The 68,685-nt window shown below is 32.4% G+C and overlaps 7 protein-coding genes across 12 annotated transcripts in view; 4 read left to right on the top strand and 3 right to left on the bottom strand.

The window, feature by feature from the left end:
• The window catches only part of LOC113399985 (mpv17-like protein), a 2,928-nt gene extending 303 nt beyond the window's left edge, over positions 1–2,625 (bottom strand). The window contains exons 1-4 of the mRNA XM_026639329.2: positions 2,245–2,625; positions 2,020–2,162; positions 1,802–1,933; positions 1–1,673 (exon numbers count right to left, since the gene is read on the bottom strand). The exon at positions 1–1,673 is cut by the window's left edge and continues 303 nt beyond it. Coding sequence (XP_026495114.2) covers positions 1,485–1,673; positions 1,802–1,933; positions 2,020–2,162; positions 2,245–2,374 — 594 coding nt within the window. The 5' untranslated portion in view covers positions 2,375–2,625 and the 3' untranslated portion in view covers positions 1–1,484. The remainder of the gene's footprint in view (positions 1,674–1,801; positions 1,934–2,019; positions 2,163–2,244) is intronic.
• A 2,078-nt stretch (positions 2,626–4,703) lies between these two features.
• LOC113399953 (VPS35 endosomal protein-sorting factor-like) lies at positions 4,704–17,691 on the top strand. 3 transcript variants are annotated; one of them, XM_064215540.1, is made up of 18 exons: positions 4,704–5,042; positions 6,142–6,229; positions 6,347–6,451; positions 6,558–6,699; positions 6,795–6,964; positions 7,923–8,095; positions 8,362–8,701; positions 9,026–9,201; positions 9,403–9,506; positions 10,388–10,569; positions 10,909–11,055; positions 12,364–12,533; positions 12,982–13,144; positions 14,063–14,234; positions 14,306–14,445; positions 15,525–15,693; positions 16,612–16,877; positions 17,191–17,691. In XM_064215540.1, the coding sequence occupies exons 1-18, from the start codon at positions 5,023–5,025 to the stop codon at positions 17,266–17,268; spliced, it is 2,805 nt and encodes a 934-aa protein (XP_064071610.1). In that variant the 5' UTR covers positions 4,704–5,022; the 3' UTR covers positions 17,269–17,691. The 3 variants fall into 3 exon arrangements, with proteins under 3 accessions (XP_064071610.1, XP_026495060.2, XP_064071611.1); XM_026639275.2 differs by having other exon boundaries at positions 6,810–6,964; XM_064215541.1 differs by having other exon boundaries at positions 4,705–4,869.
• A 476-nt stretch (positions 17,692–18,167) lies between these two features.
• On the top strand, positions 18,168–21,236 carry LOC113399959 (uncharacterized). The gene is made up of 2 exons (XM_026639286.2): positions 18,168–18,953; positions 19,039–21,236. Exons 1-2 carry the CDS (start codon positions 18,809–18,811, stop codon positions 20,889–20,891), a joined length of 1,998 nt encoding a protein of 665 aa, XP_026495071.2. The 5' UTR covers positions 18,168–18,808; the 3' UTR covers positions 20,892–21,236.
• A 286-nt stretch (positions 21,237–21,522) lies between these two features.
• On the top strand, positions 21,523–27,714 carry LOC113399998 (uncharacterized). The gene is made up of 3 exons (XM_026639344.2): positions 21,523–21,719; positions 26,326–26,511; positions 27,193–27,714. The coding sequence occupies exons 2-3, from the start codon at positions 26,332–26,334 to the stop codon at positions 27,355–27,357; spliced, it is 345 nt and encodes a 114-aa protein (XP_026495129.1). The 5' UTR covers positions 21,523–21,719; positions 26,326–26,331; the 3' UTR covers positions 27,358–27,714.
• On the bottom strand, positions 27,378–42,648 carry LOC113399945 (nipped-B protein). 4 transcript variants are annotated; one of them, XM_026639260.2, is made up of 27 exons: positions 42,544–42,648; positions 42,072–42,184; positions 39,760–39,928; positions 39,016–39,611; positions 38,727–38,938; positions 37,849–38,080; positions 36,721–36,882; positions 36,216–36,403; positions 35,893–36,130; positions 34,673–34,917; positions 34,360–34,602; positions 34,045–34,263; positions 33,600–33,782; positions 32,734–33,477; positions 32,246–32,566; positions 32,034–32,172; positions 31,836–31,960; positions 31,404–31,638; positions 31,120–31,274; positions 30,738–31,002; positions 30,436–30,626; positions 30,134–30,327; positions 29,926–30,049; positions 29,695–29,841; positions 29,080–29,276; positions 28,645–28,819; positions 27,378–28,531 (listed from the first exon to the last, which is right to left on the bottom strand). In XM_026639260.2, exons 2-27 carry the CDS (start codon positions 42,136–42,138, stop codon positions 28,391–28,393), a joined length of 5,907 nt encoding a protein of 1,968 aa, XP_026495045.1. In that variant the 5' UTR covers positions 42,139–42,184; positions 42,544–42,648; the 3' UTR covers positions 27,378–28,390. The 4 variants fall into 4 exon arrangements, with proteins under 4 accessions (XP_026495045.1, XP_026495047.1, XP_026495046.1 ...); XM_026639262.2 differs by adding an exon at positions 41,494–41,559 and having other exon boundaries at positions 42,072–42,633; XM_026639261.2 differs by having other exon boundaries at positions 37,849–38,065; positions 42,072–42,633.
• A 1,421-nt stretch (positions 42,649–44,069) lies between these two features.
• LOC113399976 (dehydrogenase/reductase SDR family protein 7-like) lies at positions 44,070–48,557 on the top strand. Its single transcript, XM_026639311.2, has 5 exons — positions 44,070–44,270; positions 44,382–44,525; positions 44,737–44,956; positions 47,523–47,768; positions 48,185–48,557. The coding sequence occupies exons 1-5, from the start codon at positions 44,136–44,138 to the stop codon at positions 48,373–48,375; spliced, it is 936 nt and encodes a 311-aa protein (XP_026495096.1). The 5' UTR covers positions 44,070–44,135; the 3' UTR covers positions 48,376–48,557.
• LOC113399987 (transmembrane protein 11 homolog, mitochondrial) lies at positions 48,546–49,716 on the bottom strand. The gene is made up of 3 exons (XM_026639331.2): positions 49,608–49,716; positions 49,230–49,450; positions 48,546–49,152 (listed from the first exon to the last, which is right to left on the bottom strand). The coding sequence occupies exons 1-3, from the start codon at positions 49,682–49,684 to the stop codon at positions 48,872–48,874; spliced, it is 579 nt and encodes a 192-aa protein (XP_026495116.1). The 5' UTR covers positions 49,685–49,716; the 3' UTR covers positions 48,546–48,871.
• Positions 49,717–68,685: the final 18,969 nt, after the last annotated feature.

Raw genomic sequence — 68,685 nt, forward strand, 5'->3', positions numbered from 1 at the left:
TCTATTATTCTTTGCAATCGTGAATTATCTAAGGATTTTCGCAATGACTCGATTTGTTCAATTATACTATGGCATAACTAAATTGTCATTTTGAAATTATTCTTTACGCGTGCTTTGAGATAAATACCTCCGATTTAATGAAAAATAGCCAATTAAAGATTATAAAGTAAATACCTATTCTCAATTGTATTATCTTTTAAATTCTTTCTTTTTGTTTTGTTTTTAATTCAGTACACTTGAATTTTTTTATAATTTCAATAGGGGCAGAATTAAATTAATTAAAAATTTAACAGGTCAGGTTGAGGGCGACATGACGCATGCACAAACTGTATAACTTTGTTAAATAAAATACCATATTTTAATAATTTAATAAATGAAATACCAATTCTTAAAAGTTTGTATATAATTATTACAAAAATATTAATATAAAATTGTGACTTTTACCAGTAATGAAATAATTTAAAGTATGTATATTTATGCTTAAATCATTCTTATTTTTGTTTTATTAATTTTAAGTTAAACTGGAGGTCTACTATCAATATAATTTTTTTTTTCATTATATTAATATTTTAATGTCATTTTAATAATGAATATCCTATATTCTCATATTCAGATATAAATACTTTAAAATTAAATACATACATAAAGTATACATTATTCTAACATGCAATTTAATTGCAAATACCTGTATTTTAGGAATCACATGTCAATCTTTGAGATTATTACACATACTAACTAAGTTTTTATAAATTTAATCAAGCCATTTTAACTTGTAACAATAAGTGTTACATTTTTAAACCAAATCATTCAAACAAAATAGTTTTATGTATGATCTCCACAAATTTAAATAATATTGTGATTTCTAAGGATTTAATTTTTATTGATAAGAAACTTACTAATTTCAAAAAGTGTGCTGTATGTGGTGATAGTCTTGCTTTATTTAACTATATTTGTTCGTCTTTGATTTTTAATATTTGAGTATAATAAAAAAAGATTTCCCTAAAATGTAAAACATCATAAACAATGGTTAATAGATTTTTATAATATTGTACATATACTTACAATAATAAAAAATCAAGATTCATACCTTTATGCTTGATATAATTGTACTTTTGATGTTGAGTTTAGAATGGTATTATTGTTAAATGTAATACTATATGAAAGGTAATACTACACTTTCTATGAGATGTTGAAAGTTATAAAATTCTAATACTGCTCAAAATACTTATAAATAACACAACAGTGATAAATTGCTCTAAATATTGCATAAATGTCCACAATGGCTTGCACAACTGTGCACAGTGCTTTACTAAATTACTTGAAGATCCTATATAAATAAGAAACTGGGTAACAAATATATTTGTACTTGTGCTCCCGGCTGAATATCACTGTAAATTTAATTAATCAAGATCCAAAAGTTACAATGCAAATCTATTTTCGACTTATTAAATATGATGTCATATTTCATGATATTAAATAATTTCTTAAGCACTTAATAACTGACCAGACCGTTTTTCAGAATGTAAAGCAACATTATCTTTATCTAAATGTTTCATATAAGCCAAGAAGCATGTCCATATGAGACTACAGACACTGATAAATGGAACTCTATTTTTTTCAGGTATTAAACAGAAGTTAATCATTGCAACTGCTGGCCAGATAGATGCACCTACCTGCAATAATGTACATCAAATATTAATATAAAGTTTATGTTGATGTTAAAACTAGTATGTAATTAAATAACACTTAATCTAAAAACTCATGAAAAATGGTATATTAAGAAGTATAGATAAAAAAGTACCTTATAAGTAGGCCAGAATTTGGAGTTTACTTCTGCAACTGCTTCGTTAAAAGTCTTGAGTTCTAATAAACTCATACCAAAGTAGAAACTGCACATTGCAAACGGAGTATATGTAATGGTTTCAAAAAATGTCTAAAAAAATATATACATAGATAAGTATTTAAATGATTAAAGGTAAAGCATAAATATAAATATTCATTAGTATTTATCAAATATACCTTAAAGGCTGCAGCTTTAATGGTATTTCCAGGCCACATTATACTAGCTATTGTTAACCAAGTATAAAGTGTAGGAGCAACATAGCAGGAACCATATAAACCAAAGCGAGCACATCTCAACCAATCATACTTATCATCAGAATCTGCAAGTAGAAATACAGATACTGTCTAGATTCTATATTAATGTACCCAGACAAAAATAATTTAAGTTTAACTTAAGCTTACCAAAACGTTTTCCCTCAAATGTTTGTTGTATAAAACTAGATATAGGCCAAATAATACCATATGATGCCATCCCACGAAGAACAGGATACTTTTTAAATGCTACAATCACGTTTTTGCTAAACACAGACATTTTCAAATACAATTATATAACAAAACTCCTAAAATATTTACTATAACCTTTAACTATTTTTGGGAATACTTATAGCGTTAATTTTTTTGATCGTGTGCCAACTGTATGTTACACGTGTAAGTAATATTTTGTGAAACAAATTAAAATAGATATCGTCTAAGCTAAGCACGATCATAATACTAATGTGCATTTTACTTCCTACTAAGATTAATACTAGCTGAAAGAAATTACTTGAAAATTCTTCGTAGAATTTTTGACATTCAGTCATTACCACTGTCAGATTCACGTCATAAATAATAATATGTCACTTGTCTTTCTTAGATATAACTAGAGTAGCTTACTCTTTGGTCTTTTTCTTGCATTATGCATGCACTCGCATGTTATTAACACTCAGCTTAATAAGAATTCCAATTATTATTTAATATTTTTTTAATTTATATTTTAAAGTACTTCTTAAATATTAGTTATTAAAAGTATTTAAATTTCTTCGTTATTTAATATATATTTTTTAATAAGGTTAATACAATTGTGCAATTTTGTACTTGCGTTCATTTATTGAGTCTAAAAATATCATTGTAATTGGAACTCGAAAATTGGAGCTGTCTTGAAGTGGTTACAAATTAATAAATATATTAGATTTTCTTAAAATAATTTCAATCGAAATCAGTATGATTGTTAAAATTAAATGTATTTTTTTTTCATACGAATCATGTGTAGCTTTTCCAATAGACGATTATATCTTATATGTTAATAACATAAACCGATTATTGTCTACTGATTATGACACGATAGCTACACATAAAAAGTCAGTTATGGTCTCATTTTGAAGAGCTCCAGCCGTAGATGTGCCGAAAATTTTAGAGGATCTTGATTGCAATTTACTAAATTGTTACTATTTAACAAAAAAAATAGAGAGAGAGAATTTAGATAGCGGAAAAATTTACTGGCCGTATATGCTATAAAAAATACAAACGAAAACTGCTACTACTACGACATATGTTGTTCTTTGTTTTAATAAAAAAATTAATAATTATTTTTATATTATATTATTATTTAATAACTGACTGTTAAGCTAAGGCCTCGATTTAAAGGACAATTCACATTTTGATCGAATTTACATGCGTCGCCAATTCCCAGTCAATTTGCCATATCGATTAATAAGGGCCAAGGACAGATTTTGGACAAAGTCGGCCATGTTTTACCGAGCTCCATTTTCTCACATGGTCAAAAATTATACATTGCAATGTCTTGAGTGCGTTCTGAAAACTTACTCAAGATACAAATTGCCAATAACTCGCAGCATGGTGTCATTAATTGAGAAGGATCATTCTCCAGAAACTTTATTGCATGCGAGTTGTTACAATAAGTACAATGCTCACAGTTGATTGCATTGTCTATTTATTAAACAAATTATCATTTTTCAAACAACAATGTTTAAATTTTAATTCATAAAAGTTTATTCTAAACAAAATTAAAGTAAATTTTTATCGATAAACTACAATTCTTATTAAATGAATGTATTCTCTATTCCAACTATTAAAGATGAGAAAAGCCAAATAAACAACATTTGACAGGAAATTGACGCGAAATCATTGGTCGAGAGCTTGATAAATCTATGATATTCCCTATGGCTTTGCGAAAAAATGCCGTTTTGAACGTTGACGAACAATTATCGGAATTTTGGAAGTAAAATTAATGTGGAAATATGTAAATGCACCTGTAACTCGCATGAAATATGTGAATTTAAGGTGTGTTTATCTGTTTTTCTACTTCCATTGGAATAGGCTATAATTATGCTATTTGGCATTAAAAAAGCAATTTAGAAGAGTGACTTGTAGTTTACAATTAAATTAAATCAAAACAAAACTGCCATAGGTTTTAAAAACTAAAAACTATATTGAATGAACGCGAAATTCCTAAAAACTATATTGAATGAACGCAAAGTTTCGCGGGTGATCTAGTTTGTTCTTATTATGGAAAATAAGGTTTGTAAGATTCCATTGCTATTTATCAGTAATCCATCGTGACTCAATTTAAAAACAGGACTAACAATTAATAGCAAGAAGCTAGCTTAACTAAATCCTTTTTAGCAATATGAGAAATTAAATTAAAAATTTCAAGCGTTTCTAATATATCTATCGATATTCAGTTGGATTATCAAATTTGATTTTTATTTATTGGATATGGAAATGGAGCTTGTACACGGTTCGATCATTCTAACTAAGGCATTGAGTCGGCACTTTGGCCCAACGTGTACTGGAGTCTTTATCTTTAGACATTTTCATTTTACAGTTTTATTTGTCAAAAAAACGACATTTGACATTTAAATTGTTTTAAAACATCGATAATATTGATTATTGCAAACTGCAAAGAAGAAATTAATAACATACTTCGGAACATGGCATATGAATAAAGAATTGAATTAAATGTTGCGTGCTTATGTGCAGTATTTTATATATCGTATTCTAGTGCATCCTGCATAATTACACTGCGTTGTATTTTTATAACTATAAAATACATCCTCTATCGGTCTTATTGTAAAGATTCGATAATATTTAAGAAAATAACATAATATTTAACTTTTTGCAACTATCTACTGACATTGATGGAGTATTGATTGTGTTACCTGAAATAATACACTTACAGAAATGCCTACTTATTATAAATGGTATGAGAATGTTTTCATTATTAACTTTTAACTACCTACCTTCTGTTTTACTGACGTGTCTACTTATATCTCAATCATAAAAAGGTAACACCTAAATAAAGGACAAGAAGTAAAACAATGTTTTTATCAAAATATATTATTTAACTACAATTAAAAAAGAAACAACAGTATATTTAGAAAATAAGATCTATTAATATTGGGACAGTATAGGAATATGTTCTGTGTAATATGTATAAATGTGTAGAATAATAATTTTATTAAAGAATTATTTTATATAAAAATATATTTTTACAAATCATCAAGTAGTATTTAATGCATATTGCTATAATGCAGTATATTCAATCGGAAGCAATTTCTTTTTTACTATGTAAACAAGAAGTGTTTGGTTTTGTATTTCTTTAAGGGCTACAAATAGTGCAGGTCTGGCAAATTTGTAAATTATCTGTAATGTTTCTGCAGGTCAGGATCCTTTGTTGAGTTTAGATATTTGATAGAGAAAATTTTAATGCCTCACTTAACTGCTAAGTTGTTTCTTTAGTTCCGATTTGACCTCATAATTTGGCTTACATCTGCATCAAATTTGCATTCTGCCTTTATTTTCATATGGTTGGGGTGGTAAACTTAACATTTGTACAATATATATATATATAACAGAAATCATCATATTCAATGACCCTATCAATAATTTTAGTTTGGTTGTAGTGTACAATATTATAATTGAAAACTTAAATTTTTTCTTTAAAGTTAATCTTAGGTACTTTTCTAATTCTTCTTTTTTAATAATTTTTTAAATTATATTATGAATTTCTTTGAACACAAAAACTTCTCACCATACTACAAACTCAAATAAACTACTTACAATTGTTAGCTAAGATGTTGGCTAAACTTTAAAATATGTAAAAGCGCACACTTATGACCTATTAAGAGGATATAAATGTTGATTTTGGAGAGGAGGTTTCTGGATGCTTTGGATAAAAAATGTGTGCATGGCTATTGACATTAACAATATTGGTGATATTTGTGAGAGTGAATTGGTTGTTAAGGTTTAAATCTATATGTCGTGGCTAATTATTATACTAAATTTTGTGTTTTTTTTCAGGTGTTCTGTTAAGAAAGAAAAACAAAAACATGAATATCCTAGTTTGGAAGTTACAAATCATCCATTACGAGTTGAAGTTCATAACTTAGTATGTATTGAAAAGTATTAATATTTAGAAAATTGTTGTTTAAAAATATTAGTTTAAAAAATAACCCACATCAAAATCAAAATCATATATATCTTATATAGATTAATTCCATTTCAGAAACATAATTCAAATAAAAGCTTACTGAAAAGCCTACAGAAATGGAGTTCTTCATTTGAAGAATTGGACCCATTGTTGAGATTTGAACAAATGGATTTAGAAAATGTAAGTATTATTGGAATTATTTTCACAACTACTCTTTAGCAAAAAACATACATATGTATATGTATAATTGTAACCATTTTAACATGTAAGTATTTCCTGCTTTCAGAACTCTGAACCAACTATAGAAAGTGATGCCACAGTGAATTACAGTAAAATTTGGAGTGTCAAACGTACAGCTATTCTAAACAAATATACAACAGGAGAAAAATTAACAATTATCAGTAGCTATCTGCCGGGTGGTGAAAAAAGTTTGTCATCAATTACACTATTTTAAATTTGTGTTATAAAATTTAAATGTTACTAATCTGTTTTTTTCTTTTTCTTTTTTTTTTTAAATTTTAAGTTAGTTCCTTTTCAGCTCTTTTAAGACAGGTATCTAATCTTAATGAAAAGGTAAAACACAGATTGGAACAACTTGATGATTTTGATGAGTCATCTGTTAGGAAGACAATGGGATTAAGTCAACAAGAGTTTGTTACAAAAATTCATATGCTTGATGATGAAATAAAAAAGGTATTACTTTCTAATATTACATTAAGCATTTTTCAGTGTAAATAATTAATTAATTAATTTATGTTTAGCTGTATTTCTCATGTAATTTGATTGAGTGAAGATGACTGAAGAAAAGACTGCTTTTTCGTGAGTTTTTTATGTCGAAATTTGTTGCTAGTAAATAATTGATTTAGTAATAATATATACAATGTTTGAAATAATATTGAATTGAATAGTTAATAATAGTATACCATGTTTGAGAAAAATATTATTGTAAATTTTAGTGGACTCGTAGATTCGGATGTCAATAAATAAGATTTTAGTGAGGATTTATAAAAAGAGTGTACAGTATTCGAAATTATGAATTGTCTTAAGCACTTATTTTATACTTGCGTAAAACCTCAGCATACTCACAGTTAGACTTGTTTTATCAAATCAAAGCAAAACTCATTAAGGATATTAAATAAAACTGTATAAAATGTAAGAATCTAATGTAATATTTTTTGTATACATACAAACAAACTCAAACGCACGCGCACGCACACACGCACGCACGATCGCACAAAAATATAACTTACCTTTTTGTTTGTCTTCAACATAGTTTACTCTAGAGCATCACTTTTTATACCAGTTGTATAATGTAATCCTTGATTGGCATAATTTGTAGGTACTGTATATATATATTATAATTATTAAACTATATTGCTGGAAAACAATGTTGGATTTCTTAGTTACAAAAATGTATAGATTGTTCGGAAAGTGCTTTCTTTTTTTTTCCAACAGATTATTCAAATATGTATATAACTATTAGGCAGTTAAGCTGAGAAAAATACAGTTAAGTTGGGAAAAAACTTCAACCTTTCCAAAATACCTTATACAATAAGTAATTGAATAATTTAATGTTTATTCAGTGGTGCTCTAGATTATACAAATATGTATTAATTAGTTATAAAAAAGTTTACTTTTTGAAATATTTTAGGCCTGGGAGACCGAACAAAGAGTTAAGGCTTTTAAAATTGCTATTCAATGTTCTAAGCTGCTATCAGATATAAGTGTCATGCAATTCTATCCAAGCAAATTTGTTTTGATAAGCGACGTATTGGATAATTTTGGAAAGTTGGTTTATGATCGACTTAAGAAAAAGAGTTTTGGGTAAGTTTCTATATAACGGTTATATAAATTTAGATAATGAGATGTTTAATACCTGTTATTGTGTTAGCCAGATGTGAACGCCTTCCTTATGTTATGGATTTAAATTTATTAATCCCAAATTTAGGACAAATCACTAGTAGTGCGCCATATTTGTTGCAGCCACATTGTTTTTGTTGCCCTTCTCGCTAACCCAACCACATTATAGATATTATAGTGAATAATTTTAATCATAACCGTGAATCGTATTAACAATAAATATCTTTCAGAGATGCAGCTATCGAATTGGAGGATATTGATTCAGGATTGGTTCCCGAGTCGGCTAGGGAGACATGTCAGAACTGGATGTTTAAAATGGCTTCAATCAGAGAGCTACTTCCACGATTGTATATGGAAATGTCCTTATTGAAGTGTTATGTATTTATTTCAAAGGACGAAATAAAACCTGCAATTGCTAGATTGATAACCATGATTAGAGGCATTGGAAATCCCCTCGTTGCAATTTATATCAGAGTATATTTGTGTAAAGTAGCTTCGGCACTGTACGGAAAGGAGAGTGAATGTTATTTTCATGATAATCTTAAGGAGTTTCTGGAGGAATATCAACAGGTATATTCAATTCTAAATTGTGCGACTTCATTATACTTTCGGAGAGATTATTCGATAAAATAGATTAATGTATAATATTATTCTAAAATAGCACCATATTTATTAATAAGAAAATTGTATGATGTAAATAGTATTTATACGCTATAGTACTCCCGAGTAATGTAGCTTTCTACCAATGAAATTTTTTTTTGAATTATTTCTTTAGTTCCGGAGATTACCCTCTACATACAAACAAAAAAAAAACTCTTTATAATTATCATATAGGTAATTGGTTGAATAGTTAGTTTTTGTTGTAATATATTTATTTTATAAATTATTTGGCAGATTTTTCAACCAGCTATGGCTAAAAAGTTTGGTGCTCAGCTTTTGACGGCAGATAAGTACCTCAGTCTGTATATTCCGGCCATAGATTGGCTACTTTATGGAACATTAAATACTATTCCCTGCAAACTCACGCTGCTGGACGAACTGTTGCAGTTGTGCGACAAAACCGAAAATAGGTAAAATTTGATATACACTATATCTTCCTATTTGAGTATAATTATTGTAAAATATATCTCATTACAGTAATTAAGCGAAACCGAGCGCGATTTTTTAATCTTTATACTTGAATTTGTATTGGTTTTACTTGTATTTGTAAATAATTAAATTAATGAATTGAGTTATTTTAATTTAATTTCAAATATTGTAATTTATTTCAGTGAGCTGTTACTCTATTGTATAGTATCAGGGTTTGATTCTCCAAATATAATAAAGAAGTCATCAGCTATTCTGGACACTATAAAGAAATCAGCAGAACACATGGGTAAGTTTATAAATATTAAAAAATAATAATAATATATTTGAAACTAGCTGCTGCCCGCTGTTTCGGTCGCGTGCTAGACGTGGCGGTCGTCAGATGTTTGATTTAAAAACATAACCTTCCTTGGGGTTCAAGCTTGGTTCATACCAAACTCTATCAAATCCGGTTGGGTGGGGTAGACGTGAAAGCGTTAAAACAGAAAGAGTTACTTTCGCATTTATAATATTAGTATAGGTGGTTTACAATTTTATTTCGAGTTGTTATTTTATATCGCTGTTTACCATTGAAAACATAGATCATCATCGTAAACAAAAATAAATAAGAATGACCTTCCGCGAGTTCGAAGTATATAAAGAACGTAATAGAACAAACAGAACATGACTTTACACAGTACGAAATAAGTCCTATTTTTGTTTGCATATTTAAGGAGACCCTTCCTTAATAATAATATAATAAATTTTCTCTAACTACATGTCATACATTTGAGTTATATTCTAGATATTAATATGTGCAAATTTAGCGGTATATGTTAGTGACGTAGTAATAATAAAATGATTGATTCATTGGTATGCTCCCGTGTCTTGGAAATCACGTAAAACCGTTGGTCCTGCGCTTGAATTATGTTCGGTCGTGTCGGATTTACCGTCACATCCGATTATGAGAGTGAGGAAAAGGAGTACACTGTTTGCGCACACACTTGTGCGGTATAATATGTCCTGCGTCCTTTTCCGTTTTGGACAAAATTAGTTAGGAGAGCATAATCAGCATCAATATTAATGTTATTTTCGTTGGTCTTACTTTTATAGAAAATTTTTGGTCTAATAAATTCAAAATATCTTCAACAACAAGACAAATAATTTTAACTATAATTAATATGTACGCAGTTCTCCTGAGCCCAATATTATCTGCGCTCGGAGAACATCTTTGCCACGCTGACGTCTATCGTCAGCTGTCCTCTGAAGCTTTGAGTCAAACTTGGTGGAAAATAGTAAGCAATATGAAGTCGACTGCAAATTTCCTGCAAGTGTTAGAGCCTTGGATACAATTCGCATGCACGCAATTATCGGTGAGTCAAAGAATTATTACAAATTACAAACTTTTATTCAAGTTCCAATGAAAAATATCTAACTTTAATCTGATCCACCGGATAGATAGTTATTTTCTTATTTAGTAGTTGGTTTCATACAAGTCTGCGATAAAAAATATTTCTTCAAATGCAATACTATTATGACCAATAATATTTATTTTTCTTTCTAATAATACATTTAAAACTAGATAATTTGTAAGTTTGAAGTGTAAATTAGATAATTTATAAAAAATATTTATTATTAGTATCAATCTGTGAAACTATTTATATCTGCGTTACTTGATCAGCAAAATAAAATGTTTGGTTGTATCTTTACAGGCTCAGCATATAAATATGTTGCTACGTGGAACAATACGTTACATGATAAAGTGCGGTAAACCGATTGATGATTATTCCTCGCAAATACAGTTAGTCGTAAAGAGGATGTTGAAGTCTATTCCAGACGTTGAAGAACTTTTTTTAATGGTAAGATGTTTCCTTCATGAAATTTATAAGACACCGAGTCGAGTCAGTGTATCGAGCTTCTCTTGTTCAATTTGTGTTTACTATTCATCCTGTACAAATTTTCTTATTCTAATAACACAACGATCCAGTTGCGGTTCGGTGAAAGTCGGATCGGAATATAATCGGGATCGTATCTAAATCGATATAAATAAGTAGTATTGGCCCTCAGTTACGATTAAGCTGTTTTAGTTTTGTGAGTAGTCGAAAGTGCATCGGAATAAAATAGGGAACTTATTACAACCGATATAAGTTAGAAGAATAGTTAGCCTATCTGTAGCCTATTCCAATGGAAGTAGGAAAAAAGATAAACAAACCATAGATTTACGTATTTCATGCAATTTGCTGAAAACTCAGCTAAATTGTGCACTACTAAGAGTTTATGATTAATATATCCTTATTTATAATACAACACTATTACACTTAACTGCTTATTTCCACTTTAATTTTACTTCCAAAATTCCGAAAACAGTTTCGTTGACGTTCAAAACGCCATTTTTTCGCAAATCCATAGTGAATATCATAGATTAATCAAGCTCACGACCAATGATTTTGCGTCAATTTACTGTCAAATGTTGTTTATTTTGCTTTTCTCCTCTTATAACCATAAAGTATAATTAAAAATATTTTAGCAAATATTATTCACAGATATTATTATGTGTTCAGAACATTAGGTTAGGTTAACCTTTATGCAATGCGCGCGACACTATCGGCTTATCATCAGCGTATTGAAAGTAGTCGTCGTGGTTAGTGCCGTCTATTTACAATCTATCGTATTTTAAGGAAGCTATTACTATAAGAATGTGAACGTGAACTACTAAGTATTCAGTGTGTTACTTGGTGGTAGGGCTTTGCCGAAACCCGTGTATGTAGGCACCACCCACTCTTCATATATTCTACCGCCAAATAGTGATATTTAGTATTGTTGTATGTTGTATTCCGGTTTGAAGGGTAAGTGAAACAGTGTAATCATAGGCACAATATCGGTATTATTAGACTATTTTGTATTATTCTCGGAATCTGTATTTTACTTTATAATAGACACATATAATAATTTAGGTTATCGATCAGGTTCCAGGATAGTTTTTAAAGAGTAACCACTAAGTTAATTACTAGAACTTTTCTTTACAATTCAAACTTCATATCCTAATTACTTAACTTAGAAGACCTACGATGTATGTATAAAAAACAAAAAGATTTCTTCCTGAAAATATATCTTTAATTTAAATAAACGGTCCCTGTTTGTTATATATAAATTTAAATTTGAAATAGGACGCCTTCATGCCGCTTGTGGAGCTGGTCCAAACATCTAATGCACGCACGATGATGGCGAAAACTGTACTCCTCGTGTTCTTCGAAAGATGCAACTCGGTCCAAATAGAAGACCATATTATTATCGCCAGTTTGATGAGACTTTGCTGTATACTTCACGAGGCAATCAAGTAAGCTATCCTACACAAAGTATACATCGTTTTACATTAAAAATACTACTTAATTCGAATGGCCTTTTTGACATTAGACCGCTTATGACCAACAATATTTATATTTATAAGTACATAAGTATGTGTTTATAAAATATTTTGCGCACTTTTAAAATTATTATTATTTATTGGTGAAAAGAAAAGATTGTAGGTATTTAGGTAGGCAGGATATTATATACTAAACAAAAGGTGAATTCGTAAGGTCTTTATTCTAAGAACATCTTATATCCATCCATATTATATCCAACCATATTATAACATCTTAGTTCCTAAGGTTGACTGTGCATTGACGATGTAGGAAATGGTTAATATTTCTAACAGCGCCAATGTCTATGGGTTGTGGTGACCATTATCCATCAGATGGCCTATTAGTTAAACAAATCGAGTGAAATTAATATTTATTTTTCAGTGCGGTGACTGTGGAAGACGAGTTAAAAATTAGTTCAGATCTAATAAATAAATACATTCAAACCGTATCCTATCAAGACGATGCGCGGGAGCAGTTGAATTTTTACGTCGAGTGTCGATCTGCATTTATTAAACTTGATTCAGTGCTTAAAACCCTAGTGCACGTGAGTATATCCATTTGTATACTCCAACTGGCCTTTCATTTTTTATATCGTTTTTACTGTTATTTCACATTGTGTAGTATCTGGTAGAATCGAATAGATTTTTTATTTTTTACGAAGTTGTAACCATCGTGAAGGGAGGGTTTTCCACGGTACAATAAACTCTGCAAGTATTATACGTTTTATTTGCCTAAAGTAAAGGTATATGTCCGGTGTGAATGAAAAATTCCCACGTCCTCTGTGCGTTGATGGTGATTAAAGCAGTTAGGTGCATTGCCTACGACTGAGTAGGGCTTTCAAATAGATTTATTATTATTATTATTACTCTTAAAATATTCTCGTATGTACAGGTAATGTAAGTTTTACAGTTTCTAATTATCTTAATCCATCAGTATATGACTGAGCTCTCCAATGAAATAACTCCCGTATAGATTGTAGAGGCGCTTGAGCGCTAAACAGAATTGTAATATATCGCCATACTCTCTGAAACTTTAATTAAATTAAGTTGAGATACAGATACGAAACAGAATTAACTTTTAATTAGATTTGATGTGAGTGATAGTTCCCATAGTTCGCACTCCGCCAGTAAGAATGTGGCAAATATCCACTTGGTAGTAGGTCTTTGTGCTAGCCCGGCTGGGTGGGTACCACCCATCGTCACCGGCAACGCCAAACAGTAACATTTAGTATTGTCGTGTGCCTGTTTGAACGGTGAGTAAGCCAGTGCAGCTGCCGGCACAGGGGACATAGCATCTTAGTTTCCAAGGTTGGTGGCGCATTGGCGATGTAAGGAATGGGTAATATTACGTACAGCACCAATGTCTATGGGCGGTGGGGACCACTTACTAATGGGTGGCCCATTTGCCGGCCCGCCTATCTGGAACAATAAAAAGTAGGCCTGATAGCGAGTGTGTGGCGCAGGCGGTGCACGCGCTGGCCAACCGCGCGCGGCCGTCGCGCTCGCGCTGGCTGTCGCGCGCGTGCGCCGCCTACAGCTTCGTGACGGTGCCGTCGCTGCAGTGCGCGCTGTGCCGCGCGCAGCTCTACCTGCTGGGCGCGCACGCCGCGCTGCTGGTCGCCTGCGTCGGACAGGGTGAGCCGCGCTCGCCGCTCGCGTGCACTCTGACGCGACGTATTCGACTTAATTTTTTTCGTCTTTTTTAGCCGAGGCGAATTTGAAAGCTTTCGTGAGCTTGATTCCTGACATTCCCCTTTACGTTCAAGAAGACGGACAGAACAAACCCACGCACGTTAAAGTTGTAGGTCTCCTTAGCAATTTTCTCTCGACTCTTCTCATTTTACCAGTGAGTATTTAAAAATTACGCTCGAATCGCTTCTTGGCCAATATTAAAAAAATGTTTACTATCACTGTTTCAATATTGACCTGCCATTTATATTGATAAGTCGCTCTCACAAAACAATTACCTAACACGTGAATCCATCCGATTATATACTCTTCCTTCCACCCATTAACATGTACCATTTTCATCATTAACCCAGTACCATTCTGCGACCAGTCTTTACTATAAGCTTTTATGTACTAGACTGGTTCCCGAAAAAAACATCCACAGCGGGCAAACTTTGATTTATTCTCAATATATACTGAACCGAAACCTTTATCCGCCTAGCTACACTAGTCCACTAAACAGGGCCCGATGATATATGGTATAAGGCCCTACCATAATTTCATGCTATTTTAAGTAGATAGTTAATCGATTTACCAAGTCAATTAATATCTCATAACTTAAAAGATTATAATAACAAATATAACATACATTTGTTATTACATATTATTTATCTTTATAAATATCTTATATCAAAGTTATCCCAATGTTATTCTAAGCACAAACAAATAATATAATATAAATATCTGATAAATATATTAGTGAAAATCATAGATATCTGAGAGGTATGCCATCGTTGCGTATTGGTACGAGTCCATGTGTCGCCGCTCTTGTTCCGCCTAAATAACTAACACAATGACAAATGTATAGAAACGATACACATAGAAAAACTTTTCACGCACACATTGTTAAAATTAATAACACAAGTACATTCTTATACTTACATAAGGTCACTACAGACATAAGGCTACTATGACCATGTGGCCATGCGACACATGCCGCGTACTCAAGGCATACTTTGAAGTTTTATGTACATGATTTTAAAACATATGACAACCTTATATATATATAAATATATATATATATATATATATATATATATATATATATATATATATTTAAATTTACAGAATATATTATGTTAGTCATTTGGTTCTCCTTGAATTTGTGAATCATGTTTAATGTACAGGCAGATAATGTTGCAGTTTTATTATGTGTATAGAAAACTTATTTGAATGTATGGAGATGTGTTATCTCAGGACAATGTGGATAGTAGCAGCAAAGCATATATTCTGAGTGGATTTATAAAGACAATGGAACGAATACATTGGAGGAAAACTGATCCTTTGTATTACACCTTACTGCTCAGGACTTTGGATCTACTCTGTAATTTGACGCAAGAAAAATACATCTATCACATAGACGGAGGTATTATTTTATTGTTATTCTTTGTATATAGACTATTGATACCATTCGTTGAATTTAATTTTATAGTAAATTCTATTATTTTATATTTGTGTATTAGTATTAGATTGTGAATGTGTCACTACTGGGCTAAGGTCTTATATCCTTTTGAGAAGATTTTGGATCTTACTCAGCCACGCTGCTCCCGTGTAGGTTGGACATGTAGACAAAATTTCAGTGTAGTTAGACACGTGGAAGTTTCCCCACGACATTTTCCTTGACCGCCGAGCCGAGAAGATATGAATTATAAAAATAAATTAAACATAAACATAAAAATAAAAAATAAATGAATCACAGGAATTTTATGTGGTGCTTGGTTTCTGAAATTTAGAAATCATAAAAATACGTATTTTCTTGTGTATATTGTACATTGGCGCTTGTATACTCTATCAGGAAAGTGCCCGACGCGGCGTGACTTCCTCGTTATGGCATAATAGCGGAGTAATATGTATAGACTTGTACGAGCACCTCTTTAAGTGTAATCAAATTGTGAACTAAAAACTGAAAAAGTTGTTTAGATCGTATTATTTAAAAATTTTAAATGTAGTTTTTTAAATAATATGTCGTATATTTTACTTTGAAGTGTACAAAAGTGAAGTCTGCCAGAATAGTCTCATAATTTGGCTTTTTTTTTCGACTTACATAAAATAAATATAGGAGACTTAATTGGCCATATTGTCCGACTTATTGTGACGCCAAATTACAAAATGACGTTAACGTACGTAGCAGTCCATAACAATAGCACGAGGCCGATGCTACGTTGCGTTAAATTATATAAGTGCCAATTATTTTTTAACATTACAAGTATTTTTTTTATCTTAGAACTTGTATATTCGTAATAAATTTTGTTATAGTAATATTTTGTTATTTATTTTCGGTAAGTGATTTCCAACGACGAGTTATATGGTTCAGAAGAAGAGTTTATAGACGTATTAGAAAACTACGCAACAAATATATGCCAAGAGTTGTTAGTTGTTTTGAAAGCACTAGGCGATGCAAAGGAAACGAATAAACAGTACAATTTAGCGTTGGAATTGTTTTGGAGGATTATTAAAAGGGGTGACCTGAGGGAAGGTTCTATGACCAGTTTGGCGATAAATTTATGGGTTTTATCCCAAAAACTTCAAGATTCTAACAATAAGTTCGCGGTGAGTTGATACATTTCTTACTTAGTAAATATTAGTAAAAAGAAAACAAATAAGAAAAAAAATATTTATAAGTAATATCCAACTTATTACATACAGGCTATAAATACCTACGCCTCTTAAATACCTTTATCAACTTTGTGAATACTTCGTTCTATTAATACTAAAATTTTATTCTTGCGAAATGAATATTTTCCTTTGAATGATTGAGTTGTTTCTGTTACAACGGTAAATCGATTAAGTTTAAGTAATTAAGCTGAATTTATAATGATGTAAAGTAAAGTAATTATAAAACGAAAATATTCTATTGTTACAGAAGACATTGTTGTCAGCTTTGGAACGGGATACAAGCGAGGAGGGACGACTTCTATTTGATAAATTGAACGAAACTTAAATATTATAAACATATTGAGTGTCTATTTAAATATATCTTGAATCTTATTATAAGTGATTATGTAATATACTGGCTACCCGTCCCGGGTTCTCCTGGGTGGAATAAGGGTCGACATGGAACGTCTATATTGAAGAATAAACATAAAAAATGTTATTGTTTTTTTGGACTAGAAAACTTCTCCGGCTTTCGCAGAACACCTCACCAAAGTTTCATCAGAAGCGGATAAAAGGGTTTGGAACTCATATAGGAAAATACAAACAGACATTTTTATTTATATAGATTATATAAAATAAATATTTCAATTCATGGTATCCTTTCTTTATCCTACAATGTATTATGCTTCTTAAAAACGTATATTTATGTGTGACTCTTGTATTGTAATCATAAACAATTTTCGGTACATAATAAACGAAAACGATAACATTAATTTATTTCATTGTCACTTAAGTGAGAAACCCATAGCTTTGTAATAGGAATGTAGACATACAAGTATTTCAATCAAAATACATAGTATTTCTCGCTAAATGAGTTAAAAAAACAAACCATATTACTTCGGTAAAAAAATCATCATGTATTTTTTTTAATTAATATTTCAATTATAAATTTACTATATTTTAAAAGCACCATACCACTTTTTTTTAAAACAATTAATAGGAATTTGAAAACAGATTAAGTATTTTTTTAATCTTGTGACCTTACTTATGGACAAAATAGAAAAACTTTAACAGAGTAAAAAACGATCAACATTTGTTGTTAAAATTTCTATTTACGATTTATTTCAAGTTGTTTTTTTTTTTTGCTGTTAAGAAATATTATAAATATCCGTGAAGAATTTGTTCTTTAAGCTTATTGTAATATAATTAATTACTCAAATCATGCGAAAAAATAATTTTCTATTTGACGGTTTGATAATTATTTTGCTTGAGTAATTCGACGTAAAATAACTCTTGTAATTAAATAATCTTGATTATTTTAATTAACTATTCATTCAAACTTTTGTTTCTTTTAAAAATAAAAGTAACGGATATTTAGATAGCCGTTGCTGATTTTTATGTAAAAGATAACGATGACTTGGTCACAGTTACGTTTTTTCAACGCATTACAGAATCGAAAACAAAACAATGTACTGCACCGAGCAAAAATAGTGTATCAAATAACGGTAACGTTGGGCGGCACTCGATGTTTATATATAGCTTGAAGTTAATCTATGCTCTAGAAGCCTATTGCAGATATTGACCCCAGAGAGACTGCCGGATGGAGTAAGCGGACATTGTCCGGCGAGACACGCTTGAGTGACGCGCGCTCTGTTGCACCGATCTTTCACCTTCGCAATGTTGACGCCTATAAAATCTTGTCATTGTAATAGTGTGACGTTACTTTCAAATCGACTGAAGGCAGAAATACAACTCGACATAGCAAAAGAATTGCTAACTAATAATATCACCTTTTTGGGTTTATACCCATTTTAAAATGTATAGAATAGGTTGCCTGGTACGAAAAAGAATTTATGTATTATTTACAATTTACCTAAGATATATTTATGCTATTATTTAATTATATATATTTTTTTAATTTGCAGTTTATACTTTGGGTTGTGTGTGCGAGTGTATCTTCAAGTGGTGAAGGTCAAAATGGATTCGTTCAGTCCATGAATTTTGGTTCAATTTTTGACAACAAAGATTCTGGTAAGTTTTTATGATATACAGTACTAAATACACGCTTAACTTTATATCTATGATAATAAAAAATAACAGCATTTAACGGTTACAGGCTTAGCATCGTTGGCTTCCAGTCCCGTTCTCGCAGCAGTTCTAGATGTAGATAAAAGTCAATATCCGAAACTATTTGATACCGTTGTTAGTAGTTCTATAGACTCTTTGCAAAGTCAAGTAGCGCCTAAAGATGTATTTGCCGCTAATAACTTTGGCTTCAATCCCATAGCAAGTCAAAGCTTTTTTCCATACGGCAAGTCAGCGAAGTTAGTAGCACAACAAGCAGAGCAGCAGGCTAATCCTCATTCGCAACAACTTAGCCCGTTGCGATACGACATACAAACCGTACATGATCCTTTTTATAGAGTTTATAAGCCTGATGAGAAAGAAGAAGAGAAAGACATTTTAGCTGCTCTGAAAAAAAATCCCACAGTCGCCGATTATTTTAAACCGACTGTAAATGTTGAAATTAAACATCCTTTAAGATACCGCAAAGAGGAGTTGATCGAAAAACTTGAGGGTGAACAAAATTACAAGCTAAATCCTTATATTGCAGGACCAGCTCGTATTCGACGTTATACAGGAGGAAGAGGCAGGGAAAATTTGAAACAAGCTGAAGAAGATGAAGAAGACGATCCTTACAATTTTAAAGCGGAGTATATCTCTAAGCCCAAGGCTTTTGACGAGAGTCCCTATAGCAGTCCTTATAAGAAAAGCAAAGAATCTCAGGATAAATACGAATACCCATACAATTATGACTCAGGCTATGACCATAAAGAATATGAAAGAATTAAAGACTTGTCTGAAAAACAGGCAGCTGAAATAAGACAAAATCCAGGAAACTGCAAGGAAGTTAAAAGAGATGGTATGACATGTATGTCGTGTAAGGATGCTAAAACAGGAGGTAACTATGAATCTTGTTCATATGTTGCGGAACCAAAAAATAATAAATATGCGTATTCAAAAGAAAGAAAATTTGACAGCAATGATGAGCCCGATGAACCAGAAAGTGACCAAAAATCAAACGAACCAAAAAAGTCTGAGAAATTACAGGAAACAAATGAAGATAAGACTGCCCCACAAAAATTTACCGAAGCAAAAAATGATAAACCTTATAGTAGCTACAGACAAGCGGATAAAGACGATTCCGATGAAAAGTATAAAGCATTTTACATTCATACATCAAAACCCAAACCAAGTGAAGCGCTAAGGGAAGCCAGTGACGAAGATAATTCCGAAGAAGTTAAACCAAAGGCATACGATTATAAAAAAGCATTACCAGGATTCTACACTGACAACGAACCTAAAAAAGATGTTGAGCACGTTTTAGCTGAATTTAAGAAAAAAGATAGGTCATCATGTAAAAAAGTACAAAAAAATGCTATGACTTGTTACCAATGTATAGATAAAAATGGCTTAAAACATGAAGAATGTATGTTTGTATCTGAATCTGCACCCAAACAGAGTCATTTAGCTTATCAAGAACTTAAAGAATTCACATCAAAACCTGCGACTATTGAAGGCGGAAATGAAGCCGCTGAAAGTCAAACTATTACTACAAGTGCGCCGGCAAAAACAGCTGCATATGTAGCAGCTTCAACAAATTATGGTAAGAAATTAAAACGTAAAAAGGCACCTCAGGCTTCTTTAGCAGTTGCTGCAACAAATACTGTAGCGAAAACTGCTCAAAAAGTGAAAAGAAGTGAAGGATCTGACTCAAAGACTAACGATCAAATTATCGATAATTCCAATGTAGCGCCTGAAGAATTTGTAGGTGCTGAGTCTAAACCAGCGTTCTGGGCGGAAACTGTTCCGCGATACAGCGCAGCGTTGGGTGTTACTTTACCTGAGTACATGCTCTCCAGATCAGAACACGAGGCTTCATTTGATGAGGCTGTAGCTGGTGTATAGATTGGCTACGATTGTTAGTCAACTTAAAACATAATTAGAGCGTGACAGTTGTAAAACTTTTAATTTAAAACCTGAATAGATAACGGGTAACAGTTTTTTGTTGCATAATAAAGTTAGATTTCACAGATCGATGCAGTGACAATCTAACCATGAAACATAAATAAAATGGCAAAAAATATGATTACAACAATAATTATATTGTAACAATCAATAAGTACAATTTGGGGCAACACGCTGTTGAATTTTATACAATCTAGTGTAGGATTTGTTACTTTTTTAAAGCTTGACTGCTCAATTTATTCCGTTTATTGTTAACTAGTTTTAAATATTTCGATTAAAATTGATTTTATTAATGAAGTATGTTTTACTCACCTTTTATTTAAAACCAATATTAGATGGGATATCATATATTTTTAAATCAATATAACTCCATAAAAAGCACTATTATAAGAGAGTACACTTAGGCGATATATGTAGTTGTTAATAGAAACATAAAACAGGTCAACATAAATGAATCTAAATTGTTGGCATGAAATTCGGTCAGCGTCCTAAATGTTAAGACTATTGTGATGCTCCTATTTTTACTGGTAATTGTCCAAGATACGTCAATAAGGAACGCTAGCTGGCATCGAAGGTTGTCAGAACTCTAGAGTCAAGAGAAAGTAATTAATTTCAGTTTCATTCTCCCCATGCCACAGTTCACTGTTCTGAGATTATAAATAAAGACAACTTGATATTAGAAGCCAATAATAAAACGTTTCAATATAAATCTACAGCAGTGCAAAACAGTTGTGTAAATCAGAAGAAAAAGTTTGTGCTTTTTAAATCGTAAGTAAAATGCAATCTTATACAATTATTCTTATATATTTTTTTGGTGTATTCGGTATCAATCAGCAATTATTTCGTTACTAATTGTAGCATCAGTATACCAATCTACTACATGAGAATATGTTTTGTTTTTCTTTGTATTAGTTACAGTAAATTAATTTAAAATGAATGCCTATGAGTTGTTTACAACCGAATTTGCTATTTAATAACATCCGACCTGCGGGAAAACACATTTTAAAATTAATCGTATAATTTAAAATACTTAATTGCATTTGAAACTGCAGACACTTGATCTGTTGAGATGTTAGGATGAGAGTTTGAGCCGCCATAGGCGTAACAGACTCGATGGGAATAGGCTTAACATGGGATCTCAAAACTTTTTTAAAACATAAATGTTGCGGGGTTTAAATTTATTATAAACACAATTTTAACAAACTAATTATGCGATCTGTGTGTTAATTTTTTTTAAAGATTGTAAATCGAACTATCTATTTGAAATAAAAAACAAGTTCCTACATATTATAATACTATTAAATCTTATTTATGTTTTATTTTGTTTGCAAGAAAATATGTTTTTTTTACAGTTCTTAACTTCCGTGTTAATTTTCATAATTATTATCATTACTATATTATATATATATAAATGTGCACTAAATTGAAACTAAATTGGTTCATGACTCTACTTTGATTGACGTTATTGTAACATAGCTTTCGATTTCAATAAACCGATATCTTGTCACTGTGCCAAGTTAGTGGTTCGACAAAAAACAGCATTTGCGTCGTTTCATGTGAACAGATTGCAAAGTTTATTTCGGTACCGGTAGATATACTGTATTCATTAAAGCCTGGATTGAATCTGTTGACCTTCTTACTGAATGTTAAATTTGAAAGTTTTTATTTATATATTCAAGGAATGTCTTAACAATTTTTTTTTAAATTAATGTAGTTAGATTTAGAAAGGTGCTACATGATAGTTTTTGATCACCACTATAGACAGATAGATATATAGACATTAAAATTTTAAGAAATATTAACCAACTTTTACATTCTTTGCGCCAAAAATCTTGGGAACAAAGATGTAATTGTTTATTTGATGCCAGTAAAGGTACATATATTTTATATTTCTTGTATGTGTACCTTTGCTGGCTCACTCACCCTTCAAACTGGAACACCACAGTAATGAGTATTGCTTTTTGGCAGTAGATAGAGTATGTGATGAGTGGATATTACCTACCTAGACGGAAGCTCCTCAGAATATTGAAAAATATTTAGTTCAGACATCACAGATCATGTATAATACTATTAGTATCGTTATTCACCATAAACAATTACATATACATAAACATAATAAATCTAATTATCGTAAAGGAGCCGCTTTTGATGAATTAGAACAAAAACATTTAATTTTTTAATGTATAACATTTATTTTTTTAGGTTTTCTCAGGAATATAACATTAAGTAAAAGTAGTTAAACTTTTTGTGAAAAACAATTAGTAAAATTGTCATTGCCTTTGATTAGTGTGTATGAGTAGTATGATGACGAAGGACTCTGTAATAATAGTTAGCATATAGTGTAATTAGTACTTAAAGAGACCGTAAATCATTTCGAATTTTGGTAGACTGACCAAAAATTTATTTATGATTATATTCGAGTAGGATTACTATTTTGAATAGTTACATTTAGCTGATTTGGTTGTTGATTTGTGGATTTATCGTTTAATTATTATCAATATCACTTTCAGAAAGACTTTTACGGTCAATGTAATGTAGTGCAGTTCTTTCTATTTTCTATAATCGGTCTTAAAATTCTCTATTCTTCTTACACTCTTGTTTTATTTGTCGTTTAATAGGAATTTATTTTATTGGTATACATTTTTTATTTCATTTATATAGCGTTGTAGTTTTTTTTAATATTCTATATGGACTGTACCTACTGTAGTACTGAGTACTGTATTGTTTAGATTCACTTATGATTCGATTTTTGCTTGTTTGTGTAATGCTTTTTTTATAGTATTTCTTTACGGTAAATTTGTTTTTCTTTCTTTAGAAATCGTCTTTATTTTGTTATTTTTAGTTTTATGTTTCTTGAAAAAGCTGCTTAGTCCTTTTTCCTTCTATAGGTACTATGTACATGGACTCAGTTAAAGAAAGCCTTTTACGTATCCCGTTTTTGTTCTACATCGATAAAAAAAAAATCAGGATAGCATAAACGTAAGTTGAACCTAAAAAAATCTAATAAGTCTGTACCCTTCTATATCAACTATATAGTATTTGACAGGATAAATAACAATGGATGAATGATATTAGGACTTTCAATTCGTTATATTATATAAAATTTTCATTTTTTTATATTAAAGTTCTTTAGCTCTAGCAATTTACGTAGTGCACAGTGCAAAATACTAATTACATACTGTAAATATTTAATAAAAGTCAACGTTTTAAAGATGGTAACAAAGAAAGGGAAAATAAAACTCCGTTACAAAATATTTCAGCGTAATATAAAAGACGTTTTTGTTTTTATTTTATAGTAGTACCTAATTAGTGAAATACGTGTGCACTCAGCAGGAATTATGGTACTAAGCTGACAATACGACTAAATCTATATTGTTGGCTCGGGGGCAATAACGATTATTACTTAATTTCAAACCAAAATCCACTAACACCTACCACTTTAATACATACATGCTCGTGATTCGCCTAGACATTACTAAAAGAAATATTAGACGAGCGTATTATAATTTTTGTCGTATTCATTTCTACTCTACATACAAGCAAAGACGATGTTTAAGTTTTGGTGGCAATCACGTTGCATTTCTCTCTCATATAAAACAGTGGCATGCCACTGTCAAATCCGCTATTAGAACGGCAACAATAATAAAGTCTGCCTAGCCACTCGTCGTTATTTGACTAGCGTCCAAAGGCCGCACCCGTAACGTAGAATCTGTTTCATAGCGGCGTCTATGCTAAGTGGCCAATGACGAGCAACGTATAACGGTGAAGTTTACATCGTATTTGTGTCGTGACTCTACTTGCCACTCCAGCCTGCAGACATTAAAATAAAAGACATCGAGCTGTAGGGCTATAGGCCAGGATCTGTTAACATCGCGCGGGTGCATATTGAGCGTCTATATTGAGAAAGTATAAGAAAAATAGTATAAGCAGCACTAAATAGTGCGGACGCATGACGGACGGGATTACAAACGCGCTGCTTCTTTCTGTTAGGAATATATCACTTTATTGAAATCTATCTCTAAATCTCGTTGTCTTTAAATATTTCCAGTATTTATAATATTTGACAGTAGGCAAGAAGGCTATGTAGGGTAGGGTCTATGCTGGCCCCGGATCGAGATGATCGGCCATGTGGAACGCAGACAGGCAGATACTGGTCCGCGAGGTTGGACAAGCCCTTTCCCTGCGAGCAATCGTGTTGGCGATGCCCCCGCAAGGATGGGCCCAGCTGTGGGACATTTACAGGCTGTTATTTAACTAAACGCTAGATTTTTATTTATTTTACTATTTATTTGTGGATTCATTTTAATTGGGTATAAATTATTTTGATAAACACTAATTCCAACGTCCCGTGCCAACCACTTTTTTTAACAGAGGAAAATGAAGTAAAACTAAAGCACTAAATAACAGAAATAAACAAATGAATTTAACAAATAGTTTCAGATGTTTTAAGTAATTTTAGTTTTATATAATTTTGGATTTAAAAAATCCTAAACACAAGCATATAAAATCATTATTACTTTTCTCGAAATACAACAGAGAAAATATCATAAATAGCGTAACGTTGCGTTAGTTTTCATACAACGCATTAATTTTATAGCTACGCGACGCTAACAATATGGTTTTATAAATTCTAGTTTTTTCGATCGAAAACAAACCCATTTCACATGGTATTGTATTTTAAAACTGATTTAATCAGGATCGTTTTTGACATAATGTAAGTTTGATGAAAATCTGTTATGCTGTATATAAGTTAAAAGATTTTCGCAGCTTTTCTAGTATTAATATAATTTATCTAGAATATAGTATCGATAATAACGTCTAAGAATTTTTGTAATTTTATTTATAAAAAAGAAGTATTATTTTTTTGTAGTTTCAGCAACTTTTTATAAGTCATAAGTAAATTTGTAGAAAATTAAATTGGGTCGGACCTGAATTTAAAAGATTATTTTAAAAACTCTTATTTTTTATAAAACACTAATATTATTTTTATTAACGAAACTACCTGTTACAATTGAAATATTATAATGGTATCTTACGTCATTAAGAAATATTTAATTTAAAAAAAATCCAATACATACTTTTTCATATAAATAAAGACTTTGTGTAAAGCAATATAAAGAATAGCTAACTTTCCGGAATAATTGAAAAAAGGCGAATTGAGATATTGCAAGATCAATCATTTAGTTAATAGGCAAGCTACAGTATCATTTCAACATCATGTTGCCAAGATAATTTTGCCGATTATTGTCGTTTACTATTGAATGTTTTGTTAGCAAATGTGTTCGGCTTTTTCAGATAATGGCGATTTGCTATAAAATAGATAGATAGATTTGCGTTCAAATATAATTATAGAAGTTTTTCTTTTTATTTCTAGTCAATAATGAATAGAGAGACTGAAGAATTCGAAGAAGATGAATATGTAGATGTCCGATCGCTAGCCCTCCAGCCTCCGCGACCTGCCCTGGCGCCGGAGAAGGCGGTGCGCCGCTCGTGGCACCCTGTTATGTGGGACAACACAGTTCCTGATGTACCACTCACTGATAGCCAAGTCCAGGAACAGGTACCTATATATCTTTGTCAGTCTGAAATTCCTACAAAATGAATCTATGATAAGGCCTGTACTCTTTATTTTTAACCATCTTTAATCTTCTTAAAAAAAGAAAGCCTCATTGTTTTCCCTGTACATTTAGTGAGTGCGGATTTTTACAGAATTTACAAATATTTTTTTTACATTTAACTCGCGTAGTTTTTATACAGATGAACAGGGAACTTGGGTAGTATATAAGCATTTAAAAATTCCGACTTTCATTTGTGTACTCATAGATAAGTGTTATATATAATCTGTTGTCTGTTGATTAGTCTGTTCATTGATTTAAAAATACTGTACCACTCAAATGTGATTGTTAAACGCATATTGTTAACATACACAATTTATTATCTGTATTTTTAATATACGCTTAATACCTTCCGGTAAAATTTTAATTAAAATGTGAATGATGGCTTTCAGCCGATTCAATTTATGATGGATAAATACACCATACCATCCAGAGTTGACAACCAATAAGATGTTAACATTAATTTACTAGTTTTTCCCATATATTTTTATTTATTTATTATGTTTTATACATTACCATTATAAGTTTATTTCTTTGTATTTGTAGACTCCTTACTTAAAATGACAATACAAGTTGCGTTACAGTTAAGACACATTATTTTTCTTATTTTTGATTTATATTTACAGAATGAAAAATCTCGGTCCAGGGAGTATCCGCACAAACAGCGTATCCGTAACTTGAAGAGACTTATTGCGGAGGGAAAGGTTAAGCCGACATCAGAAACTCTTATATTCTTTCTTTGTAATAAATTTGCTATATCGGAAGAAAGGCAAGCTAAATTATCTTTATAGAAATGTAAATTATTGTTTAAAAAAAATACTCATTTTGATATTTATGTTTTCTGATGTTCCATGAGGAATTAAATTTGTCCAAAAGTTATGTTAGCATATCCGCCTCTTTTATAGCGTTTATGTGTTAATAATCACATAATGTGAACATAATTATTTTGTACTATATATATACATATAATAAAAGATATTTCCATTACTTTACTATTTTCACGATCATTTTATGGTCCATTACCAAATTTTATGTTAGTACACAGTATCTCCTAATAAACAAATGATAATATAAAGTTACATCTAGTAACACTGAAATAAATACTTAAGATATGGATTTTAAAAATAGACACCTATATATTTATATGATTTTTGAGGTTTATTTTCTTACCCCGAAGATCGACAGCGAATATTAAAACAGGATGTAAATATAAAATAAAATATAAAATCTATCATTCTTAATATTATTATTTGAAATGCAGTTTATTGCAGTACCCTTCGAATCAACATATACCTTTTATTCTATATTACATAGACGTCGATACGTATAAAAATTATGCATTTTACTTTTCGCAATCGTGACAGACTTTACACAACAAAATTGACCTATTCACTTAGCTCGCTTCATCTGTACCGTGCGCTCGAAAATTTGAGATTAATGTTAAAAAAAAAATACTTTTGAAAGATCAAGTCAGTGTTGGTACATATACTTTATATTCTTCATAAAAATTATCTACACACAAGACTTTTTAATATAAAACAAAATCGAGTTTCTCAAATATAACTTATATAAAGAATTCAAGAGCGACGGCCGCCGCGGGCGAGCGCGCACGTCCCGCCGCCGCCCGCGGCGCGGCCGCGTAATAAATTAAACCAACGTAGATAATAAAATCGACCGTCTTCGAATCGAAAAGAGCCGAGCGGAGGAATCGGGCGCGTACGTGTGTAGCGAAGCGATCGTGCGGCTCGGCGCGTCCCGGAGCGTCACAGCACGTCACACTGACACAATATCGTCCATCGCGGGAGCGCGCGGCGCTTACTGCGGCTAAGTCGCGCCCGCACCGCCTCCCGCGGCCCCCGCCGCGCCCCCGCCGCCGCCGCCGCTCGCGGGCGCGGGCGCGGCGCCGGCCGCCGCGTCCTCGTCCTCCTCCTCCTCGGGGTCGAACTTCAGCATTAGCTGCTTGAACTAAAAATTAAAGAGATATATTTTACGAATCTATCGGTAATGGATAAAAATATATCTGATGTGGCATTCTGTAAAGTATTTAAGAGCGTCAAATTTTGAAATAATTTATTTACCTCGAGATAGTCGTCGACGAGCCTTCTTCGACCTCGTTCGTCGAGTTCCTGTTCGTCGTTCGTGTCTTGCAACTGTGCGATTGTGGCCTTCGGCTCGAACTGAGGCGCAAGCCGCCGGGACACAGCCTTCTCGTAAACTTTTACACTTTCCGACGGAGAATACTGGTTGATTTTCCTGTTTGTAAAGATGACAGTTTTGTAATGAAATAAGAAGTAGGAAAAATGTACACCATGTAAATATTATCTAATAATGTACTAGTAAAATCAATTCATTGTTATTCAGGCGCATTATAGAGGCAACTTATAATGTGCAATATAACAAATATATTTAAGACTCTACTACCGCGTTTTCCTAAAGGGGCTGTCGAAATTAACATAAGTAAATCATATTATTTTGTAGTTAGAATAGAGTGCTGCGTATAGAAAATGACTAACGCATCCGTGAACCCGTAGAGCTGCTTGAGGTGCTGCTTGAGCACGAGCAGCAGGAGACAGCCGCGCGCCTGTCGCATGGCGTCGCGCAGCGGGCGCGTCGTGAGCGGCAGTCGCGCCACCAGCGCCTCCGCCTCCTCTTCCTCGTCCTCCTCCTCCTCCATCGACTCCTTCTCCTCGCTGCCTGTCTTGTCGAGGCCCTGTCGGCAAGATCGACATTTATAATTTTCGTAACTGAAAGTATTTCGCTCAGCGTTCGTACCGCGTGAAATACAATAATAGGCTTTACAATAAATACTACTTACTTATAAATAAAACAGATTCAATAAATTAAATTGTATAGGAAATCCCCAAATAATAACTTTATATTTTTATATTAATAATAATTTTAAAATTACATTATATTTTTCATTTCAATTCCACCTCCCATTAGCTCTGTAAGAGCTTGTAGCTTTATCTTGGCCTAAAGGGTGGGACACTTTAAATCGGAATATAACAATACAATGTATTGCTGTTTCGCAAAGATAAAGAAGTTGTACAAGGTACAGGAAAGTAGGTAAGTAGCATAAAAGTTGCTAAAAATTAAATCTGATGCATTTTCAATCTCGATAAACTTACCTCACGAAAAAGCTGTAGTAAATTTGATCCCGAGGTAGAAATAATAATATCAATGTGGTGTATTATAAAAAGTGGTTCATCTTGAACTTGATATGGAAAGTAGCTTAAATTATCAGCCAGGTACAACATTTGATCCAATGGAGCAGTCTGTAAATTAAAAGAGAACATATATATATTATATAACAATGAAAACAAAAGTATCATCTCAATATAATATATTGAGGAACTTACAGATACATCATCGAATTGCTTCAATAATGACAATATTAGGGCTCGCCGTTGCGGCCGCGTATTACGCAGCAGCGAATATAAAAAACCATTGAGAGCTGTTGGTAAATCGTCTAGATCTTTTTTCCTGAAATATAATTATATCATGGTCAATGTACAACAAATATACATCATGTTAAGATTTTTAGATTATTTATAGAATAAACCTTACCTAAACCCTCTAATTACTCCTTTTTTGCTTTTTTGTAAAATTTTCTGTAACTGGTAGGATAATTTTATGCCTAATTGTGCTTTCATATGTATGAAACCGGGATATTTCTTATCGATTTCCTGTAGATTTTTGTCGGCAGTATGTGAAACCGTTACCTCTGTGTCTGTGCTCATACAAATTAAATATGGAACGATCTGAAAAACCACAAAAATATAGTAAGACAGCTCTTTTTTGCATAATGAAAACACTTTATAAGTACTTATAAAAATGAGCCACATATAAAAATCGGAGTTAGCACCGACCTGCACGGGATGTACAAGTCCCTGCGCCAGAACCAGCTGCACCACCTTCATGGCACTGGAGCGCACCACGGTGCTCGCATGCAGGAAGGAGCCAAGGATCTCCTTGAGGTACAGCTGGATGACTGTGGACGCCATGCCAGACGATACGTCTCCCATCTCTTTTAAATTTTCGTGCTTCGATCGCTTCGACCCTGAAAATATAAACTTTTATGAATCTCCATGAAACTTATAAACAATTATTAAAATAATCTTATATTTATTATATTATTTCTTATTTCAAAAAACTATATTTCTATACATACATTCCTTATCTTGTCTAATCATTCTCTGTTCCTCTTCTTGTAAGTACATTTCAATATTTCTTAGAACATCTGCTTTCATTTCTATTGGCGCTAGTTCAGACGTCAAAAGTTGATGGTAGAACTCTTTCAGCTCTGGTCGCAACATGAACTCGTAGTGCCGCACGCACACGGACCCGAGTGCTTTAAGTGTATGCGATACAAAGTCTTCATCTTCTAAGCCCACGAAATACATAAGTGTCGCAAATACTTGCTCCTTAATGTCACTCTGTAATGTTAAAGATATTTGTAACTTGTAAAACATGTATGACTTTAATAGATATTAATACAATGTTCTCATATTTTTGTGTCAGTCTTTATTTTTGTTTGTTTCTAATAATCTTACCGTTAAGCCTTCTATAACTTTACTGTCGGTGAAGTCGAAGTATCTTAACAGCAGCCCTACGATAAATAGAGCTCGACGAAAGTGCGGCCTCGTGTGCAGCGTTCGAGTCATGTCCGGGTTGCGTTGCCAACTGTGTTTCCACTGTAGCAGCACTCCTGGAGAAATACATAAGTTAATCAGTTAAAAAAAAATTATGACGCGTCAATAATCAATACAATTTCATTGTAATGAGAAAAAATTGAGGTATTTAATTTTTTTTCAATTTGTGACGCCTTGTCACTTACCATGATACTTGTTAAAGACGTCCCTAATGAGCTTATAATTGTGCGTGAGATTATTAACAATGGCCGCTAGACAGGCGATGCAGGATGCAATGACGAGCTGTCCGTGCTGCAGGATTAGCTTCACCGCGTCCTCCTCCAGCTGCGCAAGGAACACTTCACTCGGATGCTCCATGAGCGGCACAACCAGCTCCAGGGTCGACGCCACCGTCGACATTATTTGCTGCTCATATTGATTCTAAAATAATTCAGATTATGTATTTCTTTTAATCTTGATTATGCATCAAATTATTAAAAATCTCTGCAACGGTAAATATGTTTCATATAATTGTTTTATTTTGTATTACAGCAACTAGAAGATTTTAATTTCTATTACATAATATGTGGTATCATACAAAACTTATGGTATTTTTGAAAATTTAGCTTTTTTATTACCTGACATTTTAGACTGAGGTAAGGCTGTAGAGTTAATGCATGGTTAACTAATAATTGTGGTCTTATTTTTGCAAATAAATGCAGCGTCGAGAGACAAGCCAAAATGCGCTGTGACGAACCCATACCTAGAAATAATATTTATTAAAATCTTTATCTGACAATGCAGGTTGTTAAATTAATATTTATTGCTATTTTTACCATCTGTATTGGTTTCTTCCAACTGTAGTAAGTGTTCGATAAGGCAGTCAACAATCTGTTGGCAGGCAACCAATAGAGATTTCGGTGGTTGGTAAATTATTTTCGTTGAGTCATCTTTATCTTCTTTGGGTTTGAACAACTAGAATAACAAAAATATATGTTTAAAAATGTGTAACATAGCGGGAGGTTTTATCTTTATTTGAATAACTTACACTCATCAGTAGTTGCTGGAACCATTCGAGGCCCATGTCGCGAGAGGACACGACGACGTCGGTGATATTGAGCACCTTCCTCGTGAGCGGGTCGGCCGTGGCCGCCGTGATGTCGAGCGCTCCGTGGCGCGCTGAGTTGGGACAGGGGCTGAACCACATGTTTTGAAACACTTCCATCACCAGCTTTCTTATTCCCTCTTCGTCGTTTACCCTTCTGATCATTTTCACACAAATTTCGGGAATTTTCGGAAACTCGGGACATTCTATACAAATGTCTTTCAGGATTTTTATCACTCGTTTACGTACTGAGACACCCGTGTCCTAAAAATAAAAAGATAACATTAAAATAATTACGCTAAATACAATATACCGATTACCTTTTATAGTATAATTTAAGTAATATAAAGAAAAGTATTACAAATTATTGGGTATACTAAATCGGTATTGCCGTGTAAAATAAACTAAGGAAAACAAATAAAATTACTTACTAAAATTCTATTCGAGAGCATTTCGTAATACTTGTCGATCAGATCCGGCCGGCTGAGCACGAACTTGCCAACGAGATCGACAGCTGCTTCCCGTACGGCCGTGGATTGATCGAGGAACGATCGGTTCACGCCTATCTTCATATCCGGCCTCGCCAGCACCGCGGGATCGGCCTCGACGATCATCGTCAAACATTTCATAGCTTTTGTACGTATAGCAATAGTATTCTCACACAAAATAACTAGAATTTTCCTAAGGTACCTGTCAAAGCTCTGGGAAAACGACCTCTTTGACGCTAAGTATTGAGAAATCAACTCTGCTCCACTATAGTCTATATACGATTGCATCACTTGAACCTGAGTTCCACCCTGATATCGGAATGGTCTGATTTTCTCAAGAAAGAAATTCTTCCGTCGCTCGATAGTCTTGAATTTTTCTGCCGACATAATAGCACTCGAGACGTGTTTTTTTGACTCTTTAATGCCGCCGTCACTGTCATCGTCCGGATCGGATTCTTCATCACTACTCTCCTCTTTGTGTTTTTTCTTGGATTTGTGTTTCGGTCTTTTAGTAGGTGATGAATTTTTGGGCTGAACCACCATGTCTCTGTACCATTGTGTTATATAAAAATGCCTCGCACAATTCCAAGCTTGATCTTTTTGCCCATTGATGGCCAAGTAATCAAGCAATACCCTTTGTAGGAATTCTGTTCTCTCCTCATCTTCATCTAATCCCGATGTAAGAGACTGAAAGATGATACAATAAAATTTACTGCTGCAAATATGATGTAACTAAATTGCTGTACTTCATAATATTAAAATATCTTGCTCCACTCTAAACTATATAGTCTTTCCTACTCTGCGCTCACCTGCTGCTGGCAGCCGTCCTTCTCCTCCTCGGCGCGGATGTCCCGCACGACGGCGTCCATGGTGGCGAGCTTGGCGCGGGACGTGACGCTGTCTCTGCGCAGGCGCGACGCCACCAGCCCCAGGTACTCCAGCGACGCCACGCGCACCGGCATCTCCATCGATTTGTCTGACATGTATTTTACCTACAACATAATACACATTTGCCATTAGATGCTCACAGTGTTGGAGCTGTTTCATATTAATATTATAGTCATTTTTTTATTACGAAATATTTGTAAAGTTCAGCGATAGTTGCCATTATCAAGTATTTAATAAATTTATCTCACGTCTTAATTACTCGACCGAAAAAACCGACAAAGGGTATTTAACACTTGCATCACACGCGAGCGATGCCCCGAGTAGAATCTAGTGTATAATATGATTTAATAAATACCATTAACTTACAAGCATTGTTCCGAGTAGACTTAACAACAGCTCAGTGGCCGGCCATTCCGGTTTGTTGACTGTTGTCAAAAGATCATGAACAAAGTTTTCGAACAAGGGTCGGAAGTCGACTTCTTCCGATCTACTCCGACATTTATTCAGGAATGATGTGAGAAACGTACCACCCACACTAATGGCAGCTTCATATTTCGATATAATCATAAGATCTTTATCTACGTGCTGAAAATATAAAATAAGAATAAAATGAACCTATAAATATGAAGGCCGGTAAGACATTATTTCAATTTTTTTCATAATATATATAAAAAATCGTACCTTCTTATTATCAGATTCGGAGTGTTCTTTATCTTTTTCTTTGTCATTCGATTTGCAGAGCGTTTCGGGCAAAGTGACGACACTTTGTACCAGTTGCAGGACGAGTGCGGTCAACATTTGGATATGTTGATTAGAACTCAATTGAAACGAGCGGAGGTTGTGTTTCGAACTCGGTATTCGAGCTATCGATGCCAAGATATCCTCAAGCAACAGCCGCCTGTGTTGCTCGTATTTGGTAAATATCTGTTAAAAATGTGAAAAATTTAATACTTCAGTTAAATATGTCAGTCGAATACAACAGAGTCTTTCTCACCGTCGTGACGAGCTTCAGCGCGGACAGCTGCAGCTCGCTGATGTTCTCGACGAAGAAGGGCGACACGCCGACGGTGGAGGCGTGCAGCACCGTGGTGTCGGTGAGGTGGTGCGCGGCGAACAGCTCGGCGAGCAGCGTGACGCACTCGTGCGCGTGCGTATACAGCTCGCGCACGGCGCGCGTGGAGTTCCCGCCGCGCTTGCTGGCGCCGCCCGCGCCACCGCCGCGCCGCTTGCGCCCGTCCACTGCGCATTACCTTATGCTTACTACTATATCTTACGGCGCCGGTGCTCTGTGCGTACTTACCGACCCATAAGCTCTGTACCACTGACACCGATGCTATTTTAGGTACAAGAGAGATACCAATTTAGACTCTAGTGTTGACACGCATTGTCAGTGTGAGCAATAATTTATACTTCTAACGACGACGACGTCTCTATGCCACAAGTGGTCCATTTAGTCTTCAGCAAACTAAGGTAATGATATAAGCTTATGAAGCTTGATGGCATAAGTTCGTGCTTCGTGCAGTCCGTCTCTGTCGGTACCATATACTCATCACATAGTCTATCGCTAAAAAACAATGCTCAGTATTGTTGTGGTCCGGTGTAATCATAGGCACAAGGGACATATTTCTTACGACGCAAATGTCTATGGGCGATGGTGAACATCAGTTGCCCCGTTTGCTCGTTCACGTACCTGTTTTATATAAAAATTTACGAAACTATTCAAACTTAAATAATTAAAGAACAATTGTTGCGACTTACAAGTAAACTAACGTGTCCGAGTGAGACGGAATTAGAATACAAATGGCTTTGCACTGAATTTACAACTCTCTCTTGCATGATCTGCATGTTTAAATGTAACTTTCTATATTTTTAACTTAATATTAGTTTTCAAAGCGCCTCTTTGTTATTTTTCGAGTATTGTATCATTTAAATATTCATAAATTATGAAAGTGCTACATAATTTTTTAATTGATTGAAATGTTTCTGCGTTTAGAATATTTCTTTTATTTATTTGACTGCAGATGGAATGGAGCAGGAATATATTATAGTCATTTTTCATTTTGTAAATGTCTAATCCGAAACTTATTTTGTTAATAACAATTTTGACTTGTAAAATAGTTAATTGCTGATATACAATATTACATATATTTAAGCAAATTTTAATTTTCTAATAAAATTATTTCGAATGTTTATATGAAAAACGCTATATATTACCTTTCTTTTTTGAAGTACTTTGAATACTGTAAACCGGGTCGTATACACAGTAAATCGTGTTATTCAGTTGAAACTTTATAAACATAATGATTCTATCTATTACATCTTCTAGGAATATGCGCTTAGGCATACTGGGAGAAGTCATTATGTACAAGGCCGTGAGACTCGAATCAGATGCACACATAACTCTGTCTAATGCAGACTCGATCCATATTTGACGCATCTCTTCACTATCCTCCTGCAAAAAAGATTTAGAAAAATATATTATATCTATAGGATATGTTTCAAATCATTCATCAAATGTCAGATCAAGTGACACTTACGGGATCCCCTATAAGAGACATTTTTTCTGCAGCTCTTATGTTCTTCTCTAATATACTCAGCAGCCGAACTAATCTATCCGCTGGAATGGCTTCCATAGCACCAAGATTTTTTAGCTTCGCCGCTTCAGCACATAGCTCCTGGAGTTGATACCGAGGCAGCAGCATATCTTCAGGAATATCTGTACCCTCTATAATCAAAATAAAAGAGTCAAACTCAATTGAAAAATAGTAACAATAACATATGTTTTTAATTTCATATAGTGAGGCAGAATGGAAAATAGGTCCCTATATAGTAAGCAGACCCTGCTGCCCATAGATATTGGTACTGTAAGAAATATTAACCATCTCTTACATCGACAATGCGTCATCTTCCTCGGGAATTAAGATATTATGCCCCCTGTGTTATTACGCTGGCTCACCCAGTCTTCAAACTGGATACCAGCAATACTAAGTTTATCGGTAGATTACCAAGACGGGCTATCATAACTAATTTATATAAACTTACCCATTTCATCAGTTACTATAATATCATCGTCAATAGTCTCAAAAACTGATTCAATTAATTTGTTGAAACGTTGATACGTATTTGTTTCCATGAGTTCGTCGACGGACAACATTTCCAGTACTGGTACCAACCGTCTTTCGACTTTTCGTAACTTTGGTCGAACTAAAAAAAAATGTTTTAGTTAATTTTAGCAGGAAGATAGTAATGTAACTATAAATTAAATTTGAACCACAATCACTGCTAGTTTAAAATATTCGTAATACAGAAACGACCTGTTAATGTAGAATCTATTAAAAAGAACCAGTAAGAAATTCAGTAGAATTTTCAGAAATTATATTACATTATGAACGTGAAACTTGATGAAAAAGTTTGTCTTACATCTACAAACTTTTTATTATTTCTATTATCTTGTATCAAGTCATATTCCTTAGATTTAAAATTTATTTAAATAATATGACCCAATACGACTGCATCTGTTACGATATCATGAAACTGTAAATGCGTTAGCTCCTGAGTCTCGAGTATTTTTAGGGATCGTGGCACCGTACCATACCCATCAATAATAATGTATTTATTCTCGGCGTGGACAAGTACGAGGTATAGTGTGTTTTCCTGTTTTTTAGTTATATGCACGCACCTACGCACCTTTTCAGCGCCCAGGAAGATGTGCATTACTAAAATGAATGCACACACTCTACTTAGAAAGTATGCTACACTATTGAGTTTCTGTGTGTGAATAGTTACATTTCAAGTTTCATCATTGGTCTTTGTCGTCATTATAATGGGCCTAAAATTTTTTGAAGACTTCATCTAATAAAGGTCTAAAACGAGGTAGCCACCACGACATGTCAATTCATAGAATCACATTTGAAAACTGAGCTCATTTTTGATCTAAACAGGTACCTGTTTAAGTAAAAAATATCCTGCGATAAAAATATATTCGAGACAATTCTCCAAAATTACTAAAATGCATTTGCCAGCGCTTTCTTCTCGTAGCTATTTCAAATTGTAAGATTTATTCATATGGATTAGAAAAACTTACTATGTATTGCAACAATCGTTATTTGCATATATTTTTATGTTTTTACCTATATATTTATTTAATAAGAAATAGTCTCTTAAACTCACCAATTGCCGCTTCAGCTTCTTCTTTTTTGCTAGCTTCCTCATGTTTCCTCTTCACTGCTTCCCAATTCTTTTCTCTAGCTATGTCTATTGCCTCCTTATCTTTATCTACAGCTGGTGTTGAATTACTCGATTTTGCTTTTAGCGGTTGATTGTCGTCAGAATCTGACTCTGCTGTGCTGTTTTTTCTCATTCTTTCCTCGTTCGGCATTTCATGTTTCTTTAAGATACCCTCCTATTATTTAATGTATTTAAAAATAACATGGTAATAATTAGTTGATTCTAAAGAGCAAGTTCTATCCGAAGAAACTTACATCTTTATACATTAGCAATAATTTGTCCACCGATTTTTTTTAAAATTCATATACGCAAAAAATTCGCAGTTTTTTACACTAGCAACACCGTCAGACAACATAAGACAATTGCATATAAGAAAAGGTTCACGGTAAAGGTAGTACCGTTATACGCTCAATGAAATTTAAAAATTAAAACTATTTTTGCTTATTGATGCACATCTATTGTACACAATTTTGTTATAATTAATATTTTAATGCAACATTCACATTTTTTTCTTTTATAATTTATCTATCAAATAATGCAAAATAATTAAAATGTTATAAATAAATTATTTTTGTAATAAATATAATAATAATCATACATAGAGAACTCTTATTTATTACTTTTAATATAATTATGATCGTAATTTAACTTAAATAAACTTTTTGATTATTTATATGCTTTAAAGTAAAATGATTTAATATTAAAATTTGATTAAAATCATGTTTAAAATATGCTGTTGTTCTATTCTAACAATTAATGTATAAATAAAGAGATACATATAAAATTAAATTTGAAAATTGCAAATCAAGTTTCGTACTTACAGAAAGACGCCCTAATTTTACAACAGGATATCTGCTATTCATAAAGGTTGTACTTCTGTTGGGATCTTGTTTTTCCTGTGTGGTATTTTGTATCATAGGTGGCGGTGCATATGGAGCACCCATAGATGGCTGAGGCACTTGCGGTTCGTGACGCAAAGGAGATGGTGCCACACTAGCTTGGGCCGGAGATTGGCCTGTTACTACATTGCCATCTAAAAATACATGTCATTAAAATATCAAAAGATATATTTAATTTGAAAATTAAATATTTTTGTCAAAAAACACGTACCTTGCTCATATGTCTTATCTTGAGACTGCATTAGTTGCTTTTGTTGATCAGTCATATTACTAGGTGATATAGAAAGTGGATCTTTGTCCTCACTTATATTAGTACCAAAACTCCTACTATCTTGGACTAAACTGTTATAATATCCACCATTTTGAGGATTTGAAGCATTCGAAAGTGGACTTGTATATATATTGGACTGGTTTGAAGTATTCCAAGGTGGAGAAACATTATTTTGGGCAGTAATATTAACTTGGCTTCCTGGCCGAGCTTGAGAAGGCGGTGAACCAATATTCACATGAGGTGAAGACTGGCAGGGAGGAGCTATGAGTTGTTGATTAGGAATGGAAGCTGAATGTATGGATGTTCCATGTGATGAGGGACTTGAATGGACTGTATTGTGTGATGCGTAATTATATGTAGAAGATGGTGACATCCCATTAAACTTGGATGTGTGAAGGTGATTATTACCCCAATGGTTTCTTTGTTGTTGATCAAATACATTGGGGTTTACATGTAATATAGCCTTTAATAATTCAGGCGTAGTTTGTTGGGGAGCTGGACTGACTGCATTTGGTATGCTTTCATCCTTTAAGTCTCTGAAAAGTTTTTACAAAAAATTATGTTTGGTGCAATATGCATTGTACTCTAAAAACAACTACTTTGTTTTTATTTCAAATAATGTTTATATATAAGTGAAATAGAATTATTTTAGGTATTTTGTCTAAAATATGAGCATATCCTTACATATGTTGAACTGATGTTTGCATTAGTGATTGCAATAGCAAAGAAACAAGGTTGTCATCACGAGTTGCAAGCAATATGGCTGCTTCTTCAGCAACACGAGGATGGAACAATTGAGACTTGTTGTTAAGTGTTGATGGTAAGGGTGTTGGTAATGGAAGCACTGGTAACACTGCAACGACACAACAAATATTTCCCAAAATAAAATAATATATCATAGAATATATTTACCTAACTTGTTACAACCATATTGTAATAATAATTATTATTACTCATTAATTTATTAAATACTTTAATTAAAATACACAACAATAATCGCTTGACTATGATTATAATTCGCTTTTACTAAATAAATATAAGTTTAATGTCTAGCTGATACTTTTTCTTTCTCATTTTAAGGCTTTTGTTTTTAATAAACAGTAAAACTTCTCTACATCTTCATGGTAAACTTTTACTGTTATGGCCAATTTTTAATTCATAGTTTTTTTATAAACTATACTTATAAAAATATTTTGTCTAAGAGGTACTGTTATTTTTGTTGGATAAGATATATCAGCAGAATTTGTGACATTCAATCTCTCTACAGAAAGAAGGATGTTAAATATGTTTCTAAAAACTTAAATAACGATAAGTTCATATATTTTATTTTTAATATATCTATTATGTAAGAAAACATCTTATTCTTCAGTTCCATTCAGTTGCCCTTTTTTTGATACACAAATTACATAACCAAAGTTATAATATAAACATAAGTACATTATTTATTATATTATTTCTCTAATTAATTGAAATTTTCATACCAATTATTTCTTAATTTATCAGTTGTATAGAGAAGTTTCACTGCACTTAATTCTGTTATCTATACTTTACAATATGTTATAATTGAAAATCGAAAATATGATTTAATGATTTTTTTTTATCAAGCTTTTAACACCTGTATATTATATATTTTTTTTATTGCCTAATTTATATTTTTTCTAAGTTAAGGAATATATTATTAAATAATTATATATTTAAGTAGAGAAGTGATGAATACTAAGCTAACTTGAACAAGTCATTTGCAAAATAATTTTGTGATAAAACATAGGGCTTTAAAAAAATATTATAATATCTTGCACAAGTTTCTGTGCAACAAAATGATAAAGATTGGCATACTGGCAAATAGGTCAACTACGCTGTAAGAAATATTAAACATTCCATACATTGTCAATGTGCGACCAACCTTGGGAACTGTGATGTGATGTCTTTTGGTTACATTTGGCTCATTATCTCTTCAAACCAGAACATAACAATACTAAGTAAAGCTTTTTGGTGGTAGAAAATTAAACCTTGTGTGCCTAGGCAGGTTTGAAAACCTTACCACCAAGTTAAATTGTTACCATTAAACTGAATTAAAAAAAAAAATTCAAATACTATATTTATAATTGTGAATATGATCCCATTCACAAAACACTATTAGTATTCGTAATGTCTAACAGATACTAATCCTGAGTAATATAAAATTATTTGATGCTATTTTATTATCATAGAATAAACATAAGTTTTCTTGCAAATGAAAGTTATTCAATATTAATGTTCAAAATTGAAAAATATTTTACAATTAATATTAATAAGCTATATATTTTAACTTAAAATAAAACAATCCCAAGTATCTAACAATATTAATTATATGCAGGTTGTTTTATTTTTAATTGTTATAAATAATAGATCATAAAAGACTATTTGCAAGTTACTTACTAGAATAGAAACAGGAATTACATATATGTAATTATGCTTTTTATGCCTCACTAGCATTTTTGTATGCTGAAATTTTATTTTATGTTTAGACCAACACCAATAGCATAGTATAATATTTAGAAAAAAAGCATGATTATCATAATAATTTTCATTCATTATGAAGAGATATATGTTAATATGTTTTAATTTATACATTTTAGAACCATCTAATAATTAATGTTAAGTTATCTTTACCTATTACATAAATATATTGAATAAATATTAATAATTTCAATTTACATTATAATTATACTTTAAAGTTGATTCCATTGATGAAATTATAAAGTTTTAACTACTGTAAGAGTTTTGTTAGAGATATTAACACATTTAATTAAGTTTGTATATCATCATAAATGAATTTATTTAGTCATGTATATTTTTATATGAATATCAAAGTAAATTGCTTTGCAACATATTATTGACCTATATAAACAAACAAACCATGATTCTACATTATTTAAATGAATTTAAAAGTAAAAAAATAGTAAGAAACGATTGATTAGCATAGATATTCTATTTAAGTAGTACAACATACTCACAGTCAGTCAAACTAGCTACTCCTGCTAAAGTGGTAATAGGGACACTTGGAATATCCCTCTCATTCATCTTGATGTCAATTTCAATTTATTTTTCCAGGTTTACTAATGCTGTCCTAAAAGTTAAAAAGAAAGTCTTTGCTGTGGTAATGTAACAAACACCAATAGAAGTTGTTTGCGTAGTCGCCGATTCCATTATCATTACAATTTCCACATAAGCGGCACTGTGCACAATTAAGTTTCACATTTGCTAGTTGGTAGTTTATCACAGAAAAGCCATTTCACAAAAATAGTTAATTAATAAATCCCAAAGATTGTTGTGAAAATAGGGCAGCCGTCAATTTGATGCTTTGTTGTGCGTTGTGCATCAAAACGAAGGTCAGCGCATCTGTTCGACACTCCCAATAAATTAAACGAAAAGTTGTTTTGATTATTGTAAACAAAATTTGCTTACAATATATTCTCAAATACTCACTGAAACATTATGTTAACTATTTATATCCAGGACAACTCAAACATAATCCTAACATTTAGATAATCAAGGAAATGTAAGCAAGTGTTGCCTTATGACCATACTGTACTTAATAACTTATACAATTTTTTTGTTTTTTTTTCTTTTCTATCCATAAATACTTCGCTTTTACTACCATACGTTTAATTTAGATAAAAAATAAATATTTTTATAAGATAAGAATTTATATCAGAATATATAATCAAATAATATGTTAAAGAATGTTCAAGTAAAAATGTAGTTGTAGTACTGTCTTTTTTTAAGGCTCACTGCACATTGTCAATAAAATGTATGTTGTTAGATTTAATTATTTTTGTATCTAAATTTTCTATTTAATTATTAATAATTGTAATTTATTATGAATTTTAGTAATTTATTAAATATTTTTTTTGCAAAATATATTATATATACTTCACTGTTAGTATGTACAATTACAACAGTTAAATAGTGTTGAAATGGTTACCAAGGTTCTCTTGGTAAAAAAATAGTTTTTGTTAATTGTATGTTGTTACTGAAATTTGTAATGTAGTAATACGTACAATATAACGAATTTCAGTCGATTAGAAATTCTGTACAGAAAACACGTATTGTATAAATTATACATAGTATCAGTAACAATGCACACAATAGTGCACCTTTGAACCCTAGATTTTCAAAAGTGCACTTTTTGAAAGCAAATTTTTTTTTCTTTGATTACAAAATAATTTGTAAAATCCATTTTTAATATTTTTGACAACAAATGTTTTTAGAGCCATATTATGCTTTTTTACATTTTCGTATCTGCCTTTTATTTTATAATCTAAAATACATCAAATATTAAGATCAAATATAATGGTATAAATACCATTTGATGTATTTTAGATTCAAATATAATGGTATAAATACCATTATATTTGATCTTAACAACGTATTTATTCGTAATAATTTAGTTTCATATCCCGGCATTAAACATGGGTCATAGTTTTTTCTTCTATTTTCTGTGTACAGCTTCACTCTTCTGTATGCTGAAAATCGAGATGTCAAATTGTCAAAGTTTGTTTGTTGACCTGTAAAGAATGAAGATTTGTTGAAATCATACTTAATAATACTCTTTATCACAGATATATAATTTATTTATCTAATTCATAAGTTTCTAAGTAAATACATTTTGTTTAAATTTAGGTAACAATTTAATTACTAACTTGCCATAATATAAAATAAATAGCCATAAAGTATTGAGTATGTGATATTTATAGTATAAATATAGACTTAATCGAATTATAAAAAAGTGGAACGTTTCGAGATTTTTAAAAATCATGTCCAGTGTCCACTTTACAATAACCAATTTTTAAATCATTTTTTAAAGCTTTGTATATTTAAATTAATTAACAGTCGCTTAACTCCATGACCAATAATAATATTAACATTTTAAAGACTGACTTAACGAATAACCTAATCTGCGATACCTTATTTAAATACGTACCTAGTTAGTATTCTATCATGCTAAACTGCATAGCATGCTTAATTACACATAGTGACCTCTAAATTCCTTTCAAGTAAATCTTCGTGCTCATACAATGTATGCCCTGACTATTAGCATTTTTAAGTGGCTTCTTAAATACCTTGGATTACCTCTATCAATTATTTTTGCTATGTACCGTTTGTGTAAACGAGTCCAAAACAATAAAATAAGAAATGCTTTACAAGGAAAGGTAATAAGTAATTTTGTATTTAAAATATGTGATATATAATTAATAAACTTGTTTCCTTTATTCAAAATTAACTTTTTGTATAAATGTCTTCGAAATATTTCCATCTTTCAGGTTGTTGTTGTTACTGGAGCAAGTTCTGGTATAGGAGAAGCCTTAGCTCATGGTTTATATGAAAATGGTTGTAAAGTTATTTTGGCATCAAGAAGGATAAATGAATTGAACAGAGTAAAGGAAGATCTCTTATCAAAAAAAAATGTAAGTTTTATTTTTCATTTTTATTTATTATTTTTCATACTGTGTTTTGTTGTTTTGGGACATTTTATGATTTTGTATATAAATAATAAGATGGAGTCTACTGACATACTACAAAAGCATAGATCAAGGAAGCTTAAATTTTTTATAGCTTAATATGATTTTTGTAACTAAAAAAAATATTTAAAATACAATTTTTAATTTTTATTTATAGGCTTTAACAACAGAGGAACCACTTGCCATTGAATTAGATTTATCAAATTTAAATCAGTTAGAGTCATTTGTTAACAAGGTTTATGAAATTTGTGGGAAAATAGATATTTTGATTAATAATGGTGGAGTATCTCATCGTGGTTCAATCCTCCATACAAAGTTAGATGTGGATCAGAAAATCATGTTAACAAACTATTTGGGCTCTGTAGGAATAACAAAAGGTAATTATTATAACTTTAATAAAAAAATATATATAAATTTGTTATTAATTGATATATGTTATGCTTTCTTACAAAACATATATTTAAGTATAATAATTGGAAACATACCAGCTTTTAATACAAGCATATAAAAATCCATTGAGTTAGTTGAATTACATTTATTTTTCTCTTTTTTTTTTTTTCTTTTTTTTTTTTATGTTATAGGTAGCAAACGAGCAGTAGGCTCACCTGATGGAAAGTGACTACCAGCGCCCATGGACATCTGTAACACCAGGGGGCTTGCGTTGCCGGCCTTTCAGGAAAGAGTACGCTCTTTTCTTGAAGGTTCCCAAGTCGTATCGGTTCGGAAAAACCGCCGGCGAAAGCTGGTTCCACAGAGTAGTTGTGCGAGGTAGAAAATGTCTTAAAAATCGCGCTGTTGTGGATTTTCGGACATCTAGGTGGTGTGGGTGATATTTTGAATTTTGGCGAGATGTCCGAAGGTGAAATTCAGTCAAATGGAAGGAGCTGGTACTGGGGAGCACCCGCCCAGAGGTGAGAGCAGTATTCCATGTGAGGCCGAATTTGCGCCTTGTATAGTCTTAGACGATGGGCCGACGTGAAATACTGTCTTGCCTTGCTGAGCACACTGAGCTTTTTTGATGCGAATTTGGCTTTGCCTTCCAATTGACCGCGGAATTGAACGAGACTCGAAATATCGACGCCAAGTATTCCGATACTAACTGTGGCGGCTAACGGAATGTTCTCGAATCGTGGAGATACTTGTGGAACACCAGCATTGACGAATTTTAAGTCGGAGCATGCACCGTCGACAACGACTTTGATGCTCCGATCTGCCAAAAAAACTGGTAATCCAATTGCATAATTTCTCGGGAAGCCCATAGGAAGGAAGCTTCGAAAGGAGCGCTTTGTGCCACACGCGATCGAAGGCCTTCGCTATGTCCAGACTGGCTGCTAATACCTCCCCCTTGCTCTCAACTGCTTCCGCCCATTTATGAGTCAGGTAAACTAGAAGATCACCGGCTGAGCGACCCCGACGGAAACCGTACTGGCGGTGGCTAATCAGCTGGTACTCCTCTAGGTACCGCAGGAGCTGGCAGTTAATAATGGACTCCATTACCTTGGAGAACAAGGAGGTGATGGCTATAGGCCTATAATTGGACGAGTCTGAGCGGTTGCCCTTTTTAGGGATCGGATGCACCAAAGCAGTTTTCCAGGAGTTCGGGACGACGCCGAATGCATAGGATTGCCGGAAAAGACGCGTTAAGACCGGTGCCAACTCGGGAGCACAAGTCCGTAGCACGATTGGAGGCATGCCATCGGGTCCACTCGACTTATGAATATTCAAGGAAAGAAGTGCTTTACGAACTGCACTTTGCCGGAATGTAACCTCCGGCATCGTGGTATCACACCGCGGGATTGTTGGTGGTGACTTTCCTCGGTCATCTAGAGTCGAGTTCGCCGCGAAGAGAGAGCCTAAAAGATCAGCTTTCTTCTTCGCGGTATTGGCCAATAACTCACCGTCTCTGTGCAAAGATGGAAAAGAGGGCTGACAGAAATTTCCTAAGACAGCCTTAGCGAGAGACCAGAACGCACGTGTTCCTGAAGGTAGGCGCACCAGTCTCTCGCCAATTCTGCCAATGTACTCCGTCTTCGCCTTAGCAATCACGTTTTTGAAGGACCTAGAGGCAGAGTTATGTTCCTTTCTGAATGTGCTGGTATTTACATCACGAGACGCCGATGCGTTAGCCCAGTCTTAGTAGCGTTCCCATTTTCGGCGTGAAGCCATTTTACAGAAACGACCAAACCAGGGCTGGGACTTGCCACCGATGGGGACCGCAGAATACGGAATGAACAGTTCCATACCCTGAAGTACCACATCGGCGACAGAGTCAGCAACAACGCTCGAATCATCCGGCGAGAAACAAACCTGCCCCCATGGGTAGGATGCAAAGAAGGACCGCATCCCATCCCAATCTGCTGACTTGTAGTGCCACACTCGGCGGCAGCCCACGAAACGAGGTCGTGAGTACCGCGTCGCCGGCACTGTACTCCGGACGAGACAGTGGTCCGACGAGCCCAGAGGGGGACGACGATAACCTGGTGGTCTATGCACGGTGGTCACACGTTTTCAACCTATTATAATTTAAAAAATTATATAATATTTTCAATAATAATAAAAAACAACCTGAGTAATTAAAAGTATGTGATTAACATAGAATGTATTTCACCAACTCTATCCCTAATAACCAGAACCCTTGAATCTTAACCAAAGATTGTTGTTAGAAATTTGGGCAAACACCACTGTTCATGTGCTTAATTTGTGTTTATAATTTCATGCTCTACAGAGAAGGAAAACAGTGAGGAATAGCATAGAAAAGTGCCAGATTAAATTCTGCTATGTGTATAACCAGCATTAGAGCATCATATTGGTATAAGCTCAATTCTTCTAATCAGTGGGACATTTACAGGGTGTTACCACTACAACGACTGCACTGTACCTCATAAAATGTAATTAAAAGCTTTAGCAATTGCTGTTCAGTTAAAGATAAATATTTTTTTTTAGCTGTGTTACCAAGAATGGTAGAAAGGAAAAGTGGTCACATTGTGTTTATTAGCTCAGTCCAAGGCTTAATAGCTATACCTGATCGGTCTGCATATGCCGCATCAAAACATGCTCTTCAGGCTTTTGGAGATTGTTTGCGTTCTGAAATGTATCAACATAATATAGATGTATCTGTTGTTAGCCCGGGATATGTTAAGACATCCGTTTCATTAAACGCTCTTACTGGTTCTGGAGAAAGCCATGGAGGTAAACAAGTTTTTTATTTTTTTTATCAAGAGTTAGTGCTTTTAGTTTTTCGTATCATTAATGTTCCCTGAATTTGTTTTTTAATGTAGAGATAAAGTATGAAATGTTGCAATATTTTGTAAATGTCGACTTCACCCTATCAGTCTTAATCACCCAAAAGTCAAATATGTGTCATTGAAAACACAAATGTTTTTTGCGAGAGTGCTCAGGCACTATTGATAATAGTCAGTATTATAAAAAATAGTAAATAGTAATGTTTTTGCGAGCGTGCCCAGGCACTATTGATAATAGTCAGTATTATAAAAAATAGTAAATAGTAAGTTCAATTAGTATTGTACTTTAAATTTTATCAAACTCATGTAACTTTTTTTTAAAATAACTTACCATAATTTACTAATTATATGTTTTTTTTTCAGTTGTGGATTCAAGCACTGCTGCTGGATTTTCAGCGGAATATGTTGCTATGAAGATTGTAGATTTGCTTGTGAACAAAGATAAAGAGTTAATTATAAGCCAGTTTCTTCCAAACTTAGCAATAACAATAAGGCATTCAATGCCATTTTTATACTTTTGGATAATGGCTAGAAGAGCTAATAAGACTGCTTAAGAGCAAAGTACTGCACTAACTTGTAGCACAAACATCATACCGTAGTAATTAGATATCAAATAGGATCTTGTATCCAAGGGTTAAACTCAGCTTACATGGTAAATAAGTTGATTGGTACATTAATTATTTATTTATTAATTTTGCTAATCTACTGGTGTAAATAAAACAGATTGAAAAATTAATTTAACTTTTATTGCATGATATAAGTGTTTTTTCACTTATGTCATGGTCATAATATAACAAAATCATTTAACAACCAGCTATCATTTCTAAAAAAGCATTCTTATAATCATTTTTTTGTACAGAATTCAACTATTCTAATCAGTAATATTTTTAAATAATTGTAACAAATTTTACACTTTAATCTAACAACAAATTATTTTATACAGAAGGTAGAGACAGCATAGAAAGAAGCAATACAGGCATTCCCTATTCTTTCAAATTATTTAATCACAAAAATATCTATATTAATATGAATACATATTTTATACCTATCTCATTTGAAAGTGTTATAAATTCTCCATACACAAATAGCTGCTGCAGCTAAAGACACTGTACTATGTAAAATTATTTTTCTTCTATTATCTGTGTGCACAAGTACAACTGGCGATGCAGATGTTAGATCACTTAAAATAGGTAGTTTAGATAGGCGATGTAGATTTTTTTCTTCCTGATATTTGCAACAGGGATCCCATTGCCAGGATAGGGTGTAGCAACCAGCACAAAGGACCGAGACTATGCCAAAAGGTGTGCAAGCCAATGAACTCCATGTCAAGCCTGAAAAATTAATATTATTCTCGAGTATTTAATACTTACTTTGCTATTTAATTCCAGTTAGACAAAATTGTTATTACCTGATGCAATGCTACACAAACCACTATAAACAGAAACTTTATGTAACAAATTTCCTACATATATCCATCTAGCTGTTTCTTCTCCGAGAGGTTCGGGTTCTATTACTATAACGCTCACACCAGCCTCCAGTGCTCTTTCCAATTCCATTTCAAATTTAATGTGAGCATTTTCACTGTCGTAAACTTCTCTAACTATTACTACTTGTGATGGTTTGAGATCACTGTAAAGTTAAAAACAAAAGCATTTTTATCAATGAAAATTTGAAAAAATAATAAGGTTTCTATTAAATTTGTTTCTTATTAAAGTCACAATTGAGTAAGTTCAAAGTTATTTTATTTTTATTTTATATAATTATTAACTTTTCTTTATTTACAAACCTGTCACTTTCATCACCCGCCATGTTAACTATAGAGACTAGACAAATGTCATGAAAATGAAATGTAACAAAGAGCATTAGATACCAACTACACGCAGCAATTTGTGTAATCTGTGTAACATTTTATGTTAATAATAGTTTTAAAACAAAAATACTTTGTAAAACAGCCTAGTCGTTGAATACAAAATAATTATGAATCATCATATCTGAAAATATGAAATAAATAATCTTGACACGACGGTTGAATTAAAGAAAAATTGCTTATCAATAAATGACTAATAAATGTTGGTTAATAAAAGGTGAACTGTTAAAAAAATGTTGACTACATATTCTTTGCTATTTCTTCATCATTTAGTGGCACTTATTATTTATATTACAGAATATCAATTTCTTACCTATAATATTTTTTTATGCGATAAATTTAAAATATTTCCTAGTAAAAAGAACAAACAAAATTATGAAGTGATATTAATTTATTTTAACAAATACTGATAAAAAATAGATAACATTAAGTGCTTAAATATATATACAAATATGAATTAAAAATAGTTACTGTATAAATCTTGACCGCGTGGAATGGTGGCAAGAATGCTAGCAGCATTTCCCTGTTGAATCGCAATTCCGATCCTCTGGGCTAAAAACGAACCAGCCCTCCTGTCACCAGTGGAGGCAAGAAGGCGAGGTGTTATACTTTTGATGAAGCTTTTTGCACCATTACTCCAAGGGCCAAGTGTTTCGACAGCAAATGGGACAAAAAAGTAATTTGACATAAGACACGAATATTTAGATCTTTTTTTTGCTTCAGCTTTTTCCGCAGCGGCACCGGCTCTTAACATTGTTTCTCGGATATGAGACGGGGTCTACGTGACAACGCATGATGCGTCCCACACAAGGGCCCGTCCTCATTCCCATGGAACTAATGTTAATCCATCAGGTCTCTTACCATCATCACGACTGATTCCACGAGGCTCTGTAAGAACAAGAACGTCGATGGTGGCAAGAGCCCTTTTTATTGTATCATTAAGAGAACCGTGGCGGAAAAGCCTGCCTGAACTCCTTGGGCGAGAGAGACCATGTAAACCGAAAGAGTCCACCTCCTTTCCACACGGGTATCTGTGCTCAGAGCACATCGGTGTTCCCAGTTGGAGACCAATTGATATGCGGAAACATTAATTATCTAAAAGTGTCCCAAGATTTTTAGAGGGTAATGAATTCAACCAGTGACTTGACTCTTTTGTTAATAACGCTAGAAGTCTGGCACGGTTTTGGGCACTTGTTAAATTTTGTGTGAAACTGTGAAGTGTAACGTGGACCAATGGCGAATCCCAAAGTTTTTGTTTTGTAACTTCCTTAGGGATATCATCATTAGGGCACTTTACCTTCCAGATCTCTATCGCCTCAGTAACATTTGTGATTTTGTCTGATTTTGATTTTAAAATTTGTGAACAAAGGCCTGAAATGCTATGTACAGAAGAACGAAAGGCCGGAAGGGCAACACTTGAAATTTTCCTCACGCCGATGCCACCAAATGGAATGGGAAGTGTAGCTTGAGTCCAAGAATACTCATCAAGAGATAAATTTGGAATTTTTTCTAAAGTTTTTTTAAGGATGGCATCGATTTGATTGGTAAGACTAGGATATTTCCAGATTGGGCTCGCGCGTAGAATGTACATTAATTTTGGAACAAAAAGGCAATGTTTTAAAATGGTATAAGCCATATAAGAATTTAAAATGCACAATCTGTCAACATTTTCCGAAAATATTTTAATTTTATCATTAAGAATAGGTTCAGTGCCTTTATCAAATAGAGGTGCACCAAGGAGGCAAAGTGTATCTTTATGAAGAATTTTTATGTTAGGTGCAATTTTATTAAATGTACCCGTTGCCGAACTAATATTTTTGGGACTTAAATTGTCCGAATTTTTTTTTTCACATTTTGAAAAATTCAATTTAAGACCGACTTTATCAAATTGTTCTTTAATTTTAACTAAATCTTCAATAACATAATCTACTTTATCTCCTATAGTTCCATCATCTAGGTACCAAATATTTAATTTAGATTTTAAATTTGAAATGCAGTTATGGATAACTAAGCTAAAAAGAGCAGGACCCAATGGATCTCCTTGCTGAACGCCTACATTAGAATGAATTATATTTTCGCCAAAAATAAATATTAATAGATTATTATTGGATTACGATGTTGAAAATTGTACTAAAAAAATTAATTAGTTCTAATTTTTTAATTGAAAGACTGACTGATGCAGGAGATGAGACCTATGTGAAAAGCTTAAATGCCCCATAGCAAGGTACTGGATACAAAATAACCTGGATAAAAAGCCCTGAACATGTATAATGTGTACTAAGCTCGATTTATATATTTTTGTATATTTTCACAAGTTGTATATTGTTTTGATGATGATCCTATAATTTTTCTATAGCAAAGTCGTTTAAGTTGCCTTCATTTAGTGCAAGTTTTGTAAGGTTCAATTTACTTTTCAATTTACTTAGCGTTTGAACACACAGTTATTATGAACAAGTTAAAAAAATATATTTTTTCATAATAGAATTAAAAACAGCGAATGGTCCAAAAATCTTAGCCAAAGTAAAAAAAATACTGGCCACATCGACGTTTCGAACGCACTCTGATATCCCAGCAATATAATTATGATCTGCATATTTCGTTGGGAACTCTGGAGTTTAGTTTTGCAGCAGCAGCATTTAGCGTCCAGTTCAGCCAATCGTCACAAAAGCGTTTCATTCCACCCTCAGCTTCATAATGTGTATTGCACTCGTAGATAACGTGTGTAATGATTTCTAGATCATGAGGGACTGAAGCTCTAGCTACTATCTACGGTGAAGCCAATTGTTTTATGTGGTCATTAAGAGGTTTGAGCCACCAACATGGACGTGCAAACCGAGCATTTCCTTGTTATTGCCATTCGTTGCTATTGCCATAGCAATTGTAGAAGTTGGAACTATAGTGCCTTGATATTATGAGAATTTATCCGAAGGCCTAACGGAGTCAAAGGGTTGGGGCACGGTAAACTTTTCTCTGGTAGTTTGTGGGATTCTATAATTAATGATATCTTACATAGGCGGTATATATATTTGCTAAATTAAAATAAAAAGTAAACTGATTGGTCATAATATTTGTAATTTAAGGACATGTTGAAATGTTCAAGAAAAAATCACTGACACACTTGCTGACAGAGTCTTACAATAAATAATTAATGACTTAACATTATGACTTGTTATGGGATACTGAATTAATGTTTGTTTTTCCTTGAAGAAAAACTAAGCCTAATTGGTTTTGCTAAAGAATATATTTAATTTAATCTAGTAAATAGAAATTAATAACTACTCAGTTCTTTGTCCATTTTTCTTGTTAGAATCTATATTCCGAAACATATTTGTACTAAATGTAAGGTTTTAATATATCTATCAAAAAGTGCCTGTAACAGCCTACTTAAATAAAATATGTATTGATTTTTAAAAAAAATATTAAAAAACCTAACAGTAAAATTATGGTTACTTAAAAAGTTTTTTCCTTCTCTAACTGTTCGCCCACTAATGCCATTCTAAAATCCGTTTGCCGCATTAGGTAAAGGTGAATGTAGATAACAGTTCAGACTATGAGCGTATGAAATCAATAATTCTTATAAGGTGTTCTATTCCTAAAACATATGATACTAAGGTTTAGTTTATATTTACTTAATTTTTCACTTGTGACTTTTTAAAGGTTTAATTCATGTGTTTAGTGAGATACTTATAAGGTGCGTGTGGGTGCAAGGCTGACCTTATAGGCGCCCACAGATTACTAACATTTATATGATTTCCCGACAACCCACTCTTTTTGACATTATATCCATAATTGTTGCAAAAGTTATTAAGTATAAATTTTAAATGAATAAAAAAACCCTTTATCTAAATCTACCATAATAGATTCTATTAAGTCGATTTTGGTCTTTTATTTAAACGAATAGTCTGCATTTATTATTTCTATTTACGTTTTGAGAGACGATGATTTATGTTTAGATTACTTTTGTACTGTAATATTAAATATACCACTTCTCTTTAAAGTCGTAGTCTATGCCGTGTCATTGTAATTAAATCTTACAAAAAAGATTTTGATATTGCATGCCGCTTTAATAATTTAAAGTAGAAAAAGAGATTAAAATAAATTAAATAGTTGGAAATCTTCATTATTACATAGTATAATACAAAGTCGCTTACCGCTGTCTGTCCCTGTGTACGCTTAGATCTTTAAAATAACACTATAGATAGATTCCATAGATTGATTCAAGAGGATGGTTTATATGTATAATACATGCACAGTGCAGTGGAGAAAAACTGATAATTTTAGAGGTTTCCAAAGTGATGTCGTAAATAAACACATTTTTCGCGCTTACATTGCAAACGCTGGCTGAACTCTACAAGTTAGAACAAAATAATGTAGTACAGTATTGCACACCTTAAAAAGGTCTTCAAAAAGTCCCTTATATGTCTATCTCTTAGGGATAACCCACAATAACCATTTTTATCCTTTACTTTTTACGAGAGATAATGACTTATTTTCGAAGCGTTTTTAAGCAATATAACATTAATCCTTATCTAACTAAGGACCTTAAATACATTGTGAATTTAATATAGACCATGCCTTTACAGAATGTAATTTAAATGAATATTTTCGAAGATATAACAGATTTAAAATGCAGGGATGTAGCGGTTTGCATTGTCTAATGACAAAAAAGCTGTGAACATTGTAAGACATTTTGTAGTATATTTAGTATCAGCATTACACCCGTGCGAAGCCGGGGCGGGTCGCTAGGTGTTGTATACACGTAGACGTAAGTACATAGGTATATCTACATATTTCCTTGCTAATACTTTTTACCGTTTACTTATTAAAAGTAGATATAAATTACTCTCTAATTTACACAAATTCAATTAGGAAAAACTAATTGAATTATAAAATATGTAATTATCTTCGATAAAAATTGGAATAAACTTGTCTGTGTGCGATTTAATACATGCAATGCAAGTGTATGTGATAGTTGTGCTAATAAGAAAAATATAAATGGGTTTCTAAATAATATGTAAACCGTTACAGCAAAAGCAAACATATGTTTATAAATGTTCTCGTTTTAACAATTGTGTTGTGTTTATTCAGATGTATTGTAATATTTAATATAGAAAGTAAACGTTCCAATTTCTGCAATTTATTATTATTCGAACACACGTCACTAAATTATGAACCTAGAAATTTATGACCTCTCGGTAATTCAGTGCAAAATAAAACTATATATTTATATAACAAATTCTCAGCATGCGTAGCAATGCCTACTTAAATTTTATTTGTCAACTATTATCCCATACGAATCATTCGCCATATATTGCACGTTCATTAGGTATATCATTAGTGACTTTCTCGAAAGATTTAATAAAAAATTCACGGTTTTAACTCAATGAGATGCATGGTCCTGTGCCATGTACGACATACACGAAGAAAAAAACTTTAAACTTTTTTAATTATCATCATTGAAATGTTTAAAAAACAAGTTATGGGTATATATTTTTCATATAGTTTTGTAAATTTTTATATTATGGTTATTTAAGTTGCATCTACTAATTAGCGTACAACAAAGTATAGCGAAGTTATCAAAGGTCGATCACTGAGATGGAAATGGTGACATCCTCTTTCAACCCTTACAGACAGAGTTGATTTTACGCGATAAGAATATAAGAATCATTAAAATATTTGTTTAGGTCTGGCTAATATCTTTATGTCCTAAAACTCTACCTTGATGAAGATCGCGGATTCCAGAGTTTTCTTATAATCTATTAAATATTTATCAAAAATATGACCAATGTAAATATTTATTTTAAGTAGTACAAATTTAAAAGGAGACTTTTGCAGGGTATGTATGTTAACATCAACGGATAACGAGTATCTACCAGTATCGGTAAATGTCGCACACTCCTATGGTAATAGTATATGCAATCATACATAATATAATAAACAAAACCGTTTAAAAAATACCTCGTTCAATTTTGTGTTTTGTTTTCTCCAAACGAAATATTTTTAGATGTGATAAAATCTTAGCATACTGCGTTAATATATTTTAGAGAGGTATATGTTTCAGAAAGAGCTGTAGTGGTTTAAAAGTTAATGTACGATTACAATTGTAGATGGTGCTATGAAGTAGACGCGGGTATTGAACCCAGAGGTTTGCGGGATGCACGAACGCAGGTTGCCCGCGCCGCGCCGCCGCACTACCATGTCGCGATCGCGACTTGTGACTTGCGTTTCAAACGTGTCTCCCGCCCGCCGCGTCGTGCTCACGAAAATCGTGTTCCTTCGGGCCCTTCAAATCTTGCATCAACTAAATTACAATGCTTTGTATATGACCTAAAGTAAAATAGCACAATACCCCATAAATAGGCGCAGCCACTCCATTCTTAAGGTTTGTAGATAATGAGTACGCTGTATTGTCTTCGCTTACAAAAGTACGTATACTCAATATTTATTTATTAGCTTCAGTCGTAATAAATAAATAAAACAATGTGGCGTAGTCGTGTAAAAATACGACTAGTTATGGATTATTTTTTCAATAACATATATTTAAAATACATATAATATAAATAAATACTTTGTAGGAGGACTTTGTTACAGCCCGTCTGTACGACGTACATACCATGCACTCATCATCGCTTCTACCGCCAAATACCAACACTCAGTACTGTTGTGTTCCGGTTTGAAGGTTAAATAAGCAAGTGTAATCTCAGGCACAAGGGACATAATATTTTAGTTCCTAAGATTGATGGAGTATTGGTAAGGAATGATTAATTTTTTTACACTACAAATGTCTATGGATTGTGTAGTACACTTACTATCAGGTGACACAATTTACCTTTTATACCTATATACGACACAAACAGCTTATTGCTCACAGTTCGATATACTAGAACTAAAGGTATCGTTAAATTAAATTATATTGTTATCTCGGAATTAATTTATTGACAGCTCTATCAATGATTTTCTTAATTATTTTTTTAAACACTTATTTTGTAACCGATTGAACCTATTTTATTTACTTAGGTGTTATAGAGCAGTGTATCTAATATGTGTGTTTTATAGAAATTATTGCACATCTTGTGATAGTAAATATACTGTAAAATTATAGAGCTATTATGACTCGGAAATGTACATATCATATTCAGCGATATAATTTCTATATAATTATGGTACTTGCTTTATTTTGAACATTAAATAAAATTATTATTATATAGGTATTGTTACATTTTTACATCATCTTAATTACATAAATTATATTTTTAAGGTCAAAAATATTTACTTCCCTACGTATTCAGTCATACTGCTCCATTATGGGTTAGTGGAGACATGTACAAAGCATTTGGAGGTTTGTTCGACATATGAAGTTTTCTTTATCATGTTTTCCTTCACTGTCGAGCAAGACATGTGTTATTAACACGAATTAAGAACGCAATAATTTACTTTTAATATTTTTGCTAATTATAGTCAAGTAATTAAAAACCGTACATTTGATTATTATTAATATTTTTATAAAGGAGCTGATTAACGATCAACATTTATTCAGGTTTTTTGCCAAATATTTTTCAACCATTCCGTGCGGTCGTAGATATCACAGGGCGATAGTATAATAAGTGATCTTACGTGATGAATATCGAGGTCCTGAAACCAGCTGACGGTTATTTGTTTTATTTTTACGTTCCAGCATTGTTTATGATACTTAATCTTTTGGTTTGACGAGGTTGACTGAGGGTTTTGATCTGCGCTTGTTAGATTTTTTATAGAGGCTTAATACATTATGTCAGGATATTTTAAGAATAATTTCTATTTCTTTATTATTTTATTATATTTTAAGGTTATAAGACAATAAAAGATTATATATGAAACACAGGTATTTATTTAGCCATTATAATAATCAAAATATACTTTATTCAAGTAGGCTTTTACAAGCACTTTTGAATCGTCCTTATACTTATACTATATCACAAAATTACATGGTACCTTAAATGTTAGCAGCAACTTGCTGGTCCAGGATCAAAGTGAAAAGTAAAGGTCAAGTAAAGTATTCTCTACCGAGCTTCCCCCACTTATATAAGCCTCACTACAAATCACGTGACTCACAATATTGAACAGAACAGAACAGAAAAGTTAAAGTACCCTCTTATTTATTAACAATGTTATCAATACAATTCAAAAGTAACTTAAATTAAAATATTATTATTACAGAATTGATTAAAACATACAATACATAATGTAAGCCTTGTTTGTAATTGTCTAATTATTTATTTATTTCTAACTTAATCTGACACGCTCGATCCATAGTTTACAGAAGTTTTTGTCTCGTCTGTTTTAAATTTTTATTGAGTATGAAAATTGACAATGCATTAGACCTATTTATTAAGTTTATAATATGATGAAATCAGATGGGAATTAATTCGAAAAAGTTCTTTGTATCTTTTTTAATGATAATATAATAAACAACAATTAAAATAATTAACACACTATTATTAACATCATTATTTATAATATGATACAGGTTAGAGCCCCTCAAATATATGTATATATTTTTTTGTATTTTACGGACTATTAAATTGATCTTCGTTGTGAAAACGAGTAAGTAAAAAAGAGGTATACAAGAGTTGTGAAGAAAGAAAAGTAACTAAGAATTTAATGCATAACACGTTTAACTTTATTCATAAAGTTTATTTAAATATTAATACATACTCAAAGATAAAATGGATTGGAACAAGGCTTATGTTTTGAGGGTGACGTTAAATGGCTTTCGACTTTTTTCAGTTTTTTTTTTATTTTATTTTCATTAGGACAACCAACAGCAGATACAATATCACATCCAAAATAAAAAATAAAAAATTACATTTCAAAATTATCAAGGCAAAAGTTCTACTACGTACAGGTAGTCTCACCATGCATTATGATATTACACAATTGAAAATATTAATTAAACATAAGCATAATAATTAAAAATAAGAAATACAATACATTTTTAAACTATTATATAATAAATAATAATTAATAAGATAAACCATATGATTAGAATTGGGCACAAATAAAATTCTTTATTTTTCGATTGAATTGAGGTCGACTATCGTGACATAAGTCTAAATCTTTTACTTTAACTAATGGATACAGTTACTCTATAGAGTGTGTTTTATACATATATGTGGTGAAGTTGTAAAAACTTTTAAAATTCTGTTCTTGTAAGTTTGAAACTACAATAATTTGTAATGATTTTTAAAAACATGATTTATTAACATAGTTTTTATAAAAGATTCACGATTTATATCGTTTGAGTCAGATAACTATACAAACTTACAATTTAAATCCGCTCTTATTGATTATTATAAAATAAAATCTTATAACCGAAAATTCGGTCTAATCTTATGGGCAGAGTATATGACATTTTTGTATCTTCTTTTCTGTGTGCAAGTTTACATATTCGTAACATTTGATTGTAGTATACATTATTTTTAGAATCGATTTTCTAAACAACTGATTTTTCATCTTATTGAAATGTAAATTTAAAATTTGTTGTTCGTAAATTTCTCGTATTTTAAGAGTGTAAAAAAAGGTATTTGTTATCTGTGCAAGGTGGATTTTTATTGGATCATCTATATTTCCACGTGACTTATTGTTAACTCGTAGAACTTTGCAGTAGGTATATGTACTAATTAAATAATAGTTAATCTAATTCATATGTTATAATGAAACTTAATAATATAGCATGATAATCGAATTTGTTGTTGTATTAAAGGAGCTTATATCAGTTCATCTTTTTGTATAAAATCAAAAAAATTATTGATTCCTTTTTATTTTTTAAAAGTATACATTTTTATTTTAAATGCTTCGTTGTATTTACCGTTAGATAACTTGCTTCGTAAGCACCTGAAACGGAAGCAGGCATATCCTGGCCATGTCTTGGACGGCACAGCCGTTCGTATATCATAATTGATGCTTTAATAGATCCCTCGCGGCATAGTACGGTTGATTTCATCTCGATTTAAAATCATCTGGAATAATCTTTGAGTTAAGATTATAATTTTATCATGTGACTAGCTTACCCATCTCGACTTCACACGAGTAAAATTCATACCAAGTTATTTTCCCATTTTCCCCCTCTAAATTGAAATTACCAAAAATCCTCTTAACGGATATTAATTTGTAAAAAACTAACCATCGAACCTTCCTGCCTTCGAACAGGTTTAATAAGAAATGCATTTGACTAGATAATATAAAATTCATTTTATAACGATTATTTATTATTTATATATATGTCAATGTAAAATTGTAAATACCATTAGATTATAATCTATCTCACGAGATTGTGAACTGTCGAAAGATTGTGAACCGTAACATACTGCTTACAATTTAATTTGACGCATTAATTTTCGGTAGATTATAATCTTCCGAAGCTAATTAAAGTTAAATTATAAAAACTGTAACCTAACCCAAATATCATAAAATATCGAAATTTTTGAGTTAAATCACCGTTCACAATATTTCGGCAGCTTACAATCTCGCGTGATAGATTACAATCTAACGGTATTTATAATTCTACGGTGACATATATAAGTCAAGTCTTGTCATAATGTTATGTAATATAAGTATGAATAAATTAATTTTATTGTGAAACTTGAAATAAAATGTGTCCAAATTAAAGGTAACAATTTTATACTTAGAACCATTTGTCTAACCACCCGTTCCACAGCGAAATAATTTTTTTCGTTCGTTTCGTATGGATTCGAATATTGTAGTGCAATCGACAATTTTAATCTATATTAAATCCCTAAAGTCACCGATATATTTATTTGAATAAGCATAATAAATAGGAGAAATGGCTTCAAGGTTATATAGTATTTTTTACTCATTTGTTACAAAATATGTAACAAATTAATTATTAGTTCATCTTTCTATTAGTAGACCCTTCCAAAATCCGTTGAGTGTTTTAGAAGAAGAATTCGGAGATACATACTGAAATAGACAGCCACTTTATTTTATAATATTTATAGAAACTGTGTTTAAAATTAGAGCTTTGTAGCAATCAAACTTAATAATTATAACATAATTATAAATACTATTTTTCATAATAGTGAACAACTTGGTTTAACATAACTTGGTGTCACTCAACAGTTGATGTTGGAATGGCATTACTTACTTTTGAATAAGCTAAAACATTACGGCGTCAACGGTAAAGCTCTTGAACTCATTGCTTTATACTTAAATCAAAGAATTCTACAACAGATGTCTATTAATGCAATAAAGTCTTCTGAATCTGTACTAAGAATGGGTGTTCCACAAAGATAAATTTTGGGTCCTTTTAATTTTTGTTATTGTTATAAATGTTCCTTTTTATGTTTACATTTTTTTGATTTTGTATTGTTTATTGATGATACTCCATTGTTTTTTTAAAGTTGTCAGAAAACTAGATAACTATGACGATGCCAACAATACATTATCGCTGATACAAGACTGACAAAGTTGGTTTACAGAAAATAATTGAGTTCTAAATGCCAAAAAGAAAAGCCACTTACTGTTTGTGTTAACAAAATAGTAAGAAGCAAAATGTTAAGCTTACTTTAAACATTATTGATCTAGATGTAACTGATAAGATATTTTTTTTAGGAATCATATTGGACTTAAAAATTCAGTGAAATCTTCATTTATCGTCCATGATTTTGACTCAGCTCTTCAAATCTTTACAAAAGTACGTGTTTTTTTCAGAAGATACTCAAACATTTTTGGTATAGCACAAATTATTCGACTGAGTAAATAATACTAAGAGATGGATATTGGATATACGTATTCTGCAATTATTTATTAGGAGAAAGAGGGGTTGACAATGCGATTTGCGTGTATCGATTGTATAAAAAAAAATCTGCCAGAAAAAGCCGAATAATATTCCAATGTTAATAAAAAAATGTTATACTAGATAGATTTTTTAGTTGAAAAAGTTATTATAACAAATTCAGAGAGTATTTTACGTTTTTATTTCTTTTACTTCTATTTGTATTCAAATTTTTGACAAAGACAAATACAAGAAAAGGAATCAATGGAACTAAAATGAATCCTTTTCACGTATAAGCCTTAAGTCAAATTGAGTACTAAAACTATATCATGTAGTATCATCAGACTAAAGTATCAAGTACAGCCGACTAAAGAGTATTTGTTAAGGGCATCCATGAGTCGAATGTGTAATTATCTCAATGAATTATTCATTATCAAAAGTATTCTTACAGAGAGTTGACGTCAGATAAATTAAATGCTGAACGTGAAAAACATAATTGCAAGCGAGTGATAAATATTATGTATATTAATAGATAACGTAAAAGGTTAATTAAAAAAAGCCGCCGCTGAATACAAGACGCATTCTATACAGGTAATTTACAGTAGCTGCTTATACATGGAACATCCTTATTTGAATGGCCGCACAGCAGCTTCCTTAAGAGTGGGTATAGGCGCATTTGAAAAGCCCAACCTAACATTTTTTAAACGGTTACTTCAAAAAATTATCATGTAGTCGACAACGGAGGAGCGCGCGTTCGCCGTGGCGACGTATTTTTAACTTCAATCCAATTATTAAAAAAAAAAAAATTCTAAAAGTCCTGTTCCTGATCGTGAATCGATTGTCCAATGGGTCCACCCACTTTTATAAATACCGGTAGTGTATCTGAAAAAACAAGAATCTTCAAAAACAAAATTGATTCCGGAAGGCGTCGAGAGAGTGTGGAACGCGGTTTTAAAATCCTATATATCATACAAACTGGTGATACTGCAAAAATTATCCATACAAACGTGTGAAAACTTTGTTGACAATTTATCTAATTATGCTGTTGTATTTTTCGGCGACCAAGAAGATTTTTATCTGTCAGGATTCGTAAACAAACAAAACATGCGATATTGGAGTCGAACAAACCCCCAAAGACTTCGACCTCTTCATGCAGAACATGTGACAGAACTTTGATGTGCTTTATCCATTATTAGACCATGGTTTTTTTGAGAAGAATACAAGGTAAAGCGATTACAGTATTTATTGAGATTGATGATATTATTTTAAATAAAAACATAACCTATTTCTTAGCTCTCCAAAAATGTATAAAAACTAGGAACTTATTTCAAAGCAACCAAAATAAAATGACCACCAAGGACGCTGGTGGAAATTCGGATCGAACAAAACTTAAATTCGCTCTTTGAATGTCTCGCAAATAGGTTTAATACATACCTAACCATTGCAAGATTATTCGCGTCGGTTTCCTTATCACTGGCTACTCGATGTGTCAGTTTTTAATAAGCGAATCCGGGAAACCGGTAGTGTTCAGAGACGACAATTTAATGTCGAAAGACTCCCAGTCCATGTTGTTAATTACTAAGAGGATAAGAATAATCTGCATAAAAAGCGTTATGAAACTTGTTTCTTTTTGTTTTTAAGGCATTTTTGTGGAAAAAAAATAAAAAAAATATTGAAATAATATCGATTTCCGTCTCGCATTTATAAATTATAACCAGTGTTTATTCGTTTTTATAAATCAGAAGAAAAAATTAGATTTTAATTAATACTTTTTTTTAAATACATTTTTGAATTAAAAATGTAAAAAACGTGATAACTCAAAAATGATTCACTTTTGCAACATGCATTTAACAATGCGGGGGTTAAAATTATCGCAAATAGTCACCCCAATCACCTAACGGAAATACGTCGAATTACCAATAGCCCTGTATGTTACATACTTCTTTTTATTATTGTTTTAAGTAATGATGTTTTCGGGTGGTACCATTTTCATTTTGAAATTTTATTTTAATATTGAATATATTAAAAGATATTCGAAAGATCGCATCAGAAAGAAGACATATGAATGTGCGGTGAAACTTATTCGGACTTTGTGACTGGGTACCGCAAAGAGATCGTAAGTGTTATATTGAATGTTCTATACTTTCAATGTAAATAAAATATATACTTACATATTAAAGATGAAACCTTAACTATTTACGGTAGAGTGTATAGCTGATGATTATTTAGACATCTGGTGGCTGGTGTTTATTTAGACATATTCTCTATGTATATTAAAAATATATCGTATGTAGAAATGTTATGATTTATTTATTTAATAAGGATCTACAAATTATATAAACAGAAATAAAAACTGCTCGCTTCCAACCTTCTGTATTTGTTGTAAGTTTTTTTCATCGAGTCATAGGTTGGAACTGTACAAATAAATCACAATATTAAGTATTTTTTGTAAATTAAAATATTAATTTTGACTTGTTTTACCAATTCGATTTTATACAACATAATACGTATTTTAATACATTCATATTATTTATTTTAAAAAGCAAGACGTAAACCAGTGCCTATGTATTTAATTTACTTGTTTGTTTAAACCAGTAGTTCCCAAACTTATTTTTCTCATGGACCATTTTCAAAATTTTTCTGGTTTCGGTGGACCCCCTGCTGCTACATTTCTACCACATTCTTAAAGTCGCCAAAACATAAAAATTATGTCGCTTCTGAGTTCTGTCCCTATATTCCGATAGGTAAAATAAAAACGAAAAATGGTACATTTTATAACACTTTATTTAGTAAAAGAATAGAATTACAAGAAAAAAAATAATAAGGTAATATAGGTTCAGGTCAAAATTTTAATTTATGGGAAGGATGTATTTGATGGAGTGTCAGCAAACGATCAATGTTTCGATCAATAACCGCAAATACCCCCGCTCTGTGATGTTTAATTTGCTCCTTTTTATTTGTTAGGAGGTTCGTAACGGCACTAAAACTCCTTTCGACAAGGTATGACGAGGGAAAAGCTTTTAAAAATTTCCTTGCGATTTTCCACAGTCCAGGATATTTTTCGGGTATTTCTGCTTGCAGCCAAATTGTTTGGTAGCCTTTTCTAAATTTCACCTTCAGCTCCGCATTGGTGCTTAGTTCGAGCAGCTCCTCTTGTAATACAACATTGGCCACTTCCGTTTCATTAAATGGATTTATGATCCATAGTGGTTTATCCATCGTCTTCAAACCTGGTTTTGAAGTCATCATGCAGGGCACTTAAATGTTGACTGTAGGTATGGATATCCTCATCAATACATTCTACTTGCGACATTTTTGATTTTGGAATCAGATTTCAGATTTGAGTTTGGAAATTGAGAGAATTCGCGCCGACTAATGTTTTGCTTCATAAATTTCAATTTCCCAAGAAAAGCCAAAATTATCCCCTTTGTTTTTATTAATTTCAGGCTGTCACTTTGTAACTGCAAGTTAATATCATTAATTTTTTTAAACAAATCTGTCAAATACGCAATGTCTGCTTTGAATTTGATCAAGTTTTCTTTTAAATCTCTCCATCTGGATCTCCACTTTCTAGGAACTCAAATACTGAATCGAAAACAGAGTAAAATCTCGTTAAGCATGCACCTTTCGACAACCAGCGTACTTCAATATGTAAGAGCAGTCGTTGGAAGTCTTCATAATTTTCGTCGCACAATTGAGCAAATAAACGCGTATTCAATGCATTGCTTCTGATTTTGTTGACAGCTTTTATTACAAAATGAAGAGATTGGTTCAACCTGTTACTTAAATGTTTTGCCACAACATGTTGTCGGTGGATTACGCAATGAATAGCTGAAGTCCTGGTATAATTCTTTTGAGATGACTTATAAACCCACGATATCGCCCGACTATTGCAGGAGCTCCGTCTGTTGCCACTCAAATAATGTTCGTAAATGAAATCGATTTTTCCGTAAAAAAATTACTCAGGACATTAAATATTGATTCGCCTTTAGTGTCAGTCTCCAAAGTTCTGGCAAATAGCAATTCTTCGTGAATTTCTTCCTCCATAATAAATCGGACATATGCCAATAATAATGCTTCATTACCGGGTAACGTTGACTCGTCCAGTTGTATAGAAAAATGAGTTTTTTTGCAGATCATTGCACAAAAAACTTTCGATATCAGAGCTCATTTCATCAATGCGTCTTTCTACAGTATTGTTACTTAATGGAATTCTTTTTAGTACGTCAAATGGAGATTTGTGCAAAACAGTTATTAATTAACCTTCAACAGCGGGTAAAATTAATTGTTCTCCGATAGTGTGTGGTTTTCCAGATTTTGCTATAAGTAATGAGATATTGTAAGATGCCCGCAAGCCATCATCGTTACTTTGAGATGTTGAAGCGAACATACTGTGCATGGTGGGTCTCTTTTCATATTTTTCCTTCAATGTTTGAAAATATTTTAAATCTTTACCTATTTTATCAGTATGACACATTTTTAGATGATCTTGGAGCTTTGATGGTTTCATAGAGTCATTGCTCAAAACTTTGTTGCATAATAGGCACATGGGCAATTTTTGGTCTGCCTCTGATGGAACCAAACCATATTTCAAATAATCGACACTATATTGTCGACATTTTTTCTTTGCTGTAGCCATGTTTCGTGTCAGTTACCTTACCTGTAAAAAAAATGTTTTAGTAACCAAGTTTTTTTTCTGAATATAGGTATCACATCGCCGCCTTTGTCAGACGCGGAAATATAATTACGGCTTGTAAAGGGACCAACTAATAAACCGCTAAGATAAATACAGACGTTTTCACAAAACGGTATCAATTTTAAAGTACCTAATTTACCACTAATTTTTAATAGTACAAATAAAAATTGGTGTACTCAGTATCGAATACTGATCATATTTGTGTAGGAAAAAATAAAAGTCGAAATCCCAAAATTGTCCATAAAAACGATAACTAACATTTCATCAAATCAATGAGTTCACGCGTTCTGTGTATTTGCGTTTTTTTTGTCTGCGGCTTCATTGTTAAAACGTGACAAACTGGCATCGAAGCTCAAGCCCCGCCCTTTCCCCGTCGCCCGCGCACCGCTCGCTCTTTCCGAAAAGGAATAGTTTTGATAAAATAGTTACTTCAAAATCAATTTGAAATAATTGTGAAGTTACTGTTTTATAAAATTAGTAGTTATTTGCAAGAAAAATTACAAAATTAATTGCTCTGCAATATTGCTTATTCGGCCTTTTTAGAGAGTTAGTGCTTCTTTCGTGAATAAACAAAATACTTAAGTACTATAACAAAAAAAAGGTAGGTACTTACTTTTCTCCGGCACTAGCAAACACTGATATAAATTTTCTCACACCTTTATTGCGAAATTCCGGAAACAAATAAATGAGTTTGCCTTTGGCATCAAGTATTTGTAGTGGTGATCAAGTTCATGTCTGAACAAGCATTAAGCATTGTCGGGCGGATAGTGCTTTGCAAGTCTGTACAAGATAAAACATAACATAACATAATCAGCCTGTAAATTTCCCACTGCTGGGCTAAGGCCTCCTCTCCCGTTGAGGAGAAGGTATGGAGCATATTCCACCACGCTGCTCCAATGCGGGTTGGTGGAATACACATGTGGCAGAATTTCGTTGAAATTAGACACATGCAGGTTTCCTCACGATGTTTTCCTTCACCGCCGAGCACGAGATGAATTATAAACACAAATTAAGCACATGAAAATTCAGTGGTGCCTGCCTGGGTTTGAACCCGAAATCATCGGTTAAGATGCACGCGTTCTAACCACTGGGCCATCTCGGCTCGTACAAGAAATTGTACGTAATATCTAATACGCAAGTTTGGACAAGTAACAGTCGCTTGCCTTATTAAAATATTATCTGCTTAGTTAGGTACTTAAAACAATGTGGGTAGGCCCTTATAAAAACTATGCTTACATTTTTGCTCTTTACTATCAAAAGCAGATAAATTTTCGTGGGCCCCCATTAACATCTTATGGACCCCCATTTTTTATTCACGCCTACGTAGATCCCCAGCAAGTCCACCACTTTGGGAATCACTGGTTTAAACGCATGTCAGGTGCTATTGCCGTTGAGTCACCTATCCCCTCCCAACGCCCCGACCCTTCCTTACCTCTTTTCCCCTGTTCCCTCTATCCGCCACGGTCACTGAGCACTCTGACCTCTGGCTGAATATCCATCATGTATTACGTAACTAAAACAATGTTGATTGAAAAAAAAAAGGTTTTTATACAAAGACTTTTCTTACAAAGCAAAATTCGACCTAATACTGCGCACATATTCCTTTTTTCGTTACTATTTTGTTCAGTTATTGTTAATGATATATCACGATACCTACCTAGTCACGGTACTTCCCTTAAAATATGTCCGCCAATATTGATGTACATCGAATGATCGTTATTTATCATAGTGAGAGTATCGGGACATACTAAGTCTGTATTAATATTTATTTACATAAGGCGGGCTTATTGATAAAACAATTATCTACCAGCCAACGTTAGGGAGCAAAGAAAATAAAAGTTTGTAGGTGTATAAAAGAAAAATGATCAATACGTCTCAATAAGAGGAAAACAATTGACTCATACACATACAACAAAAAGGTAATTCACCTCGTCATATCAAAACATATATGTGTGATGTATAAAAACTACGTGATATGATGCGAAATTAAATGTTGAAACGAATGTTCTGAATATAAATAAAATTTCAAAAACAATAAATAAGACAACCAAATATTCACTTTTATTTTATTACACTAGTAAATTAAAAAATAATTCACAATAATAATTTAGATGATTTTAACTTAAAATTTATATATATATATATATTTTTGCATTACTTTGTTTGAGTAGAACAAATATTATTCTTGTATGAGTTTAAATTTTAGTGTTGTTTCGTTACTAAAACTCACCTCCTAAGTCAAGTCAAAGAAGTTAAAACCTTAGAATTTATTAATATAATACTAAAACCGAGGACGAGAACGTAACGCTGTTATAAAAGACATCAACGAGAATACAAAATTGATATTACTGTATCAGGTAAAACCATTATTATTTTCTCACCGTCCCGTGGAGTTTAATTCTGTTATTATGAAGCCGCCACCTACACGGCTTTAATTTATAATCGGTGGGTGCTATATAGTGGCATCGATAAAATATGATTCCATTCATCGCTTATGATAATAACATAGTATTGAGTTCAATGTGAAC

The sequence above is a fragment of the Vanessa tameamea genome, chromosome 8, assembly GCF_037043105.1.
Source record: "Vanessa tameamea isolate UH-Manoa-2023 chromosome 8, ilVanTame1 primary haplotype, whole genome shotgun sequence".
Classification (NCBI taxonomy): domain Eukaryota; kingdom Metazoa; phylum Arthropoda; class Insecta; order Lepidoptera; family Nymphalidae; genus Vanessa; species Vanessa tameamea.

What these genes read in the sequence shown, in the direction of transcription:
- LOC113399953 (XM_064215540.1), top strand. Translation starts at nt 5,023, where the DNA reads ATGCCTACTTATTATAAATG. An exon ending in ATGCCTACTTATTATAAATG is followed by an intron (nt 5,043 to 6,141) that starts GTATGAGAATGT and finishes GTTTTTTTTCAG; the next exon opens with GTGTTCTGTTAAGAAAGAAA. An exon ending in TTCTGGAGGAATATCAACAG is followed by an intron (nt 8,702 to 9,025) that starts GTATATTCAATT and finishes ATTATTTGGCAG; the next exon opens with ATTTTTCAACCAGCTATGGC.
- LOC113399959 (XM_026639286.2), top strand. Translation starts at nt 18,809, where the DNA reads ATGCTATTATTTAATTATATATATTTTTTTAATTTGCAGTTTATACTT. An exon ending in TTTTGACAACAAAGATTCTG is followed by an intron (nt 18,954 to 19,038) that starts GTAAGTTTTTAT and finishes TAACGGTTACAG; the next exon opens with GCTTAGCATCGTTGGCTTCC.
- LOC113399998 (XM_026639344.2), top strand. Translation starts at nt 26,332, where the DNA reads ATGAATAGAGAGACTGAAGAATTCGAAGAAGATGAATATGTAGATGTC. An exon ending in ATAGCCAAGTCCAGGAACAG is followed by an intron (nt 26,512 to 27,192) that starts GTACCTATATAT and finishes TTATATTTACAG; the next exon opens with AATGAAAAATCTCGGTCCAG.
- LOC113399945 (XM_026639260.2), bottom strand. Translation starts at nt 42,138, where the DNA reads ATGAATGAGAGGGATATTCCAAGTGTCCCTATTACCACTTTAGCAGGA. An exon ending in TATAGTAACTGATGAAATGG is followed by an intron (nt 36,404 to 36,720) that starts GTAAGTTTATAT and finishes TTTTGATTATAG; the next exon opens with AGGGTACAGATATTCCTGAA. An exon ending in AAGTTATAGAAGGCTTAACG is followed by an intron (nt 31,003 to 31,119) that starts GTAAGATTATTA and finishes TTAACATTACAG; the next exon opens with AGTGACATTAAGGAGCAAGT.
- LOC113399976 (XM_026639311.2), top strand. Translation starts at nt 44,136, where the DNA reads ATGTATGCCCTGACTATTAGCATTTTTAAGTGGCTTCTTAAATACCTT. An exon ending in GAAATGCTTTACAAGGAAAG is followed by an intron (nt 44,271 to 44,381) that starts GTAATAAGTAAT and finishes TCCATCTTTCAG; the next exon opens with GTTGTTGTTGTTACTGGAGC. An exon ending in CTCTGTAGGAATAACAAAAG is followed by an intron (nt 44,957 to 47,522) that starts GTAATTATTATA and finishes ATTTTTTTTTAG; the next exon opens with CTGTGTTACCAAGAATGGTA.
- LOC113399987 (XM_026639331.2), bottom strand. Translation starts at nt 49,684, where the DNA reads ATGCTCTTTGTTACATTTCATTTTCATGACATTTGTCTAGTCTCTATA. An exon ending in GCGGGTGATGAAAGTGACAG is followed by an intron (nt 49,451 to 49,607) that starts GTTTGTAAATAA and finishes TTAACTTTACAG; the next exon opens with TGATCTCAAACCATCACAAG. An exon ending in TTTGTGTAGCATTGCATCAG is followed by an intron (nt 49,153 to 49,229) that starts GTAATAACAATT and finishes TTAATTTTTCAG; the next exon opens with GCTTGACATGGAGTTCATTG.